Source organism: Denticeps clupeoides, chromosome 18 (genome assembly GCF_900700375.1).
Source record: "Denticeps clupeoides chromosome 18, fDenClu1.1, whole genome shotgun sequence".
NCBI classification, from domain to species: domain Eukaryota; kingdom Metazoa; phylum Chordata; class Actinopteri; order Clupeiformes; family Denticipitidae; genus Denticeps; species Denticeps clupeoides.
Window position 1 is genome coordinate 18,768,293 of NC_041724.1, and position 65,096 is coordinate 18,833,388.

Genomic DNA, 65,096 nt, shown 5'->3' on the forward strand with positions numbered 1-65,096 from the left:
CTCACAGAAACGTTAACAAACTATAATTTCTATTTAATTGAACCACACACAGACTTCTGTTTATCAAACTGATTTATTTATGAACATGAAAAAACTTCTCAAATCCTACTTTAAAACCACTATTCTTTTTAATCATGTTTTTTTTTTTTTTTCCACTTTGGATTATGTAATGATAATATTGAAAAATATACCTACACACTTCTAACCACTTTTTGTAGTTGTTGTAGTTCACATCAGACATATATATATTTTAGACACGATTTTTAATTTTATTATCAAGTAACTTTCTCAAAATTTCTAAATAAATTTCTTATGTTAACAATTTCATATTTTCTAAAATCGTATCAAGGGGTCTGATTTTTAGAGAGGGGGGTTGCGACTTTTAGGGCTATCAAGAATTTAAAGTTTCAGTTATTTTTTTCTACAGTATATTTGTATTTTTTTAAACCTTCTGATGCTGAAGGGCTTTCACTGTTCATAGATTTACTATTTGTATGATTGACACACAACACACACACACACACACACACACACAGAAAACAGACTTTTTCTTTTCCTTGCTAAAATAAAAACTAATCGTCACGCTGTTTATGAACAAGCCAGAGGTATTTCATTTATGGTTTTCAGATGATATGACACACAAAACGTTAATAAACTATAATTTTTATTTAGTTGAACCATACACAGGCTTTTGTTTATCAAACTGATATATTTATGATCATGAACATTTTTTTTTTTTTTTTTTTTTCAAGATTCTTTTCAGAAAATAAAATCCTACATTTATTAACAATGTTAATTTCCTCTGAAACTATCCCAGCTTGTGACCGCTCCTCATTGGCAGTAACAAGGTCTTCACCACCCAGCAGATAACCAACTACTATTTAGTGCTCGCTTGAAACTGATGTTTGCAAAAATGACCATTGTTGGTGGTTTACGACCCCTCACATCAATGACACAGACCCACAGTTCACACACCCTTAGACTATCTTTTAAAATAGAAACCTTGTTTTTCACTCAAGGTTTTAACTCAACCATCAGTCATTTTCCAAAAGATACATCACATAATGGTATGTAGGAAGCATCACACCATTGACACAGGACATAACCTGTACACACACACACATACACAAACAGACTTTTTCTTTTCCTTGCTAAAATAAAACTAATCATAATGCTGATTTATGAACAAGCCTGAGGTATTTCATCTATGGTTTTCAGATGATATGACACACAAAACGTTAATAAACTATAATTTTCTTTAGTTGAACCATACACTGATTGATAATGAATAAACAAACAATGAATTACATAATGTTTTTAACACCTTCTGTTTTTCTACGAAAAGGTTTTAAGGTGCAGTAGGACTTTTATCAAACTGATATATTTATGAACATGAAAATGTTGTATTTTTTTTTTCAAGATTCTTTTCAGAAATAAAATCCTACATTTATTAACAATGTTAATTTCCTCTGAAACTATCCCAGCTTGTGACCGCTCCTCATTGGCAGTAACAAGGTCTTCACCACCCAGCAGATAACCAACTACTATTTAGTGCTCGCTTGAAACTGATGTTTGCAAAAATGACCATTGTTGATGGTTTACGACCCCTCACATCAATGACACAGACCCACAGTTCACACACCCTTAGACTATCTTTTAAAACAGAAACCATGTTTTTCACTCAAGGTTTTACTCAACTTATTGTTTCAGTGTTAAACACATACTAAACACAATACTAATTTTAATACAACGCAAACACGGTTCATATACTTACTGAATATGTTATCCCATCAGTCATTTTCCAAAAGATACATCAGATAATGGTATGTAGGAAGCATCACACCATTGACACAGGACATAACCTGTTCACACACACACACACACACACACACACACACACACACACACACACAAACAGACTTTTTCTTTTCCTTGCTAAAGGTGTTCCGAAGGTGTTCTGTTTGGATCGAGACCTGGTGAATGTAGAGTATAGCGAACTCAATGTCATGTTCAAGTAACTAGTCTGAGATGGTTTGAGCTTTGTGACTTGGTGTATTATGCTGTATTTAAGTAGCCATCAAAAAGGGGATACACTGTGGTAATAAGGGGATGGACATGTCAGCAGCAATACTAATTTATGTGTACATCTATGGTATTTATCAGACAGCCTTATCCAGAGTGACTTACAATCGGTAGTTACATGGACAGTCCCCCTGAGAGACCAACACCAGCCTGAACCACTAGATCCAGGGTCGGATGCATCCATGCTTACATGTTGATTACACCACATTTTGACCCTACCAGCTGAATGTTAAATTGTTTTGATAATTCTCCAATCTTCAGTTTTCTAGTTAATAATGTTGAATAACAAAATAATAATAATAAAATAAAAAAATTTAAATATACTTTTTGGCATTTACTGTCAATGTTACTCTTCCACAAATAACTTAAAAATACTAAAGATCCTTCAATACAAATCAGATATTTTAAACTTGATGTGACAATGACAAAATGCACTTTAAACCTTGCCACCACATATCTTTTTAAACACAACACAATATATGTTTTAATGCAACCCAGCAACATTACTTCATGGCCATTTACAAGAACCCTCTAAGGTGTCAGTGCTGAACTGTTTGGTTGAAAAACTTAAATCCCCCCAAAAATCCAATAATTGGCTAACAATTGGCATAAACATATGAGGTGCTGCTTTTCTAATGCTTGCAAAAAAAAAAAAAAAAAAAACAAACAAAAAAAACACTACGTTTACTAAATAATGAGGTTACAAGTCTTATCAGTGAACAATACCGAGATAATTATTATAAAAATTATTATAAAAATGCATGAATTAATTATTCCTCGCACTCATACTGTACTTGGAGAAAATGGAATGTTTTGTGGTAACGTTTGGCACTGTTACGCGCACTATTACGCACACTTGTGCTTGCTCTGGAACGGGCAGATGGTCGTCCTGGTGGCAGCGCAGATCAGACAGCCGTGTATACATTTATTTTAACAAAGTAACTGTATTCTGATTATCACTCATTTAAACGATACATGCATTCCGTCACTCCCCGACACTGTCCTCATACACTGGTTGTTCTGACATTTTGAGTCTGCCCTTTATCCTGTGACATCAACAAGGCTTTTTGTCTACACAACTGTTGCTAACCGGATCTTTTCTCTTTTTCAGACCTGGTAAACCCTACATATGGTTGTGCATGACAGTAGATCACCAGTTTCGAAAACTGCAATCGTGTCACGTCCAAAACCACTTAAATATTCTTTTACCCCCATTCTAATGACTGGTTTGGAGTTCAGAAAATTGTTTTCACCACGTCTAGATGAGCTGTTTGTGTTAACCTACATGTAAAAGGAAAGGCCAGGCTGTATTTGACAGCACTGTTTAACCCCACTTAAAACCAATTTAAACGAATACAAATTGTATTATACTGAATACATAAAAACTATATGCAATCACAATAATAAACATAACCAGTAAAAAAATCCATAACCTGATTGAAACTGAAGGGAATTGATTTGTGGTTATGGGTCAGAAACTACATAAAACAGTGAAACAGTGTATGTTTTGGGTCATTGTCGTGCTGGAACACCATCCATCCCCACTGTCAAGCATAGAGGTGGAAACATTTTGCTTTTGGGGTGTTTTTCTGCTAAGGGCACAGGACAGCTTCACCGACGGGAAAATGGACGGAGCCATGTATCGTAAAATCCTGAGCGACAACCTCCTTCCCTCTGCGGGGAAATTGACAATGGGTCATGGATGGTGTTCCAGCACGACAATGACCCAAAACATACAGCAAAGGCAACAAAGGTGTCACTCAAAAAGAAGCACATTAAGGTCATGGAGTGGCCTAGTCAATCTCCTGACTTTAATCCAATAGAAAACCTATGGAGGGAGCTGAAGCTCAAAGTTGCACAGAGACAGCCTCGAAACCTAGTGATTTAGAGATGATCTGCAAAGAGGAGTGGACCAAAATTCCTCCTAAACTGTGTGCAAACTTGGTCATCAACTACAAGAAACGTTTGACCTCTGTGCTTGCAAACAAGGGTTTTGCCACTAAGTATTAAGTCTTTTTTCCTTTTGATGTGCTATCTGTCACTGTTAAAATAAACCTACCATTAAAATGATACTGTTCTGAGACTTTTCATTTCTTTGTCATTGGACAAACTTACAAAATCAGCGAGGGGTCAAATAATTATTTCCTCCACTGTATGTATATATAATTTATTTAGATCTCTCTCCATCCTCTGTTATGTGTGCTGACGCTGACTTCAATTCTCCTTGAATACCCTGAATAGCACATAGTAAACATCAAATCATGATGTAAAGTCCTCTTTTATCGTGTGAATGGCTTATCCACAACCTTATCAGAGCTTTCTATCTGTGCTGGACTGAAAGAGGCATCTGATTTAATAATTTTCAATGGCTGTTAACAGCATTTAGATATTATTTCATTCATTTTAGGGTCGTCCACCTATTCTTTTTCAGATGAGAGACCTCTGTCTGGCAAGGACTTAGAAGTGCATTTTGTTTGACTTATTTCTCCTTTTAATATTATACATTGTGGTGATATTGTGGATTGGTAAATACGTTTATTTACGAGTTTATATTTTGCTGAATGTTTTTTGCATTGTAGGAATTAGTTTTGGATAAAAGTATTTGATTACGGTTATTTTATCAGCATTAAGCAGACTGAAGAATCCACTTTTTTCACTGTTTTATGTAGTTTCTGACCCATAACCACAAATCAATTCCCTTCAGTTTCAATCAGGTTATGGATTTTTTTACTGGTTATGTTTATTATTGTGATTGCATATAGTTTTTATGTATTCAGTATAATACAATTTGTATTCGTTTAAATTGGTTTTAAGTGGGGTTAAACAGTGCTGTCAAATACAGCCTGGCCTTTCCTTTTACATGTAGGTTAACACAAACAGCTCATCTAGACGTGGTGAAAACAATTTTCTGAACTCCAAACCAGTCATTAGAATGGGGGTAAAAGAATATTTAAGTGGTTTTGGACGTGACACGATTGCAGTTTTCGAAACTGGTGATCTACTGTCATGCACAACCATATGTAGGGTTTACCAGGTCTGAAAAAGAGAAAAGATCCGGTTAGCAACAGTTGTGTAGACAAAAAGCCTTGTTGATGTCACAGGATAAAGGGCAGACTCAAAATGTCAGAACAACCAGTGTATGAGGACAGTGTCGGGGAGTGACGGAATGCATGTATCGTTTAAATGAGTGATAATCAGAATACAGTTACTTTGTTAAAATAAATGTATACACGGCTGTCTGATCTGCGCTGCCACCAGGACGACCATCTGCCCGTTCCAGAGCAAGCACAAGTGTGCGTAATAGTGCGCGTAACAGTGCCAAACGTTACCACAAAACATTCCATTTTCTCCAAGTACAGTATGAGTGCGAGGAATAATTAATTCATGCATTTTTATAATAATTTTTATAATAATTATCTCGGTATTGTTCACTGATAAGACTTGTAACCTCATTATTTAGTAAACGTAGTGTATTTTTTGTTTGTTTTTTTTTTTTTTTTTTTTGCAAGCATTAGAAAAGCAGCACCTCATATGTTTATGCCAATTGTTAGCCAATTATTGGATTTTTGGGGGGATTTAAGTTTTTCAACCAAACAGTTCAGCACTGACACCTTAGAGGGTTCTTGTTAATGGCCATGAAGTAATGTTGCTGGGTTGCATTAAAACATATATTGTGTTGTGTTTAAAAAGATATGTGGTGGCAAGGTTTAAAGTGCATTTTGTCATTGTCACATCAAGTTTAAAATATCTGATTTGTATTGAAGGATCTTTAGTATTTTTAAGTTATTTGTGGAAGAGTAACATTGACAGTAAATGCCAAAAAGTATATTTAAATTTTTTTATTTTATTATTATTATTTTTTTATTCTACATTATTAACTAGAAAACTGAAGATTGGAGAATTATCAAAACAATTTAACATTCAGCTGGTAGGGTCAAAATGTGGTGTAATCAACATGTAAGCATGGATGCATCCGACCCTGGATCTAGTGGTTCAGGCTGGTGTTGGTCTCTCAGGGGGACTGTCCATGTAACTACCGATTGTAAGTCACTCTGGATAAGGCTGTCTGATAAATACCATAGATGTACACATAAATTAGTATTGCTGCTGACATGTCCATCCCCTTATTACCACAGTGTATCCCCTTTTTGATGGCTACTTAAATACAGCATAATACACCAAGTCACAAAGCTCAAACCATCTCAGACTAGTTACTTGAACATGACATTGAGTTCGCTATACTCTACATTCACCAGGTCTCGATCCAAACAGAACACCTTCGGATATTGGCTTTGGATATCATAGACAGCCAGCAGACAAATCTGCCGCAGCTACATGATGCTATCATGTCTCTATGGACCAATATATCTGAGGAATATTTCCACCCCTTTTTTGAGGCTATGCCATGAAGAATAAGGTGGTTCTAAAGGCATAAGGTGGTCCACCCGAGTACTAACGAGGTCTACCTAATAATATGACCAGCTAGAATCACTCATACAGATAGAAAATCTACGAACAATGAAGCACTTCAGCATCAGAAGGATAAAAAAAATACAAATATACTGTAGAAAAAAATATACAAATAAATGAAACTTTAAATTCTTTGTTATTATAGCCCTAAAGTTGCAAGCCCCCTCCCTAAAAATCACACCCCTTGATACGATTTCAGAAAATATGAAATTGTTAACATGAGAAATTTATTTGAAGTTACTTGATAATAATATGAAAAATCATGTCTAAAATATATATATGTCTGATGTGAACTATATTAAAAAGTGGTTAGAAAGTGTGTAGGTATATTTTTCAATATTATCATTACATAATCCATAGTGGAAAAACATGACTTTAGCAAGGAAAAGAAAAAGTCTGTTTGTGTGTGTGTGTGTGTGTGTGTGTGTGTGTGTGTGTGTGTGAACAGGTTATGTCCTGTGTCAATGGTGTGATGCTTCCTACATACCATTATCTGATGTATCTTTTGGAAAATGACTGATGGGATAACATATTCAGTAAGTATATGAACCGTGTTTGCGTTGTATTAAAATTAGTATTGTGTTTAGTATGTGTTTAACACTGAAACAATAAGTTGAGTAAAACCTTGAGTGAAAAACATGGTTTCTGTTTTAAAAGATAGTCTAAGGGTGTGTGAACTGTGGGTCTGTGTCATTGATGTGAGGGGTCGTAAACCATCAACAATGGTCATTTTTGCAAACATCAGTTTCAAGCGAGCACTAAATAGTAGTTGGTTATCTGCTGGGTGGTGAAGACCTTGTTACTGCCAATGAGGAGCGGTCACAAGCTGGGATAGTTTCAGAGGAAATTAACATTGTTAATAAATGTAGGATTTTATTTCTGAAAAGAATCTTGAAAAAAAAAATACAACATTTTCATGTTCATAAATATATCAGTTTGATAAAAGTCCTACTGCACCTTAAAACCTTTTCGTAGAAAAACAGAAGGTGTTAAAAACATTATGTAATTCATTGTTTGTTTATTCATTATCAATCAGTGTATGGTTCAACTAAAGAAAATTATAGTTTATTAACGTTTTGTGTGTCATATCATCTGAAAACCATAGATGAAATACCTCAGGCTTGTTCATAAATCAGCATTATGATTAGTTTTATTTTAGCAAGGAAAAGAAAAAGTCTGTTTGTGTATGTGTGTGTGTGTGTACAGGTTATGTCCTGTGTCAATGGTGTGATGCTTCCTACATACCATTATGTGATGTATCTTTTGGAAAATGACTGATGGTTGAGTTAAAACCTTGAGTGAAAAACAAGGTTTCTATTTTAAAAGATAGTCTAAGGGTGTGTGAACTGTGGGTCTGTGTCATTGATGTGAGGGGTCGTAAACCACCAACAATGGTCATTTTTGCAAACATCAGTTTCAAGCGAGCACTAAATAGTAGTTGGTTATCTGCTGGGTGGTGAAGACCTTGTTACTGCCAATGAGGAGCGGTCACAAGCTGGGATAGTTTCAGAGGAAATTAACATTGTTAATAAATGTAGGATTTTATTTTCTGAAAAGAATCTTGAAAAAAAAAAAAAAAAAAAATGTTCATGATCATAAATATATCAGTTTGATAAACAAAAGCCTGTGTATGGTTCAACTAAATAAAAATTATAGTTTATTAACGTTTTGTGTGTCATATCATCTGAAAACCATAAATGAAATACCTCTGGCTTGTTCATAAACAGCGTGACGATTAGTTTTTATTTTAGCAAGGAAAAGAAAAAGTCTGTTTTCTGTGTGTGTGTGTGTGTGTGTGTGTGTGTGTTGTGTGTCAATCATACAAATAGTAAATCTATGAACAGTGAAAGCCCTTCAGCATCAGAAGGTTTAAAAAAATACAAATATACTGTAGAAAAAAATAACTGAAACTTTAAATTCTTGATAGCCCTAAAAGTCGCAACCCCCCTCTCTAAAAATCAGACCCCTTGATACGATTTTAGAAAATATGAAATTGTTAACATAAGAAATTTATTTAGAAATTTTGAGAAAGTTACTTGATAATAAAATTAAAAATCGTGTCTAAAATATATATATGTCTGATGTGAACTACAACAACTACAAAAAGTGGTTAGAAGTGTGTAGGTATATTTTTCAATATTATCATTACATAATCCAAAGTGGAAAAAAAAAAAAAAACATGATTAAAAAGAATAGTGGTTTTAAAGTAGGATTTGAGAAGTTTTTTCATGTTCATAAATAAATCAGTTTGATAAACAGAAGTCTGTGTGTGGTTCAATTAAATAGAAATTATAGTTTGTTAACGTTTCTGTGAGAAAGGTTTGTTCATAAAACAGTGTTATTGGTTTTATTTTAGCAAGAAAAAGAAAAAGTCTGTGTGTGTGTGCGCGCGCGCGCGTGTGTGTGTGCGTGTCAGTGATGTGATGCCTCCTACATACCATTGTGTGATGTATCTTTTGGAAAAAACGACTGAATGTGTTGTATATTAAAAAATAAGTATTGTGTTTAAACGTGTTTTTCTTTAACTAGAAATCCTTTTAAACTATATATCATTAAAATATGGTTTTAAAAATAGTCTAAGTGTGTGTGTGTGTGTGTGTGTGTCAATATGAGACTCTGCAAGGTGTCGGGGAAGAATGTGAGATGAAACCGGGAATGGAAGTGCGGTGGGGAAAGGGAAGTGCGTTGGGAGAAATGGGGACATAAGCCATCAGCAATGGCCATAGTTGTAAACAAGTGATAAGAAATCTGTTTTAAAAGTTAGTCTAAGTGTATATGACATCTGTAATGCGACACAAGGGAGAGAGCGATAGAGTGGGGCCAGAAGGTGCTGTGATGCTTACTACATACAAAATGGGATTCTACCATATTCAGTCAGTATATGAATAGCGTATGCGTTTGTATTTTTAAAATAAGTTTGTGTAAGTATTGTGTTTAAACGTGTTAAACACTGAAACAGTAGTTGAGTAAAACCATACACTTAAAAATAAGGTTTCTGTTTTAAAAGTAGAGGTATACCGGTTTATGACCTCTCCCACAACAGCCAGTTTGTAAACAAGTGATAAGACATCTGTTTTTTTTTAAAAGCCTGTCTAAGTGTTTATGTAAGAATGGACATCGCGGGAGCATGCTTTGTCTTGCATAACAGATGTCTGGAGGGGGAAGGAAGGAAGGAGGTCATAAATTACGCGCTGGTGTCCGGTGGAGAAGGGGAGAAGGGAAGGAGGTCATAAATTGCGCGCACAGTGTCCAGTGGAGAAGGCTTGAATGTAGAAGGGTAGATGGTCATAAATCACGCGCTTTTTCCTCATGCAGATATGTCATCAATCATTTTTGACATAAAGTATATTATTACTACTACTAATTTACAATGCAATAGAACACTCATAGAATGTATTTGTAGCACAATTTCTCACACTAAAAGGAAACTATTAGGCAGATTACAAATGAGTAAGCAATCTGGGAATGTTGACGAGGACCACCGTGACGTCCTCCACTTCTACAGTGGAGAAACTGCAATTAGGTGTCCCTCATCAGCACCAGCTCCTCCTAAAAAGACATATGATTAGCAGGGAATGGACAATATATCCATTTTTACATCAGGTTCTTTGATATGTACGTGTGCCATTCAACATTATACCTTTACAGGAATGCTGTTCCACAGAAAGAGTATCATAAAGCAGTAGAGGTTATTTTACAACATTTGTCACACAATCTTTCACATAAATTGTTGATTTATTCAAATTACCTTCTCGTCACTCAGAGCATCGGTGAACTTGTTCATCTGCTCCAGCAGCGACGGGCTGAACCACACCGGGTTCAGGGAGATGGGACACTGCAACAAACAAAATTACTTTGTAATTTGGAAAATAAGCACGCACACATTTTTACTGTATATTTAGAGTTAAAGCAACACAAACCCGCTGGCTGGTCTCTGCAGTGGTACCATCTCCCACCAGGCTCCGCGTCGTCTGTAATGGAAATAAATAAATAAGGTTAAGTTGAACAAATAAAAACTGAAAATTAGGTGAAACATCCATCATTTTAAAATACTGGCCACACAGTCACACAATGCAACAATTACCTTCTGGCCACATCGCACAAGGGTCCACTCAAAAGGGTCGGAAGCACAGGGCAACCTCGCCTTGCCGACCACGACCACCTTCGGGGAACTCCGCCTCACCACCCGCGGAGGCGTCGTCGGTGCATCCAGCACTGGCAGAGGAGTAGCCTGAAATTTAAACAAGTAAATATAAAAATCTGTCTGCTATAACATACTTACATTTATGATGTAATAAATGAACCCTTACCACCACCGTCTGGACCATCTGGCTGGCCACTCGTGGAGGACTCGTCGGGGCAGCCGGTACCTGTAGCTGCAAAGAGACAGCATCCCAGAGCAACCATGCAAGAACTTTCATCCCTGCAGAATCACTCAAATGAATCTGAAAACAAAAGGCAGATATTAATTTATTAAAAACAAAATAATAATAATAAATAAATAAACTTTTTTTTTTTTTTTTTGCCATATCCCAATAACACGTTTAACTTACACCATCTCTGCACCACAGGTTCAGGCACATCCACGGGAAGTGCTCCACCACAGGCAGGTACGGCACACCTAGAAAAAAGTAAACAAATTTCAAAATAAAATGTAACTTATTTATATTCAACGTGATTTATTGCTGAGCATTATCTTCCACATGCCAAGGGTTCTCATCCCAAAGAGCACACAAAAAAAAAACAAAAAAAAAAACACAACACTTATGAGGATGTGTGGAATAAAATAGCCACTAAATTTAGTAGAACAAACATTACACAGAGTACAGTTTTGTACATACCCTCCTCAGCAGCAACACGGGCATACTCCCACCGCAAACGGTCCTGGTCAGCTTCAGCCACGGTGAGACGCGGAGGGAAATCCAGAACCACCACCTTCATAAAGTGAAAAAGAAATTTTGAGCACATCACCCACGTGAAGTAAAGAAAGCACATATATAAATGTATTAATAAGAAAATTAAATACTTATGTTGCGCCAGAGGCCACAAAGAGTGGTCAAGAGCCTCCGAAAATCTACACCAGACTCACCAACGGACTTCCTGGCAGACAAGTTATTGCTAGGTGCCAAAACGCATACTACCTCAGGGTTCCGAGGCAGAACAGCGTTCAACACCTCTCGCCTCAACTCGTCCGCCGTCGCCCCCGGGGTCGCCATCACGCCGAAGGAGAGTCCACCCTCTGGCATGGCAACAAATAATAAATAAATAAATAAATACACACAATATATACTTCATAATTACTTACGTGAACCAAGGTTCACTCGGGAATGCCAGGGATCCCTCTGAAAGTCATTGGCATAGGACACCTACAAAAGTAAAAAAAAAAAATAATTACTAAAATGTCTAAAATGACCCCTGGAGACACTCAGGGTTCAAGTGGCTTGCTCAGGGACACGAAGGAACTAAATCTGTAATTGACAGTACATATTTCACATATTAAAAAGCTGTAAGTGACAGCCGTACCTTCGTCTGTGGAGACTGTGTTGGGGTGCAGGCCGAGACTGGTGTGGTGCAGCTGGCCTGAAGATATGAGCAAAAACATTAACAAAACCATAAAATAAAATTACCAACAGCTAATCACAAAAGAAAACCTTTACAATTTCTAATTTATATACCTGCTGGGTCCCATCAGTTGGCCAACTCTGAGGGTCTGCCAAATCCAGCCGACGCCATCTCCTCTTGGCAGCCTCAGAGCGACCCCCCTTCTGCGGCATTGTCTCAGGAAACCTGCAAAATCTAAAAATCACTCGAAAAACAATGTTATCTCCACCCAAACTGGATGGAGAGCAGAGAAGAAACAGTGCAAATTAAAGTTGGAAATATTAAACTATTTAAGTGGTGTGTGTGTGTGTGTGTGTGTGTGTGTGTGTGTGTGTGTGTGTGAGAGAGTGGTGTTATATGTGTGGGTGGGTACTTAAATTTGCTGAAATGTATTAAATCTGTATGTTTTAGATGTATGCAAAACACAGCGGCTCTTGCAAAATCAGTATCTGCAAATGAAAACCAAAACAGACATGTTATTAGTATTACAGAACATTAACATAAAATCTTGCCAAAGTAAAAGAGCCAAATTCCAAATGCACCATAAATAATAATCTGTTGGCATTTGAATAAAGGAGGCAAGGTATATATGGTACGAAGTGCAGTGAATTGCTTTTGCAACTGCTACTATCCTCAACATTTCAGCAATTTGCACCATTACACTTAAATGAAATGCAGAACATTGCAAAATAACATTGCAAATAATCAGAATGAAATCCCTGCATACATTCTGATGCAAAACTACACATTTACAGCAATTTGCACCATTACACTTAAAATGGAAAAAAAAACAGAACATTGCAAAATAATTTATTCCAAGACAGAATGAAGGCCTACAGACAGACATGATAAAGCCGACCAAACGAACACAAAATACACAGAAGACAAAGTGGTGCAGTAGCAATAAATAAGCATAAAGTTGCATGTAGTATAGCGTAAGGTGACAATGCATTACATTGCATATTGTCTAATACTGGAACACAAAACAAAGAATAGAATTATTGCACATAGAGAGAGAACCTCAGTTACTGTGTGTTAAATAACCTGATGGCGAATGGTGACGAGGCCGTGACCCGTCCCGTCGCTGCCCCGTCCGAGGCCGCGAACGCGACTGGAAATGGCGGCGAGGCCGCGAATGCGACGGGAAACGGCGGCGGGCGCCGAGAAAACAACGAATATGGACCGCAACGCAAACCGGCAAATTGCTGCCAAAAAGCACGAATTACATGATTACCTGATCGACGTCCAAATTCGCTCACAGGAATCGTGAACAACCGTGATCCAACAATCTATCCACAGCAACACGGCTCTGTCCACAACCAAACGCCCAAACACCTGCGACTTTCAAATGGAGGTAGGGCGTTTATATAGCTCATGAATAACGCATCCCTATTGGTCCTCATCAGCCAGCAAAACAGCACAGCAACCAATCGATTTGAAAAGAAACATTGCTTTTAGGGATCATTAATAAAGTGTGAAACAAGGAAAAACGTAGAGCTGATCTGTGTATCCGATTAATATGAAAATTCTTTTTTCCCTTAGTCACAGTCACCGCCGAATGTTAAGCAGTGAACCTTAACATATATATTTATTATCAAATACATACACACACAATGATAAAAATTAACATAACATTAAAATTAAATAATTATTGCCTTTTCATTAATATATATGAGGGGTCGTTTAGGACTTTTGTTACACATTTACATTTACGGCATTTGGCAGACGCCCTTATCCAGAGCAACTTACAACGTGCTCAAGTTACCATCTATGACGTAATCAGTTCTAGCTCATTAGGACCCTGTACTATGAATACAATCTTTTTATTCACTCTTGTTGTAGATTCTATTCATAAGTTAGACAATAGGAACATTACAAGTTAATCTAAATATTCTCTAAAGAGGAAGGTCTTGAGCTGCTATTTGAAAGTGCTCAGTGACTGAGCTGAGAGGCCAAGACTGAGAAGAGTCTAGATGAGTGTCTTCCTTTCAGAGATGGAGGGACCAGGCGAGCAGTACTGGAGGTGCACACAAACACATGTGAAACACACACATTCACATATGAAACTGACAAGCATGCATTTTATACTATTTATTAATACATCTAATACAGCCATGAGTCTTTCACACCTGGCTTTTGGGGATCCTCTGCCATGTGGGTTGTAGCAAAACATGTACACTGGCAAGCTATATATCAAAAATTACTTCTGTATTGTGTGATGTGTGCTATTACTTTTCTAAGCGATCTGAAGAGGCGTGGCCAAGTTATTAACGCTTAAACATTTAATGCATTTCTAATGGAATGCATTGAATGCTACAGAATCATTACCAGCACTATCCTTCAACACAATCACAATGCTGTCACTTCATTATGATGCAAGCTTTTTCAGCCACATCCTTCTTGGCCACACCCTGTTAGCATTTTTGATGTTAGTAGGGTGGTAGTAGCCTAGTGGGTAACACACTCGCCTATGAACCAGAAGACCCAGGTTCAAATCCTACTTACTACCATCGTGTCCCTGAGCAAGACACTTAACCCTATGTTGCTCCAGGGGGACTGTCCCTGTAACTACTGATTGTAAGACGCTCTGGATAAGGGCGTCTGATAAATTCTGTAAATGTAAATGTTAGCATGCTTGCATTAGAATGTTAACCTGCTAATTTATTACAAACATCAAAACACTTTAACAGACTGCTTGACCCATCAGCTATTTTAAAATGCTCGCCTGCTCTTACAGCTGAGACCAGCTCAGGGGGTTATGCCCGCGCTCCTATGAAAAATGCCCGGACAGGCCCATCAAAATTTCTCTTGGAATTTTGGTTTCTAGTTCTATTTTATACTTGTCGCTGCCCGTGCGAGTATCTCTCTGGTGCCGTTTTAATGCCTGACCGTGTAAAATCTGTACCAGCGGAATTTCACCAGCTACACCGGGTTCATAATAAACTCAATCTAAACATTCCATGGCGCGCTGGGATCGGGCAGCGCTGATATATTGGATTTAAAATGCTGAAGTTAGTTTGCCCTGTAATTCTTACTTGTTTACTTACCTGTTTCCGTATTAATGGGCGGAGGTTTTACATAGGAATGGTGGTGGGAAGCTCGTCTGATATGGAAGGCCTGATTCGATCAGTGCGGATGCATGATGAATAAGCAGTTACTGTCGCTGCATTAGGTCTTCCACGGTGAAACATTGAATAAATAATGCTTGTGTTACTGCAAGCATTAGCCAGAGTGTTTATTATGTCGTCGTCGCTTAAAATTGCTGCCACTGGGTTTGGTGCAGAATCACTCATAGTGAGGCACAATTCACCTGTTTAGCGAACTAACATTCTCAAAATGGCGCCAATGGCTTGGTGACGTCAGATTTCATTCCATATGAAAGTGAAGTGATTGTCACACATGATACACAGCAGCACAGCACACGGTGCACACAGTGACATTTGTCCTCTGCATTTAACCCATCACCCTGAGTGAGCAGTGGGCAGCCATGACAGGCGCCCGGGGGGCAGTGTGTGGGGACGGTGCTTTGCTCATTGGCACCTCAGTGGTACCTTGGCAGATCGGGATTCGAACCAGCAACCTTCTGATTACGGGGCCGCTTCCTTAACCACAAGGCCACCACTGCCCCATATATTCAGACTTTCATTCCATATATTCAGACTTCATTCAATATAAATATATGGAATAAAATCTGAATATATATATATATATATAAGTTTCATTTAATATATTTGGGTTTCATTTAATATATTCAGACTTTCATTCCATATATTCAGTTCCCTGTCATTATATATTATTTATTTCCTGTTTGGCTTGCCATAATATATGTATATACACACACACATACACAATCTTTAATGTTAATATTAGAGAAAACAATGTATACTGTCTTAGTTTACATTTTTTTTTCTCTTCAGGTCAAGTTCCACTTCTGTAAGTTTAACCTCTCAAGTATTAAGCATCTGTCAGTGTTTTAGATGAATATGAATCTTATTGTAAATGTGAGTGTATTGATCATTGCCTTTTTTTTTTTTTTTTTTTAAGAGTTCATCATTCAACATAACACTATTTCAAGTAAGATATTTTAAAGTTTTTTTTTTATTAATTCTGATGTTTGAAAGTACACAGCAAATATAGTGGTTGAGTCAATACTGCACCATAGTTTATTTCAGTGTGGATAAATACAATATTGAATTGTCAGTACAACTGACACATTGTTAAATCACTTTGACACCCCCTCTCCCCAATTTCAAGCCCCAGTATTTTATCATACTAACATATATCAGTCAATACATCTATATTGCATTTTGTAGCATGATAATGAACAAAAACGTTATTATAAGAAAAAATAAGTACCTGACATACAATCTGGAGTCATGCAAACTTACTATAGTTACCATAATCCTGTCTACTGCATCATTTAAGATAACCCAGCTGACAAAAAAAAGCTATGGAGAAATGCAGCTCAACAAACAATGAAGCAGATAGCCAGGATAATGAGATGGCGTGGGAAGGGATGGTCCAAACAGGATTGACAATATATATAACAGAAAGGAACAACAGGGGCATAAAAACTCATACAGCCTGTTGGCTTTTAAGAATGTGAGGTGGTAAAAAAAAAAAAAAAAAATTTAGGCCGTTTGTGTTAAACTAACCCCATGAGAAGCTGCCAGATGGCATTATGTTTTTAGCTTTTGGTCAAATACCAAGGGCAAACCCATTATAATGTCAGGATCCGGTCCGAAATGGGGGTTACTCCAGTCCAGGATCCGGACCGGAGTTTCATTGTTGTCATGTGTAATGTTCCCTAATCGTTTTCACCTGTGTCAAATGTATAAAGCTGCCCTGTTCGTTTCTGTCCGCTGTCAGGTCTTTGACGTTATGTTCCATGTTCACCAGTGTCTCCGTCTTGGATGTCTCCCCTGTCTTGTGATTCACAATTAAACCCCGGTTTTGTGATGTCAGGTGAAAGCGTCCTTCATTCCACGTCTTCTCGTCACTCTTCGTCCTCCTCTCCGTTCACCCGCCGCGTCATGCCCGCATGGACGTGACATATAACAAGATGCAGGGAAGGGAAGGGATGGCAGACACTTGGACATATGAAGAAAAAATATACTGAAAATGTTCAAGGAATGTCAACAAATTAAGCAGGTAACATAATTAGATGGAGTGGGAAGGGATGGTACTTCATGACGTTCAGACTACCAACCAGTGTTGTCTTGTTTCTCTGACTGAGAAACAAGAGAGTATATACAGAACAAAGATGGGAGACCACCTTGGAACAGGAGCATCCGAACCCTCCTGAAGCTAAAACAGCTAACACTGAAGTCCCATCTGACCCAAGAGCATGACATCTACATCTTCACCAACATCCATGTGAGTGACCAACACAAAAATCTGCAACTTCAGTAAGCCCCATTATCTAAATGTATTTAAGTCGGTTATATTATTTATTTGTTTGTTTGTTTATTTTGATACATGACAGCCATCCACTCCATGCAGAGATATGGTTTTCCAGCGAGACAGGCACCAACACCCCACCTAAACCAAAAGAGCAAGTAGCGCAAACCATGCTGAACCAAGCAAGACCATCTGACACAACTGACCCTATAAAATGAAAACAAGACAAGATGGGCAGTCAGATTACTGCTGTCACAGAGTTTATTTGAAAGACAGCAAACCATATGCTGCAAGGAAGAAAGTGCAGATACCTGACACTTGCAGCACCATTTGTGTGGTAAGAAGCTGGTAGTAGCCCAGTGGGTAACACACTCGCCTATGAACCAGAAGACCCGGGTTCGAATCCCACTTACTACCATTGTGTCCCTGAGCAAGACACTTAACCCTGAGTTGCTCCAGGGAGACTGTCCCTGTAACTACTGATTGTAAGTCGCTCTGGATAAGGGCGTCTGATAAATGCTGTAAATGTAAGAAGCTGCACTGACAATGTTGCCTAAGGAGAATTTCGCAGAACAGGAACACTTAATATTCCAAAACCTAAAACAACAGCAAGTGCAGTCCACAGTGTTGCTCTATCCAAATGGACTTTAGAAAACAGATCATTTATTTAATGTAATTGTTATACATCTATATATATATTTATATATATAGGAGGGGTGATAAAATGGCTAATACTGTTTGTTAATACTCTCACCAAAAATAACATATTTTCATTTTGATTCATTATTTTTAGGTTAAACAAACTCAGCACTCTGTTGTGTGTGAACACATGAATACAAAGTATAAGGTTGTATTCCCATAATGTACATTTTGGATGACAGGCATATATTGTAAATACAACCGATTTTGTTGACTGTTGCTTAATACACTTCTGAATGAAATCTTAAGACCGGCCTTTGTCTTCACCCAAATCTTCACCCATATAACCCTTCAAATGCCCTTCAACACCACTAACTTACTTGTTTCGACTTTGAAACAAGATAAGATGATATATATACACTAATTAAAAATATATATGTTTTGGAGAGTCGGTGGAATGGCTAACACTTTTTGTATACCTTTCCACTCAATTTTTTCTGCTTTTTTAAATGTTTTTGTTGTTTTTTGGTGAAATGGCTTATTGTAGACACACCAAACTCAACAAAACAAACTCAGCAATCAACAAGAACAGAGGGACTACTCAGTAATAAGTAATCTTTTAATACTTATGGTGTTCTAATTTTTTTCTTTTATTGATTTAGTTTTTGCAAAGGCAATCAAACCTGGGACATTCTATTATTTTCTCACAAGAACATTGGAAACCATCAGGACCAGGTTTAAAATGAGACTAGCTTAACAAGGAGATTCCACCGTTTTCTACATAGCACAGTCATGGTATGATGTCATACCATAGTGTCATAGATGTCATAGTGGGCGGCGAAGGCACCCACCTCCTCCAGTGAGCTGTCACCAGGAATACGAAGAATGGGATATAAAAGCAGAAGAGTCCCCCACGGGCATCACTCATTTCCATGGAGTGGTGCTACCTGCATTTTTTAGATTGCTTCCCTGTGCATTGCCCCATTCTGCGGTACTGATTATGTACAACCAACCTCGCCGTTTCAGACAACGGATTTCACAGACTTTGACAAACGTCCCCCAGCTGACCCCTCCAAGGCACCCTGCAGTGCCACATCTCTACACAGTACAGGGACTGCTGCATTCTTGTCTCGCATTACCCACATAAGTGGTGCTGCCCTCTCTCGTAGTGCTGTGCTGAGCACAGTGCTCGGCTATTATAACAGCCAATAGAGCTTGCTCATGCTTCCCGCTCCATGACCCCACCAGACATTCATGCCCTGATTTCAAGTGTGACATCTGCAAATGTACCCCATGAATGTGATCCTGACACCTGGTGAATGTTGGCTTCAACAGAAAAATGGATTGCAGGTTGTGCAGGGGTATCAAATGGCTATGTAGAGATGTTCCAGTAGTTGACCATGCCAGTTCACAAATATCTTCATTCAAAAGAGAATAACATAATGTGTACACCAGCAGATGGAGTGAGAAGGGATGGCCAACATATAAAGAGATGAAGAATGTCACAAAAAAAAAGTCAGCTCAGTCTGTCACTGAGAAATTAGACATACAAAAGAAAGATGTGGTGGCAATGAAGACACATTTGGAAAAGGGGCGTCCCTAACGTTAAAACAGCATATATTGGAATATCATCTGACACAAGAGCATGACTCTTCACCAACATCCTGACATGACTGATGCTATTTTGGTTAGTAATTTTTATTTACTTTATTTTTAATACAGACTATTCAGTCAAACCGGCATGACAGGCACACCAGGTAAAGATGGGGTAGAGACTTAATATTATAAAACCTAGAAAAGCAGCAACCTCAGGCCAATGGTTTCATTGTTGGTCTATCCAAGAATACACTTAAGTGATCAGATTATTTATATGTTGTTATATTTTATGTCATTTTATATATATTTTTTAATATATATGTTCTGGAGAGTCGGTGGAATGGATAATACTTTTTGTATTAGCCATTCCACAACCTCTCAACTTAATTTTTTCTGCTTTTTTATAATTTTTTAAAAATGTTTTTGTTGTTTTATTATTACATAAATCAACACATTAATCATTTCTACAAACAATATATAATTTATATAATTAATTAGTTTGTCAGCTGTTCACAATTATAATATCTCTGAATAATGTACAAATATAATCATGCAAATTTCCTTTAATGATGACAAAACGTAACGCATTAAAGTATTAATTTCTACAAACAAATAATGATGCTCAAAAGAGATGCTGATCAGTAGAAATGGTACTTGTGCAACTCTCTGGTGGCAGGAAATTTTAGCCATTTGACTTATAACAGTGTAAGTTAATATGAGTCAATAGATTATTGGTGCATCCTTAAATGGTATTTATTGATCTCCGTGTTCTCCAGCATTACTGTTATAATGTATCGGATGTTTTAATTCCACTTTTTATTAGATCTACTGTTAACCTTCCTATGACATGATTTGTTTTTGTTGTCCAATGTTGTGAGGATGTAAAGGCCTGGATGGCTCTCAACCTGATGGTTTTTAGTGAGGCTTCACAGTAAAATTATGCCATTTTTTTCCAACTGAGAAAGCTTGCCAAACTGAAACCAATTCATATATATAATATATTCATATTACTTTAATATATGTAGAGGTTAATGTCTCCTCCATTGCTCAGCTTCAGACGTTCCAAATGTTGTGTGTGTGTGTCATATATTTATGATTAATATTGATTTACAATTTTTGAATTTTATAGTAATCTTCTGGTGTGTTTCAATTTGTGCATACTCTGTATTTGTTTAGTCTTGTTTTTTGCTATTATGTTTTAATTTTCAACAAACACATCTGTGTGTGCCCACTGGGACACCTTCTGGTTCACCCTCAAAAACATACCCAATCATACAAATCCATAAACATTTCCAAATTTGTTCCCTCGTATTTTTTTCATTTAACTTTTTTTGTTATTTTGATAATTTCTGTAAATGCATCAGTCAACCTGTTTATAAAAAATAAATGTTAATTTTCACATAGTAACACATTGAGAAATCTTTCTACATGTGTCCACTTATTCATCTGCACCATTATTACAAATGGAAGTTAAAAAAACACCAGTGGCATGGTCAATATAAGCCACATTAAATTTGGTGACATTTGGACCAGTTTCAAAAAGCATGTTAGCTAAAAAGATACAATCAAAAATGCTAAAAATTAAATTAAATGGCATTTGTGACATGTCAGTTATCTCTGGATGACTGTAAATGTGACCATTGCTGCTAGGTAAAATGAATTGGCTTCAATGGGATGATGAAGGGATGAAAATGACAATTGCAAAGTGAAAGTGACGTGATTGTCACTGTGTAACACTGCAGCAAAGCACACAGTGCAGCCAAAGAAATGTGTCCTCTGCTCTTAACCATCACCCTTGGTGATGCCATGACAGACATCCAGGGAGCAGTGTGTGGGTACAATGCTTTGCTCAATGGCACCTTGGCAGCTCGGGATTTGAACCAGCAACCTTCTGATTACAGTCGCTTACTTAAGCACTAGGCCACCACTGCCCCGAAAAGGATAGAGGGATAAGTAGAAGAAGGTTAAAATGTGGTTGATTTGGTAACAGTGGTGCAATAGTTAAAATTTGTGGCAACTTGAGGGCTAAAATTATGACATTTGTCACTCTGAAAAAGTATTGTGCTAGCAAGCCGAGGTCAAAATGCTAACAGGGCATGGCCATAATGCATAAATGAATGTTTATATCATGTTAAAAAAACGTTTGGACCATGTTTAAAAATTAGCATGCTAGCATGCGAATATTAACATGCTAAAATAAAAAATGCTGTCAGGGCGTGGCCACGATGCGTCACATGAATTTTGGTGATGTTTGGCCCATGTTTGAAAATTAGCATGTTAGCATGCTAGTCCTAGCATGCTAACATAAAAAATGCTAACAGAACGTGGCCACGATGAGTCACATGAATTTTGGTGACGTTTGGACCATGTTTAAAAATTAGCATGCTAGTGTTAGCATGCTAACATCAAAAATTCTAACAGGGCGTGGCCATGATGCGTCACATGAAGGTTGATTGTGGTTGAATTGGTTATATTGGTTAAATTAGTGAATTGTGTGGTGGTTGGAAGGCTGAAAGTGTGACCATTGTTGCTCTGGAAAATTCATTAAAGTGAATGGGAGAATGGAGGGATAAAAGGAGGAGTGGAGGATAGGGGGATGAGGGTAGACAGGTTGACTGTGGTTAATTTGGTCCCAATGGATGAATGGGTGAAATGCATGGTGGTTGAAGGTCTGAAAGTGTGACCATTGTTGCTCTGTAAAATGCATGGTGGTGAATTAGAGGATGGAGGGATAAAAGGAGGAGTGGAGGATAGGTGGGTGAGGGTAGAAAGGTTGATTGTGCTTGAATTTGCTACATTGGTGGATGGAGGTCTAAGTGTTACAACTGGTGCTCTGTAAAATGCATTAGAGTGAATGGGAGAATGGAGGGATAAAAGGAGGAGTGGAGGATATGGGGATGAGGTGAGAAAGGTTGATTTTGGTTGAATTGGTTTTATTGGTTAAATGGGTGAATTGTGTGGTTGTTGGAAGGCTGAAAGTGTTACCACTGTTGCTCTGTAAAATGCATGGGAGTGAATGGGAGGATGGAAGGATTAAAAAAGGAGTGGGGGTGAAAAAGGGAAATTGAAAATTAAGTTGACTTCAGATGAAGGTGAATATCAAGTTTCATGTCAATATGTTGAAATATGGGGACTTTAACCTGTCCTCATGTCCTCACAAGTGAATGGGGAAAAAGAAGGGATGAAAAAGGGGTGTTTGGAGGTGAAAACTTGGGGGGAAAGTGAATGAGGTTAAAGAGGCGATGATGGAGAATAGGTGTATTGAGTTACGGGTGTCTACGATAAAAATTGTGGACGTGAGAGTTTGTCAAAAAGTGGTCCAATGTTATTTGAAATGGGAAAAAAACGGTTCGGAAAAAAGGGTGTGGCACGCGGGCGGAGTAGCGGAATGCTTATAAAAGCACAAGCACACCATTCGGATATGGGACGGATAATTGTTGAAAGTTTGGAGGTTGTATGATAAACTGTAGGAGGAGATGAGTTTACTTTTTTTTCGGAAAAGAATAATAATAATAAGAAGTAAGAAGAACAAGATTTGGCTTTTCAAGCCAAAATAATTAAAATCAAGTAAGTTCAAGTAACCTTTATAGTCATCTCTTCTATATATTGTGCAGATATAACAGAAAACAGATGCATCACACGAAATACAATATATAAATAATTAGGATACAGAATATACAATTTAGCTAAAAATGTAGTGTTAAAAAGTGACCAGTATTATATACATGTTTAGACTGTGCAAATAAACAACAGTAGTGATAGTACAGTTTTTGGTTTCAGTGCAACAAGAAGAGGTAGTCCGTATAGCAGCGTGTGCATATTTGCAGCAATGAGGCATAAAGTGCAGAGGTGCAACAGAGTTAGTCCACAGTGCGAGTGTGTGTGGGGGGAAGTATGAGTGCAGGTAGTGTGTTCAGGAGCCTGATGGCTTGTGGGAAGAAGCTATCACGCATCCTGGAGGATCGAGACCTGATGCTGCGGTAGCGTCTGCCGGATGGGAGGAGTGTAAAAAGTTCATGTGATGGATGTGAGGGGTCGAGCACGATGCAGGAGGCTCTTCTGATGCAGCGCTTGTAGAAGATGTCCTGCAGTGGCGGAAGAGACGCTCCGATGATGTTACCAGCTGCTTTGATGATCCTTTGAAGCTGCCTGATATCGGCAACAATGCTGTTACCGAACCAGGCGGAGATGCAGCTGGTCAGGACACTCTATGGTGCCCCTGTAAAACACGGTGAGGGTGGGAGGGGGCAGGTTGGCTCGCTTCAGCCGTCTCAGAAAGTGGAGACGCTGCTGGGCCTTTTTGGTAATGGTCCAAGTGAGATCGTCTGAGATGTGGACTCACAGGAACTTGGTGCCTTTTACAGTCTCAACCGTGGAGCCGTGGATGCTGAGTGGGGTGTGGGTTGGGCGAGTTCTCCTGAAGTCGACGATCATTTCCTTTGTTTTGTACACATTCAGCGACAGGTTGTTCTCACTGCACCAGGCGGCCAGCTGCTGTACCTCATCTCTGTAAGCCGACTCATCGTTGTTACTGATGAGCCCCACCACGGTCGTGTTGTCGGCGAATTTGATGATGTGGTTCGAGCTGTGCAGGGCGGTATAGTCGTGAGTCAGGAGTGTGAACAATAGTGAACTGAGAACGCAGCCCTGAGGGGCTCCGGTACTCAGCTTGATGGTGCTGGAAACGTTCTCGCCGATTCAGATGGACTGAGGTCTCTCTGACAGGAAATCCAGTATCCAATTACAGAGCGAGGTACTCAGTCCCAGCTCGCTCAGTTTCACACACAGTCTCCGGGGGATGATGGTGTTGAATGCTGAACTAAAGTCTATGAACAGCAATCTAATATAAGAGTCTTTATTGTCCAGGTGTGAGAGGGAAAGGTGAAGTGCAGTGGACATCGCGTCCTCAGTTGACCTGTTTGTGCGATAAGCAAACTGCAGAGGGTCCAGTGAGTGAGGGAGGTTGCTTTTCACCTGTGCCATGACAAGTCTCTCAAAGCACCTCATGGTGATGGGGGTCAGAGCGATGGGCCGGTAGTCATTCAGGCAGGAAACTGGAGATTTCTTCGGCACTGGGATGATGGTGGTGGACTTGAAGCACGCTGGGACGATCATCTGGCTCAGCGAAGTGTTGAAGATGTCTGTGAACACCTCGGCTAGCTGATCAGCGCAGTCTCTCAGCACACGACCAGGAATGTTGTCTGGACCTGCAGCTTTTCGTGGGTCAACCTTGGCGAGGGTTCTCCTCACATCGGCTGCAGGCAGAGTGATGGTCTGGTCGGCATGGCTTTCGTCGTGTGTGTGTTGTTCAGTGCATCGAACCGTGCGTAGAACTTGTTCAGCTCCTTGGGGAGCGTGGCATCCCCCGTACAGCTGCTTGGTGCTGGCTTGTACTGAGTGACAGCCTGGATGCCCTGCCACAGACTGCGAGTGTCTTTTGTGTTGTTGAAGTGATTCTGAATCTTTTTTGCGTGCGCTCGCTTTGCTTGGCGTATAGAGCGAGAGAGGTTAGCCCTCGCTGTTCTGAGGGCAGCTTTACTTCCATCTCTCTCTCTCAGCAGAGCACGCACCTGTGGTGTGAACCAGGGCTTCTCGTTGGCTCTGGTGGTGATGTTCTTTAGGACTGTAACATCCTCTATGCATTTGGAGATGTAACAAGTCACAGATTCCGCAAACTCGTCCAGGTTAACGCAGCCGTTGTCGCCGCCTCTCTAAAAATATTCCAGTCCGTGCACTCAAAACAGTCCTGGAGTGCTGAGACGGCTCCACTGGGCCAGACTCTGATGGTCTTCCTGGCAGGTCTTGTGCATTTCTACTAAGGTAACATACCTGATGAAGGGTGGTCTTTGTTGGATCTGCTGTGGCTGTCCAGATCATGAGACAAGTCTGCCTTAGCAGACATTAACTGCAGGGCACATGGAAAATGGAAATATCACTTTTTATTCTCAGCAAATAAATTATGTATTTCAGAATTTCCCACGCATAGAAGTGTGTTTCATTAACTTTTAAGAGAAAAGTAAAAGGAATCATGCCATTATATAGTCTGATTAACAACTTTTGAAGGCTATTATAATTAATTATAACTCAAATACAAACTCGCTGCAACATATTCTCCATTTCCATCCTAACCACGAAACTGAAATCACGCTTTGACAGAATCAGACTCGGATCTACAAGTACAGCTTTTTAAATCACAAAACCAAGCATCAATTCTCCTCTCTCTTGTAATAAATAAAACGAATCATATGACAACGGAATTAACAGGTCATTAAAAATGCAATAAATCTAATTTACAACATGCAAAACATGTTTTCCGATCACCAAAACAACATGACTGTTACCACGTCTTGGAAATCTCTTTATGAATTTAACGGTTAAACAGCGAATGGATCATGCAGCAAACTATATAATATACAGACGAACAGTGTGCAGCATATGCAACATGTTATTTAAAAATGTATTTTATTATTAATTATGAAAATGAATGCGACAGACCGCGTAATTTGTACTTAAAGAAACAAGTAAAAAATTACACAAGCATAACTCAAATTTAACCTTAAAACAAGTCATTAAAACCAAAGTTCTTACCTGGGCTTTTGCATATCCGGCTTTACATTTCTGGTGGCGAGTCCGTAAAACTTCTTTCCTTCTTTGTAAACCCCTCATTGCTGATGAAGAAAAATATCCACACTTCACCGTCGCCATTTGATTCTTCCACCGTGCAACTGCAGGTTCTAATTGCTTAATTGTCGATCTAGGTTGGTGGGGGAGTTGTACTGAGCATGCGCGAACCGTCCTGAGTGTGGGGGAGTGGCACAGCCACAGTTGTACTGAGCATGCGCGAACCGTCCTGAGTGTGGGGGAGGCGAGCCAGCTCAGGAGCCAGCTTGAGCAGGAAACCGGCTCCTGCTGTACTGAGTGTGTGGGAGGGGCGCAGCCACAGTTGTACTGAGCATGCGCGAACCGTCCTGAGTGTGGGGGAGGGGCGCCAGCACAGGAGCCAGCTTGGGCGGGAAACCGGCTCCTGCTGTACTGAGTGTGTGGGAGGGGCGCAGCCACAGTTGTACTGAGCATGCGCGAACCGTCCTGAGTGTGGGGGAGGGGTGCCAGCACAGGAGCCAGCTTGAGCGGGAAACCGGCTCCTGCTGTACTGAGTGTGGGGGAGGGGAGCCAGTTCAAGCTGGGGGAATAGACGTGAAATAGACAAATGACTCTGTCTGAATAAATGCTACCCAAAATGGGATCGGATTTGGTCAAGTTATGGTAAGAAAATTAAAATTCAGAAATATAAAAGTACTGATTATACTGAAAATAAACAATATTTAAACAAATATTTCTTTGATAATGTTGGGATAGGTTTACCAAACCTGGACAGTATTCAAAGTGAAGTTTTGCAAGGAAATTATTACATATTTTAATTTAAACTCTGATGAGAGTGAGATATGGGAGTATTAAGATCACTCATCTCCTTATAAACGCCAGGTAAAACGCCGCCAGGGCTATATATTTGAATTTTGTTTTTATTTAATAGTCTCACTGAGCCTTGCTAAAATTACATGGCCCACTCTGAATCCTACTAGCTGATTTAGAAAGGTATACAATCTGCTAAGCCATATTATCTGGCTTCTTCAAAAGCCTCTGCAGGTGTTGGTACCCTCAAACTGGATGTGTGTGAAAATCCTTCAACCTCCCTTTTGAGAAAACAGACAATTTAGCTGTATAAGCTCAAACCCTACTTACTACCATTGTGTGCCCCAGGAAGGCACTTAACCCCCAGGGGGACTGTTTCTAGCTCTAACCCTCCTAAAAGTATGGGTGGAAACTGCGAAATGCTTAATCTGATGGTGCAGGGATTTCAGAAAAAAAATGTGCAATTCATATCTACAAATCCCCGTCCATCTCCATTTTTGAAATTGTCATATAAAGTCCATGGACGCAGCTACAAAGCTTAGCATCGAGACACACCTCCCACCCTCACCAGAAAATGTCTGTGTTGAGTTTCAAATCTCTAGCTGCTTGTTTTCCTTAGCCATGAAGGCCTGAACCCAGAGAAGCATGCAAATTTGTCCTGTTTTTCAAACTGGTATATAAATTCTGGGCTTTAAGGTACAACTCTATTTTTTTATATGTTGTTAGGGACAGTCAGCTGTGGCCATTAGTGAGATTTCAGATTTCTAGCTCCTTCCCTTCCAACTGATTTTGACAACTACCTCAATATCTTTAAATAATTATAAAAAGTCAGGATATTGAGGTACAGGTCTCCCTCCTGCCAACATTTATGGCAAGTTTCAAGTCTTTAGCCCCTTCCTTTCCCTGCCTACGGGAAGGCCATTCTTGGCCTTCCAGACGGTGACCTTTGTGACCTTTGCTCTATAAAGGACCAGGGATTAAATCTACGGACCCGGTTTTGAAATCACTGCATCTGGACAGTCCAGTGCACCTGTGTGTGAAGTTTCAAAGCTGTAGCTGCTTCCTGCCCTTCCCTGACCCACCCGTTCGCTGTTTTTTTTTTTTTTTTGCCTAGGGTTAGGGTTGGGCAAACCGTAGTGCCCAGCATTACCAAACTCAAGCCACATCACCTCCCCCGCTCCCACAACGTGGCTGTAAGGTTTGGTGGTTCCACCGCTGACAGACGCCATTTGGCAGGCCAAAATGTTCTGCTGATTTTGTTACGTTTTACACCTAGGGTTGCCAAAGTTGATGGAGGGAGACCAGGCCATGCTCTGATCCTGCACACTGGATTTCATAACCACACACAAATCTGTTCTAATATTTTAAGTGTATTGAGTGTGGGGGAGGTGAGTCAGCGTAGCACAGGAGCCAGCTTAATCAGGCCTTCGTGCTGGAGAAAGCGCATTGCATGCTAGCACAAGTAAAGCCTGATCAACACAGTCGTGATTATATGGTTTTACACCAAGCAAATTACATCATATGTATTCCAATGTGCCTGATTTATGTGTGAAGTGTGGGGAGGAGAAGGATACACTAATACATTATCTGTGGGAGTGTACAAAGATTAAAGAATGTGACTAAATGCATGAGTCGTATTGTAGTTTGGGAAATCCCTCTGCCAGCCAGGCTCTGTATACTTGGAATATATCCTGCTGCCCTTTTTGTGCATCAAAAGCAATCATTACTCATTGACTTTGGACTTTTGTAAGCCAAGAGGACAATTGCTCTACTATGAAGAAGTATGGAAGCACCTTCTAGACAAAGGAGTTGTCAGCTTGTCTCACTCTGGAGAAACTAGCTTATATAATTAAAGATATTTATATAAATATAAATTTATATAATTATACATTTTTCATTCATTTATGGAATCCCTTTATTCAGTTTTTAGAATCTTGTGTTTTGTGAATGTTTTTTTTTTCATTATCTTTCATTATCTATGTCAAATATGCTCTGCCCCCCTTTTTAATTTAATTATTGCATTTTTATTATTTACTATTGTTTAATTTTGCATGTTTATTCTGTTTGTAGGGTGGGGATGTGCTTATTGGTAAAATAATGATAAAAACTAAAAAGTGAATTACAATTAGAAAACTGTACTACAAATGCATCTTCATTCCATTTCTCATGATACCTCTTGCGTAGAAATGTAAAAATAATGTAGATCCTGTGCCGGTTCTTGGCAGTTAGGATCATTTGGATGCAACATACACCTCAAAGTGCTGCAGTGCTAAAATAAGTGGTAGAGCTTCATTCTCTGTTCTACTATAGTACAACACACCTTCCCCACAATCTTTTTTTCGTGATGGTGAAAACACGATTTTATGTGTTGAGTAATGAGTACTCATCCATACACACAGCACCTTGTGCTAATGTGGAAACCTTTCCGTTGTTTAGATGGGTTGCCTGTTTTAGCCTGTTAGCTTTGTGTGTGTTTAGGTGCCCTTTTTGTTAAATTTTGTGCGTGTTTGAGTTATCCCCTCTGGACCACCTTTTCCTGTTCTGATGTTGGTTAGCTGATTTATTGTAAACCATAGCTCACTGTAAAAATTGTATGTTTGGTTTGTGTGTGTGTGTAATGGTGTACCTCCTCCTCTCCAGCCTATTGTCACGTTTCTTAGACCCCTAGCCTTAAGAACGTGACTGCGCTCTGCTCATAATTTTGTATCAAGCATTTTTTCTCCTGCAGTGACATTTCCTTAATCCGCATCTCGGTCACTACACTGTCTGCAGAATATTGCGATTCCTCCGTCGGAGGTGGGCTTCTAGGCTATGAACTTGAACTAATGACGCTCTGCACTATCAGTCCATTTTGTACAGCTTTTAACACAGTGTTTAACTGCACTAGTTAATGGAATTCCATCAAAGTCCGCCACCCCCACTAATTGATCTTCAGTAAAGCTATCCAATAAGTCACCTGACTGACTCTTGGAAAAACCCACAAATTCTGAAGCCATAATGATCAATTTAATGTTGTGACATCTACCCAATAACCAAAATGGCCAGGGCACTAATAAAACGAAACAAACTGTGTGTTCTAATAATAAAATAACAAAACAAACTACATGCTGGGGAACCAATCAGGAGCTGCGGTCTTCTCATCAACTCGGACACTTGGCCTCTGGGAATTCCAGCCCCTAAACCTGCCTACACAAAACACTGCCTAGCACCTCGCTAGTCTAATAAACAGTGCCTGAAGGAAGGATTGACGCTTGGCATGACCCAGCAGGACACGTCTGCCTAACTGGAGTTCCGCAGGGTGTAGAAGAATGCAGAGAATAATCAGTGAAACATGAACAGTGAACAGCATTCATTGAATGAGCCCCCATTTGTTATGTCCTGGTCAGGAACATGAACAATCAGGAAAGAGGGAGATAACAAATGTTTTAATGATTTAATTTAATAAATCCAAAAAAGTACTCAAGCCTTGACACAAAGACAACAAAGCAGTCATGCCACGAAGAAATGCAGGGCAGATGACTACTGTGAACAGTACTGTGAACAAGGTGCTACTGAAGTGCCACTGAGCAAAGCACCGTCCCCACACACTGCTCCCCGGGCGCCTGTCATGGCTGCCCACTGCACACTCAGGGTGATGGGATAAATGCAGAGGACAGATTTCACTGTGTGCACCGTGTGCTGTGCTGCTGTGTATCACATGGGACAATCACTTCACTTTATCTGTCTGGCGTCCCCCCCCTTCTTTCTTCTCAGCAGACCCATGGCATCTTTAACAGACTCACTCCGAGGGGAGCACAAATCGGCGTCAGGTTTGAGAGGAGTTATGTAATTACAGGCTTCTCCTACAAAAAGGAAAACACAGAGAACACACACTCTAAAAACTGCTGTGTTAAAAACAACCCAATTTGGGTTATTTTGGTAACCCAGCGCTGGGTCAAAAAGGGACCAACCCAACACTGGGTTATTTTGACCCAACAAGTTGGGTTACACGTTTAACCCAGCATGCTGGGTTGTGATTTTTAACCCAACTGTTAGTTAAAATTGACTACGCTGCTGGGTTGAATGGAACCCAAAATGGGTCAGAAATTTAATATAGAAACTTGTGATTAAAATTACTAAAATAAAAACAATTATACAGCAATACATATTTCAATAATGGAATTTTATTCATGACAAAACATGTAAAAAATGTGTCCATATGAATTTAAGACTTTTTTTTTTTTCCATCTCCACCTCAGCATTAAGACTATTTTTATGAAAATGTATCAAACTGTAGTCACAGTGTTTCTGGAATAAAGTCAGTATTGAAGCCAAATTAACTTTGACACAATTTGACATGTAAATGTAATGAAAAAAAGTTTTCTTATCATGCATAAACTAAGATATAACAGTAACAGAAACACACAACAAAGCAGGCATTAAGAACATCTATGCAGTAAGGATCAGATTTGGTCAAAATAAAAATCAGATTTGGTCAAAATAAACTTGCAACTTTCCTAAAATGTGCCCTCTGTAAAAAAAATAATAATACAATACTAGACACATCAAGCACAAGAAGAATCAGTTACAAAATGAACAACTGCAAGCCTATTTGCTCTAATCACTGCAAAGTAATTGTTCAACAATCAGGCATGAAGAGCTGTGCTATAAGCATAATTGTGTCTTACCCTGCTAGCTCATTCTTCAGCTTCTGAACCTTTGGAGGTAGCTCACTTCTACCTTAATTTCACATTGCCTGCTGAATGAAAGTAAACGTGTTTTCAAGCACTTTGGGTGCTGCAGGTGAAGTGCGTAGGTTAAGCCAAACAAGAGGCACATTGCTTGAGGTAGGTTGGTGAGTGCTTGGCAATGCTGGGCTTGCTGAACTGTTGTCCTCATAATAGAGGATTCCCACTGGGATGTCCATGGAGTCTCCATAGACTCTACATAGTGCAAGAAACAAGACAAAAAGAGAATATTCAGGTTAACAGCAATTTGTCGACAATCAACTGTATAGAATTATCTAATATTATATATTTTATAATTCAATGTGATTTTATTTTAGGCACTGTAAACAATCTATTTTGTGTGTTTATATATAGGCGTCTTTCATGTTGTGACAGTAGGTGGTATATTACACAATTTGATATTTGAATGGTACAAATGGAGAAAGGGTTTACTCACTGAACTGTTCTTGAAGAACATCTCCAAGAATTATTGGAAGTCCTCTCAGGACAAGGCATATAACTGCTGTTGGCTCCGTGCTCTGCAAAGTGGTATAAAACACACTTGGAAATAAATCTTATATCAGTTTATTTGTCCATATAGAGAAATACCACAAGAGAACAATTTATGTATTGAACTAACCATCAATACCATTATGAGAAGAAAAGAGAAATATCAATCCACCATTGTGTTGTAGCAGGTGAGCTAATTGCTTTCCTATCCGACCTGTCTTCCTCTTAAAATTTCCATCATAATTGGACACAACCCATCAAGAACACCAAAGAACTCTTCTTTAAAATTTCTTCCAACAATCCTGTTAAACTCCAGGTAAACCTGAAAAATATTAAATATGCTCAGTTTTGATATTTATAACACAAATAAACCTCTCTGAACATGATGTATGTAAAACAAATAAGAAAAAAACATTAAAGGAAACATTCACAAACCTGGTTTTCAGTGAAAAGCACTGGCCAGCGTTGCATCATCTGGTTGATGTCAGGCTCATCCTTTACAACCTCCTCTCGTCTAAGAACAAACATGATTCCTGATGCAAGCAAGGAAAGGGCTTAGTTCCTTCTTGCATAAGTTCCATGTTTTAGGCTGTAACGTTAACAAAACTGTGCTCTTCTCGCAGATAGTACTTGCATTTCCAAAGCATTTTAAAGTGGCTTTAAACAAAACTAGTAGTGCAAAAAAAAAAAAAACTGGCATATGTTGAAAGTGGGTGTTTACTTTTTCAAACCTACATTGAAATAATTTGAATTCTACAAAACTGTATGTAGATAAGTAGAGAGCTACTCTAAAGACACATTGCTGCAAGAATCAAATGCTCACTGTTCCCTTAAGATGACCTCATAATTAAATGCATGTTTCAAACTACAACTGTTCCAGCAGTTTCTAATTTGAATAGAGAAAACCTTGTTCATCCACAAAATGGTTCTTGTTGCAGCAAACTCATAAAAAAAAAAGTCCAAACTTGAGAGAAACAGACAAATGTAGACAGAAAGGTATAATTCTAAAATACAACATTAAACCCCAAAACCCCCTTTCACATTGTATATGCAAAATAAAGCTTACCGATCTCCGTGTGAGTGAGTGCACACAAATTGGTGGCTCCAATGCAGTTGCAAGATATTAAGCATTGTTAGCATAGCAAGTGTTAGTTAGCAAGATATTAAGCAGTGAAGCTTGCAGAAAAATTTCTCCTCTGTCCTTCTACCTGCAGCTTTTGCCTCAGAATTTTTTTTCCGCCCCTCTCCTAACCCCGCGGCTTTCGCTCATAAAATCATTTTTTCGCCCTTCAGAAATTTTTTTTTTTCGCCCCTCAGAAACTAAAGACGGTGCAAAGACAATGGCGGCTTCTCTCACTGATGTCCCAGGTAGTTGACGTGACGTGCGTGCTTTCTTTCAGGTCCGCGTTCCCAACCCAGCACCGCTGGGTTACAGATCAAGACCGATTTTCAACCCAAATTGGGTTAAATCAACCCAAATTGGGTTAAATCAACCCAACAGCAGCCTCAACCCAGCATTTGGGTTGAAAAAACAACCCAGCGTTTTTTAGAGTGCAGATAACACATCACTACAGCCCACTACATGGGCTACATGTGGCCTAGTGGGTAAGAAAGTGGGCCCATAATTGGAAGGTTGCCCGAAGGTGCCAGGCTCCTGTCATGGCTGCCCACTGCTCACTAAGGTTGATGGGTTCAACGCAGAGGACACATTTTGTTGTGTGCACTGTGTGCTGTGCTGCAGTGTTTCACAGTGACATCACTTAATTTTTACTCACTTTACTCACCACGGGACGTAACATCAGTATCTTCCATTAATGCGACATCTTTCAGTTTGTGAGACATAGACATGAATGTGCACAGAAGTGATCACACAAAATTATGTTCCCCCTGATATGGCTTTTTAGAAGTATTCTAAAAAAAAAAAAAAAGTGCTTGCTGCCCGCTTTCCCATGCCACAAGCCTGGTGCTGGAACTGCATGTGGCTCAGTCCATTTTGTATGATTTAATAGTGTAAGACATTTTTCTTGAAAGAGCCATTTGTGCTTCCTTGTAACTATTATACCTAGGCAAGTAAATTGATCTTGTGTTATTTTAAACTTGAAATTAGAATATTCAGAAGCTGGTGCTCCATGAACAGGGAACAACTCACTTTTGTGCAAGTTTAATTTATATTTATAAATATTGAAATCATGGAGGGAATTGATATTTTTGGGTTTAACACAAAAGTTAGCAGGTTGTATGCATACAGGGACACTTTATGCTGAACTCCTCTCCTTCATATACCTGAAACATCCCCACAACTTTGGAGTGTGATAGCAAGTGGTTCTATAGCCAGATCAAAAAGTAATGGACTTAAGGGGCACCCTTGACAAGTTCCCTGTTGAAGATTGAAGGGTTGTGACTGTTGTGAATTAGTAAGAATAGAAGCATAAGGGCACAGATATAATAGTTTATATCTATGAAATTAATTTTGATCCAAAATTGAATTTTTCTAAGGTTTCAAATAAATATTTCCACTCCACACGATCAAATGCCTTTTCTGCATTTAAACAGAGGATAAATTTAGGAGTCTGTCTGGAGGGGGAGTATAATATATCAAATAAATGACGGATATTAAAATAGGAATAACGTTTTTTTTTTTTTATGAATCCGGTTTGATCTTCAGATATAATTGAGGGTGTAATATTTTCCAGCCTAAAACCTTAGCTAAAATTTTAACGTCCACATATAAGATGAACATTCAACTGGATCTTTACTTTTTTTGGGACAAGGGTTATGCATGCTTTGTTAAAAATGAAGGCAGTTTACCATACTTAAAGGAATCAGTCAGAACTAAACATAATTGAGATGATAGCAATGATGAAAATGCTTAAAAGAATTCAACAGTAAATCTGTCAGATCCTGGAGATTTACCAGACTGCATAGAAGAAATGGCTGCCTCTATTTCCTCCTGTGATATAGGTTCATCTAATCTTTATTGTCAGAGGAAAGCACAGGAATATTCAGAGAATTTAGAAATTCTCCATCAGAGTACTATCTTGTGGAAATTCAGATATATAGAGCTGGGAGTAGAAAGTACAGAAAGTATCATTGAATTTAGTATAGTCAGAGGTGATGTTACCATTATCTAATCGAATTTTTGTGATATGCTGTTTTGCCTGGACATGTCTCAGCTGGTTGGCTAGCATCTTACCAGCTTTATCACTATGAATATAAAATTAGCTCTTACTCCTCAAAAGCTGACGTTCAATTAAATGTGTCGAGAGGAGGTCAAATTTAGTCTAAAGCTCCACTCGTTTATTATACAACTCTGGGTTTTTAACCTTAGCATAATGATCTATTTATTTAATTTGATTGGCCAACTGAAGCCCCTCTGTATGTGCCTTTTTCTTCAGGTTAGTTGTATAAGAAATAATTTGTCCCCTAAGGTAGGCTTTTAATTTATCTCATATTGTCAGTTTTGAGATCTCAGGTGTAGTGTTTGTTTGGTAAAAGAATGTTATTTGGACTTCCATGAATTTCAAAAACTTCTTGTCTGCGAGGAGGGTTGAATTAAAACGGCAATTTCTGCTGACTGCAATACACGAGCTTGCCCCTCCATCGCGCTTCTCGGATCAGAATATCCTTTGTCTGATAGCGATGAAGGCGGATGATAACAGGTTGTGGTCTGTCCCGGACCCGGCTATTCTACAGGTGACTGCCGGAGATCGATAGAGCCCACCGGAGTCAGTATTGTTTCAGTTCCAAAAACGTCACACATCAAACCCACAAAAAAGTCTGTAGGTCGCCCATTTTAGACAGACTTCTCCAGTCCCAAGATCCGCAAGTTTTGCCGTCTGCTTTGGCTCTCCAAATCTGTAACTTTGGCCATTAGTTTAGCATTGCTATCGCTAAGGCAGGAGCAAACATTCTCTAGTTCTGCATCACGCTGGCTTAGATCCTCCGAAACCAGATCGAGAGACCCGAGCCGTTGCCCGTGTTCTTGTACTGCAGACCGAACTTCGTCATGTTTAGTTTCCATTGAACAAAAATACGTTCTGAACTCGGTCACTAGTGCATCTCTGTGCGCTCTAAAAGTGATGTGATGGCCGCCATACTTAAACCAGGTGTCGCGTCCTCCTTCTCTCCTTGCCTATTTTTAAGCCCATTTCAGCATAATTTAAAAAACAAAAGCAGAGAAAAAATAAAACGAGCAAAAGTGCAACACTTTTTGGTTATATATTAAAAGATTAAGGAGTGTAGAAAAGTTGAAAAGTACCCCTATCGACCGGAAGTCTCCAGCAAGGGTTTAAAGTAACTTATAGACAGCATGAAAAACAAACAAGATACAGAAATTATATATCAGTGTTGTCCTCAAGTGTCTTCTCAAGTTTTGAGAAGTCAAAGTAGAATACATCATTAGTCATCAGGACTCCATCACTAGGGTATTCCTAGGGTGAAAGTGTGCAGTTGATCATTAGTCATATACCAGACATAGCCTGCATAGTTTATTGCTTTGTCCCTTATAGGACAAACCAATTAGTGGAACTGAGATGGTGGCAAAAGATTTAATGGAAAAACACACTTTTATGAAGAAACTGTGTACATGATTATTACCACATTGTGAAATGTTAGGAAACACTTTGTCTGATCTCATCCTTCTTGACTGAAAGAGATATCGGGCTTAAGGAGAGGGCAGAGTTAGTACGGGCAGGTATGAGGCTAAGTTAGCTTATCATATATGCAAAAAGAATGCAAGGGACAAGGTTGTTTCATGACGAGCTGAGTTGGTAGCTCGGCACGCTACGTGTTGCAGTAAGGACACAGATTTCCTTACTGATCTTGCTCTGGTACGCTGTTGGAGTTGGAATCCTCTTACAATGAGACGCGTGGATCCATGTGACTGTCTCTGCGACCTTTACTGCAAGAGTTAAAAGGATCTGAAAGGGTCCCATCCAGCGTTGTTGGTTTCACTTTTGTTTCCAGAAGCTTTTAATTAAGATGAAGTCTCTTTGCTGGAAGCTATGGAGCTGGTTGTGTATGGGCAGCAACTACCTGAGAATGAATATCTAACAGACGCTTGTTGAGACACACAATAGGTTAACATGTAATTTTCTCACAGGGCAGTATTCAACATAGGAATCCTCCTGAGCCTGAGTCAGAAGAAGTAATAAAAGTCTAATTAAATTTCTCTGCTTGTCCGTACCAGGCAGCCATGATCTCATACATCCTTAGATATAAAACTGTCACACACAAATATTTACGAATCTGTTTTCCATTGCTCTGGATGAGAAACATTTAAGAAACACTTTGCTCTCAAATTTCCCTCACAATTTGCATGTCATATTCATGTTGGGACATCCTCTGTGATTCTCAGCACTTTATTTGAGTCATTCTGAGTTTATTAATTTTGGGCAGTTGGCCACCAAACTGAAGCAGTCTGTTTTCACAGTGTGGGGGACTGTCATAGTTGGCTTTTGATTGAGTGTTGTTTTTGGGAAGGTATTAAAAGTAAATTTTCAGGACCCCTCATTTTCAGATGGAGGTGAATTGTTGAGAAAAAACAAGTAAATGCAGCCTTGTATACATGTTTTCTAGGAATCCTTAAAATGGTTTAAAAAGTCTTCAATTTGGCTTCCTCAGACCTGCAGAAACCACATGTTTACTGGCTTTGCTGTATGCTGTATAGTAGTAATGGAAACAGTGGGGTAGGCAAAGGTGAACATATATGGGGCAGTGGTGGCCTATCGGTTAAGGAAGCAGCCCCATAAGCAGAAGGTTGCAGGTAAGGTGTCACTTAGCAAAGCACCGTCCCCACACACTGCTCCCCAGGTGCCAGTCATGGCTGCCCAAGGGTGATGGTAAAATACGGAGGATACATTTCGTTTTGTGCATCGTGTGCTGTAGTGAAATGTTTCACAAAGACAATCACTTCACTTTCATGTCATAGAATTTCAGAATTATTCGAGAGGATTAGGAAGCACAGATTTTCAGTATCATGTTTGTGTTTTTGTCCCTCCTGGATGGATTGTTCCCAGACCTACAGTACAGCTGAGGGCAGCTGACAGTGACCAGAGCCTCTTACCCAGCATCAGAGCTGCTATCCTAGGTGGCCAGCAGGAGGCGCTCATGAACACACTGGGCTCTGGTGAGGACAAGAGGACCACATTGTAAACCCTTGTGATCAATACTTAATCCATATATGTAAATATATATAGCATCAGGTATATGTAATAAACAATTGATTTAATACAGTAAAAGTATATTAACCTCTTATTTTGTTGACCCATCTTATTTCAGGCATGAATATACATGAAATAAGACTGTGTTAAATTAAAAGTGCATGGTGTTTAACCCTGTATAGTGTCTGTTTTACATACTTAACACTGGTTTATATAAACATTAGAGATTGGGGATATATTAATTAAGCTTAGGCAAAGGATTTAAACAACCTATTTCATTAGGCTCATGAGCCTCCACAGCATCTACAGCCTGTGCTGCCCTTTTTGTAGATTGCTTTTGTGTCTGTCTCCACATTCTCAACGTCTGTACTCTGGATTATCAGTGGTTGCAGTGGAAGATGATTGTTCCTGCAGAGGTCTACTGCCAAGTCTTTCCAGTGTTGATCTGAAGATAGCAATGTTGACACCAGTCTACAAAAGATCCAGGGCAATTCTCTGTACTCCAAGTTCAAGTTCAGTTTATTTATAGCGCACCATTAAGCTACAAAATAGACCGCTAAGAACAAATGTAAGTAAGCATAAAACATTTAGAACATAAAATCTGACATAAAGCAATAAAACATAACCACAGGACATAAAACAACTAAAGTATTAAAAATAACAATAAACATCACTCCTTACCCAGTTCTAATTAAAAGCTGCAGGAAAAATGTGTTTTTTTTTTTTTTTTTTTTAAACCTTGTCTTAACCTCTAGAGTGGGAGCAGAACATTCCAGGGGAAGGTTGTTCCACAGTCCCGGAGCAGTGACCCCAAAGGCTCCATGAGTCTTTAGCCTAATCCTAGGGGTGGTCAAGAGCAGCTGATCAGCTTACTGAAGTTGTCTTGCTGGACTGTAAATGTGGAGGTCACAGAGGTACTGAGGGGCTGACCTGTTAAGAGCTTTAAAAACAATTAGCAAGATCTTAAACTCGATCCTAAACTTCACTGGTGAACAATGAAGTGAGGTCAGTATTGGGGAAAAGTGGTCACGCTTTTGCTTGCCATTGAGCAGACAAGCCACTGCGTTCTGCACTAGTTGCATCTGATGGGTTAAAGACTGACCAAGTAATTACAGTAATCCAGCCATGAGATGATAAATGCATGGATTACCCACTCTGGATCTCCAGGTGGTAAATAACCTTTGACCTCGGATATAGTACTTAATTGATAAACAAGTGTCCTCAGTCACTATCAAAAGGTCACAGTAAGATTTTGAACAAAAAATATTGGGACAAGGAACCTAAAAATGCAGCAGGATCATCAGTCTTGTAATGTCCAACTTCAGTCTTGGTGTCCGTTATATTTAAAAAAATTTTTGCTCATCCAGGCTCCGATCTCATTTAAGCACTCAACAATGGGCAAGATAGAATATTTACTAATTGCTTTGTAGATCTGGACATTGCTTTTCATTGTTATGCAGATAATGTTATGTTTTCTGAAAATGACCCCAGCAGCAGTATATAAAGTAAAAATAAAATGGGGCCTAAGATAGAGCCTTGGGGAACTCCAGATGTGAGGGGAGCAGTAGCTTTCCTGCTTTTTAATAAGAGGTTCAACTATGGCAGATAGTTAAGACTATCATTAATAATGGCAGAAATTTATGGCTCGACTGGATAACTTCTCGACTGAGAAGACGTGTTGAAATTTTCATGGTATTATCTGGGTTTTCAATGGAATTAAACAGTTAGATGACTGGATGTTAGACCAGAGCAGAGATATAGTCAATTTTGCCAGACAAACATGTCCTTTTTCCATTCTGTCTCACCCAGCGGCAGACATGGAGAGAGTCATTTTGCGATGGCTCAGACAGCGTTTTAGTGCGCTTGGGTCTGAGCGCTGCTCAGTCCATAACATTTGTGCAGAGGGAACTGAAGTGATTTTAAAGCATCTCAGTAATAGAGTTTTCATTTTCAATACAAGATGTGTTTAATATACTGAACATATCACAAAAAAAGTGTTGTCTGTGGGGTTATTCTGTGTATATGGCATGTAGGAACAGAGGTTTTTACTCTAAAATTGGGAACAGAGATGGAAACAAGCACGAGTATATGGTCTGATATACAAGGGACATTGTGGACATTGATTTATAAAATCGTTCTGTAGGTCAGCAGTCATGTGGTAGTAGCCTAGTGGGTAACACACTCGCCTATGAACCAGAAGACCCAGGTTCAAATCCCACTTACTACCATTTTGTCCCTGAGCAAGACACTTAACCCTAAGTTGCTCCGGGGGGGGACTGTCCCTGTAAGTACCGATTGTAAGTCGCTCTGGATAAGGGCGTCTGATAAATGCTGTAAATGTAAACGTAAATGAATATTTTAAAAATATTGGGCCGGACGGCTTGCCACACTGAACAGCGTTTTTTACGCATTGTGAACGCGGTGTTTGTTGGGCACGACGGCTTGCCATACTGAACAGCGTTTTTTACGTGTGGTGAACGTGGCGTTTGTTGGGCAGGACGGCTTGCCATACTGAACAGCAGTTTTTACGTGTGGTGAACGTGGGGTTTGTTGGGCAGGACGGTTTGCCATACTGAACAGCGTTTTTTACGCATTGTGAACGTGGGGTTTGTTGGGCAGGATGGCTTGCCATACTGAACAGCGGTTTGTACGTGTGGTGAACGTGCCGTTTGTTGGGCAGGACGGCTTGCCATACTGAACAGCGGTTTTTACGCATTGTGAACGCGGCGTTTGTTGGGCACGATGGCTTGCCATACTGAACAGCGGTTTGTACGTGTGGTGAACGTGGCGTTTGTTGGGCAGGACGGCTTGCCATACTGAGCAGCGGTTTGTACGTGTGGTGAACATGGCGTTTGTTGGGCATTACGGCTTGCCATACTGAACAGCGGTTTGTACGTGTGGTGAACGTGGGGTTTGTTGGGCATTACGGCTTGCCATACTGAACAGCGGTTTTTACGCATTGTGAACGCGGCGTTTGTTGGGCACGACGGCTTGCCATACTGAACAGCGGTTTTTACGCATTGTGAACGCGGCGTTTGTTGGGCACGACGGCTTGCCATACTGAACAGCGGTTTGTACGCGTGGTTAACATGGGGTTTGTTGGGCATTACGGCTTGCCATACTGAACAGCGGTTTGTACGCGTGGTAAACGTGGGGTTTGTTGGGCATGACGGCTTGCCATACTGAACAGCGGTTTGTACGTGTGGTGAACGTGGGGTTTGTTGGGCAGGACGGTTTGCCATACTGAACAGCGGTTTTTACGCATTGTGAACGCGGCGTTTGTTGGGCACGATGGCTTGCCATACTGAACAGCGGTTTGTACGTGTGGTGAACGTGGCGTTTGTTGGGCAGGACGGCTTGCCATACTGAGCAGCGGTTTGTACGTGTGGTGAACATGGCGTTTGTTGGGCATTACGGCTTGCCATACTGAACAGCGGTTTGTACGTGTGGTGAACGTGGGGTTTGTTGGGCATTACGGCTTGCCATACTGAACAGCGGTTTTTACGCATTGTGAACGCGGCGTTTGTTGGGCACGACGGCTTGCCATACTGAACAGCGGTTTGTACGCGTGGTTAACATGGGGGTTTGTTGGGCATTACGGCTTGCCATACTGAACAGCGGTTTGTACGCGTGGTAAACGTGGGGTTTGTTGGGCATGACGGCTTGCCATACTGAACAGCGGTTTTTACGTGTGGTGAATGTGGCGTTTGTTGGGCATGACGGCTTGCCATACTGAACAGCGGTTTGTACGTGTGGTGAACGCGGCGTTTGTTGGGCACGACGGCTTGCCATACTGAACAGCGGTTTGTACGCGTTGTGAACGTGGGGTTTGTTGGGCACGACGGCTTGCCATACTGAACAGCGGTTTGTACGCGTTGTGAACGTGGGGTTTGTTGGGCACGACGGCTTGCCATACTGAACAGCGGTTTGTACGCGTTGTGAACGTGGGGTTTGTTGGGCACGACGGCTTGCCATACTGAACAGCGGTTTGTACGCGTGGTGAACGCGGTGTTTGTTGGGCAGGACGGCTTGCCATACTGAACAGCGGTTGTACGCGTAGTGAACGTGGTGTTGGTCGACCGGACGGTTTGCCATAATCGGGAGTGACGTGAGCGGCCGGCTGGTCTGATCTGCTGCTGGACCGAGAAGCGCATCAGTGTGCGTCTGTACCGCAGTGGACAGGATGGGGCCGCGGCTGCTGTAGACGCGGTGAGTCTCTTCTTCTATTGATCTCCTGTCCGTGGCGTTAGACAGCGCGTCGTGACGCAGCTGCATCAGCATCATCACGGTACATCCATGACCACCCACGGAGGAGTATTTACTGTGTGATTCAGCGTCTGTGCATATTTTGGCACGTATCTGAAGCGGGATATGGTGTTAAGGTTGCATTTTGTTACAAGAAATCACTGAACATGTCAGGGTTTTGCTGAATGTGACTGGCATTAAAATATATCCATCAATTTCATATTCCCATAAAAAAGCATACAAAATATGTAAAAACATAAAAATTAATTTCATTCTAGAAAAACTGTACAAGCAAAAATCTACTGACTGAACACTTGCATTGTTACGATAACAACATTTCTAATGAACAGTTTAGGTGAATTAATATTTGATCAATATTCAAATTGCTTGCAGCTCAGATAAATAGTGGTTTTGTTTTCTGTGTGGTTATACTAGCATGACTGCATATCCACGCAATGATTTCAACTCACAAAAACCAGTATTGTTTAGTGGAGGGCAGCTGTCTTTTTATTGGGGTGTAAGCACAACCTTTTAAAGGCGTTTCAAGAGTTTACGTATTAAAGGAATATGCTCTTTACTTTTTGCTCATGATATCCTTAAAAGTCCACTTGTACCTGCAAGATTAGAGAAAGATACTTGAGTTTCTAGTTATGGACAATGATTTTCATTAATTAAGGACATAATTTCAATATTCAGAATAAATGCAGAAGCCAAGTTGAAGACCAGTTGCAGCACGCAGTGTACAGTACAGGGAAAATGTCATAATGGTGGCTGGTAAACTTAGTCTAAAGAAAGAAGTCTATTCCTCTAGTTTTTAAAATGCACAATTGCAGAAATTATTTCTTGTTTTTCAGAAATTAAATATATCTCAGAGAACAACTTCAAGAGCTGTGGAGACATTTCAGTTTTTCAAAAATCTTTGTTTTTCAAAAAATTGCTTTAACTTTGCTTTAACTACATTTCTTACCAGTGATTTTGGTTCCATACTTTTCATATGGCGTTGTTCCGCTGCCATGATGAGGGTTCAGAAATGGTGGCCCAGCATGTTTCAATTCACCTACACAGAGATCTGATAAGAGCAAGAACAGCCTTTAACCTGGAGCAGATCTTCAACTGAAGCACGCATATGGGGGTATATGGAATATAAAATATAACGTTACTGTACTCCAGGCTGAATAGGAGTAATCTTGGGTAATTCTGTAAAAATGTACTCCGTCTTTCATTACACATTTCCCTATACATGTCAGTAAAACCTGTGAAAAAATCATCATCAGAATGCTCTTCTTTTCCAGCGAACTCCCACCAGTACTGTTTCCATGCCAACCTGACAGCAAGAAAACAAGCAGACAGAAGGATGAGCAGGATGATTAAAAATAATCTTATATTGACTTCTAATCGGTCAAACAGACCCAGGGGATGAAGGGAGAAGCAGGCTGTTACACCACAGATCCCAACTTTCCTGTAATCCTGATTCCAGGGGGGGTCGTAATTCGCTACTGTACTGAAGTATTTGTGCTTTACTACGGTATTTCTTTCTGGAGAGGATTTTTACTTGAACTCCAAATATAAGTAAAAAGGCACAATGTGCATAATTTTTGCATGAGGTATTAAGTAGTGAAATGAGTGCTGCATAAATGTTGAAATCCCTCCGGGTGACACTATCTTTCTACAATTTGTGCAGCTCTGTCCTGAATCTGTCTCTGATGTTTTGTTCTTGGAATGGAACCAGGATGTATTCCCCCTTGTGGATGTGACAGTGTGTCTGTGGACGTTTCAGGCTCATGTATGTGGAGTGGTGTGTAAATGAAGCTCCACACAGCTCAAAATCCTTCTCATCCTAAGAGACAAAAGAAATGCAACAAAATCCTTCGTGATGAGTGCATCAGGCATTCCACTTCTGATTACGTTGGAGCAACGGACCGACCAGAACACTTCGGCCATTATGGTGAACAAGGAAAAGTGGCAAGCTGCAGGAATCAATGTTGGAGCTAGAGGAAGCAGAATCTGAGGTTAAGAAAAAAGACAGATATCCGGGAAGTTGTTATTGGCATAGGGGCAGTGGTGGCCTAGTGGTTAAGGAAGCAACCCCATTTACATTTACAGCATTTATTAGACGCCTTACAATCAGAGCGACTTACAATCAGTAGTTACAGGGACAGTCACCCTGGAGCAGCTTAACCCTAAGTGTCATGTTTTGGGACACAATGGTAATAAGTGGGATTTGAACCTGGGTCTTCTACTACCACCCAATCAGAAGGTTGCCGGTTTAAATCCTGATCCACCAAGGTGCCACTGAGGTGCCTGTCATGGCTGCCCACTGCTCACTCAGGGTGATGGGTTAAACGCAGAGGACAAATTTCACTGTGTGCACCATGGGCTGTGCTGCTGTGTATCACAAGTGACAATCACTTCACTTTATTGATACCAATCTCAGTAGTTGGCATAGTGCATCGCTTGGGCTTGGGCAAAAAGGGTGATCCAGCCTCATCAAACAACACTCCACAGTCCATATTAATCCATCTCATGGCGTGGGCGGTGGGGGAGGTCAAGAAGTAAAATACATGAACTCAGTTTTCTTACTGCTACAATTTAATGTGATCTCTCATCATTTTAAATGCTAGGGGGCTTAAAAACATGAAGCAAATTTTTTTTTTTTTCTTTTTTTTTTTTTTTTACAAGAAACCCATTCGGTTGAAGGAGATGTTCATTTTTGGAAATAAGAGGGGTGGTACAATTTTCTTCAGTCATGGGACATCGCACTCAGCTGGTGATATGTTTCTGTTTAACAAAATAATTAGCCACAATAGTGATCCATATGGGCATTGGTAGATTGTGGAAATTGATGGTGAGAATTTCTTTTGGTGTGTTTATGGTTATAATGGCAGGATATTGATTTCTGACTACTGTAAGCATATTACTGATGCATTCCTGTTCAACTTTCAAAATTGTGGCCAGAGGTGATTTTAATTTAGATTAATATGATGGTGTAATTGTTCAGTTAATAAAGAGTGCAAGTTTTGTTTTTTTATTGGAGGATTAAAAACCCTGTATAAGATGAAGAATAGATTATTGGCTAATTTCTACCTCTTTGATCAACTATATTGGTAAGTGTGATATCTGCTTCACCTTTAACTGATCAATGCATAATCTCTTTTGTATTTAAGGTCCGATATGAGTCGTGCCTGTATTTGGAAATTCAGTAACGCTCTAGCTGGTAGGAGAGGTTGTAAGTAAAAAAATATCTAAATTAAGATGACTAAAGACTCTCAGTATCATTACAAATATGAATACTCTCTGCGGAAACATTGATTTGTTACTGACTGCTGAACTGTCTAAATTAAAGTGTGAGCTTGATCATTTATATTTAGACAGAGCAACAGTGGCCTTTATATGCTCACGCGCTTGCTGGATTGAAAAAGGAGAGAAACATACAAATTTTTTTTTATTTATAAAGACTAACTAAATAGGAAATAAATGGATTAATTTCTGAAAGTAAAAGCAAACTTGAAAGATATGGAACTTTTAGTCCAATTTGTTTGTCTAATTACTCTGAAATAAAGTGTGGTCTTCTTTTCTGAGCGCGATAAGGGATAAAATAGTCATTGATCCAAAATATAACAAATGTCTGGAGGAGCGAGTTAATATTGATGAATTAGATACAGTATGGCTGCCCTAGATGGGATAATAACTGAATTTTATAGATTCTCTTGGAATGAGATTAGACAAATTTTGGAGTGTATTTCAACAGGCAATCAATGAAACAAGGAATAATCACTTTAATTCCAAGACCAAAATCACTCTGCTATGTACCAACCTCAAAATTTTGAACCAAGGACTGACTGACTATGATAACCAATCAGCTTTTATTAAAGGGAGGAACATACATAATCATACTAGACTGATACTTGATTTGTAATTACATTGACAAGGATGGCTTGGTTTTGATCCTTGATTTGAACATTCCTTTTTGTTGAATGCTTTAAAGTTCTTGGGCTTTGGGGATAACTTTTGTGGGATATTTAAGATCTTATATAGATATTTATAGTTACTTCCTTCCAGATTTAAGATCCATTTCCCCCAAATGATTTAGTTTGACTGCTCAATTATTAGCTCTTCAAATCAGTCAGTGCTACATTACAGGGAACAAATATTTTTAATAGAGAAGACAATTTGCTGATACGGCTTGATAAGTTTAGGACTTTCAGACAGTTTAATTAATATAATATGAAAAGGTCTTAGTTGCTGGTTGACTAGAGACTTGACTTTTTTTTTTGGAGAAACCAAACAACTTAACTAAAGCAGATGGTATTTCCAAGATGGTGTTTCAATGTCACTCTATTTGTATATCACAGGAGAATATACTATTATTTTTCCTTTTTTTGTGGAAAAAGACCATTACTTTCGAAGATCAGTGTTAATTAATTAAAGGTTTTCAGATTATAATTGTAGTTGTTATAAATGCGTTGGACTTTAAAGCCATGATCGGGGTGCTTAAGGTTAAAAGGTTAAAAACTTTTCTTATGCAACAGGATTCTATGTGGTTTCAGTGGATATGAAAGTGAAGTGATTGTCATTGTGAAACACTGCAGCACAGTAAAAGGTGACACAACGAAATGTGTCCTCTGCTTTTAACCATCACCCTTGGTGTGCAGTGGGCAGCCATGACAGGTGTGTGCTTTGCTCAGTGGCACCTTGGCAGATCGGGATTCAAACCGGCAACCTTCTGATTACGGGGCCCCTTCCTTAACCACTAGGCCACCAATTTATTATACCTCCCATTTTTATCCAATATAGAATTCTAATTGATGAACCAGTGTATTTAATGTTTGAACTGTACACGAAAATCGCTGTAGCCAGAATAAAAACTAGGCTATTGAATAAAAACATGTCTTTAGTCTTTTAATGCAAAGTAACTATAGCACCCCTGCTTTACTACTGTTATTAACGCGCTAACGCTAACTTGTCATGCTTGTCAAGCTGGATGACGGGTAAACATTTACATTTACAGCATTTATCAGACGCCCTTATCCAGAGCGACTTACAATCAGTAGTTACAGGGACAGTCCCCCTGGAGCAACTTAGGGTTAAGTGTCTTGCTCAGGGACACAATAGGCGAGTAGTCCACGCGGAGACGCAGAGAACAGTCAGAACGCTGTTTCATTCCCCTCCACACCTGTAGGTGGCGCTGTAAGTCCCCGTCTAGTTCTCCTCCGTGGCGAGTTAAACACCAGCACCAGTGACATTACGTTCCTCACTTCAAAACGGAACAAAAGTAGGATTCTGTAGTGACTTACCCTGCTGCTGAACCCCCTTCTTCCTCCTCAAACACTCCAACATGTTTGCGTTTCAGGTGCTGGATCATTGCCGTGGTGCTCCGTGCCGTGCCATGTCGCTTTTGCATATTTTCGCGCAGATTTCTCTACCTCCACTCGTTTTTTTTTTTTTTTTTTTTTGCTCCGCGCTCAAATAAAGTTCGCGTGACATAACGAATCGATTAGTAAATTCGTTGCCAACTCTTTTAGTAATCGATTTTTATCGTTGTTGCAGCCATAGTTTGCACAAGCTAATAGAGCTATAAATTTCCATCTAGGTTACAATGGGGCAGTGGTGGCCTAGCGGTTAAGGAAGCGGCCCCGTAATAAGAAGGTTCAAATCCTGATCTGTCAAGGTGGCACTGAGGTTCCCTTGATGAAGGTCCCGTCCCCACACAATGCTGCCTGGGCGCCTGTTATGGTGCCCACTGCTCACTAAAGGTGATGATGGTTAAATACAGAGGACACGTTTCACTGTGTTACTGTGTGCTATCACTTCACTTTCAATGTTAGTGGCCTATTCTATTTATTAGGTGTATTTTTCATATTGTTATTGTTTTAGGGTGTTCTGGTTTTATAAAAAATATTCTTTATTTATTAAAAAGTTGTATGAAAAATTGTATGCCGTATAGAGTACCATCCGTCCATCCATATATAGACGAACATTCAATAACCCAACAAGGACTAAACACAAGGGGGCAGTATAAATACACAAAACAGGTACAGTCAGTCAGGGAATTAGGGGTGACAACACTGACTCCATGAAGCCGGGGGACCCTCACGGTCGGAAACATGACAGAATGTTATGCACATATACTGACTGACTGTGACATGGAGTTCAGGATCTACTGAACCATGCTGATGGTGTGTATTTAACAGGAATGCCCCTGACTCGCTGGTCCGGCAGTATGTTTACTCCTGGGAGCTTCTGCTCTACTCTGGACACTGAAGAGGAATCAACCTCGCGGGGGACTGGAGCTGAACTCTGCCAAGGATCCCTCATATCATCTGCGTCCCTCGACACTCTTATCCAGCACCTGGTCCCCACCACTGACTATTACCCTGAGGTAGGTGGGATTCCATGTCTGAAAACTTCTATTCTGTTCTGCAATTGTGTGGAAACTGTCCTCTGTCCTACAGAAAGCCTACGTGTTCACTTTTCTCCTGAGCGCTCGCCTCTTCATCGCCCCTCATGAGCTGCTTGGTCGTGTGTGTGAGCTGTGCATTCAGCAGCAGGAGCTGGCGAACACACCCCTGGATGTGGTCAGTATACTCATAGACCCGCACTCTCATTCAGCACACAGCTGCATCACAGTGTACCTCCGGGGGTACCTCAGTGATTCTGGCTGATAGGTGAGTTTGACACCCAAGAGACTACAGCCAGCCCACCAGAATACAGAGTTAAAGAGATTTTACAAGCTTCATATATCGAAGACGGGTTATAAATCTATGTCTATTCTCCTATTTATGTGGTGCAACTAAAGCTCATTAAGTGAACATAAGGCAAAACTCTGTGGGGGGGGTTAAATGATAGTAATAAAAATTTTAATTAAACTACAGGACTTAAGAATGAATTCTCACACACCCTCCTAACAGACCAATTGGAAAGCAGTTCAGTTTTGATGGTTCTAGTTATGGTTGTAACCTGAAGGAGAACCTCGCGAGGGTCAGATGGAGGGGGAAAAATACAAGTTATGTGTAAACTCTGATTAGTGACAGTTTTATACCACTTTTATTACTACCTGACCGCAGTTTTCATTGGATGGATGCACACACCAAGCCTTCATATTGTAATATTTCATCCAATATCTGATCTTTCCACATAACTGAGTCTGTTTCATTTATTCAGGCAAAGGTTAAGAAATTTGGTCCCAAAATCCTGCAGCTCTTGACTGAATGGACGGAAACATTTCCTTCAGACTTCCAGGAGGAAAGGATGGTATCACACATAAACTCCATTATTGACAGGATCGCCCCCTGTGATGAGGTAAAGAGTCACATGCTGGTTTTGGATCAAAAATTCATGCTAGGTGCCGCTATTAACCGTGATGGAAATCTTTGCAGGTTTACTGGAAGAAGCTCGACCAGCTTCTCGAGAACCTCAAAGTGAAGCTGGCATCTATGAACTATAGAGATGTGGTCATCATTAGCATCGCCGCATCTATCTCTGACAAACTGGTGGCCTTCAAGACCAAGCTGACCCCCATTCAGAAAGACATGCTGAGCATCTGCAGCGACCCCTTCATACTGTCCCAGCAACTCACACACATTGAGCTGGTGAGGAGCATTAGAGTTTCATAGATCTAACCAGGACTGCCTTCATGAGATGAATGGATTATTTGTGATAGCAGGTGGATTATATTTTTATGACACCGGAACAAGGGATTTAAAAACCAATACAATGAAGGGGTCTGAGCAGCTCTGATACAACGAGGCAGAGCGCTCCATAGTTGAAATATACATTTACAGAATTAGCCAACACCTTACTGTCAGTAGTTACAGGGACCGTCCCCTTGGAGACAATCAGGGTTAAGTGTCCTGCTCAGGGACACAATGGTAATAAAGTAGTCTAGACGTGATGTGATAATTGGATGAATGGCTAATCCATATTTTGGAAAATAATGCTTAACTTTTTCAAGAAAAAATGATCTGTTTGTCCAGTTTAAAAGAGCTGTCCATAATCAATCACAGATTTCCAACCATAGGGTGACTGAATGACTCAAACCCATGTAGGAGATCAGATTTACCCAAATGAATTTTTCATTGTGGCTAATGAAAAATACAAAGAGAACAGGAGAATTGAGCCTTGTGGGAGCCCACAGCCTCGTGACCTTAGCGGACAGAGAAAATCCTGCCTGATTTCTGCTATCAGATGTTCATAAAGAGTTGCATTTATTTCTCTCAATACAAAAAAAATAGTCCTCCTGGCCAGTTGGGTGGTAGTAGCCTAGTAGGTAGCACAGTTGCCTATGAACCAGAAAGCAGAGGTTCAAACTGTCCCTGAGCAAGATACTTAACCCTGAGTGTCTCCAAGGGGACTGTCCCGGTCACTACAGATTGTTAATAGCCCACCAGGTGGCACCATATCGCTGTCTTATCGATCCCAATTATCTGCATGTGCTTCTATTGCACATGAATAGTACTCCTTCCCTCACTTCCCTCATTTGTCTGTTCTTCATAACCCTGTATGCTTGTCTCAACACCCGGGGTGGTTCTTCTGTTATGGAGTCCTCCTAACACCCAGGGGGGGTTCTATAATGTTACTCTACCCCTGGTCCTCAAGGTTGCACCATCTTGTTCTGTTTGCCCTAATTATCACTGAAAGTGAAGTGATTGTCGTTGCGAAACACTGCAGCTCAGCACATGGTGACATATGTTCATCAATTGTTCATCAATTGCTGTTCCCATACAGTTTTTAACCTAACCTGGGTCTAATATTAGTTTCTTTTTTCTTGCAGGAGCATTTGAGACATATTGGACCTGAGGAGTTTGTACAAGCTTTTGTACAAAAAGATGCCCTAGACAGCACTCAGGTACTGTTACTATAAATTATGAGATGATTAGGATTGATTAGGATTGTGGCCATTCTACCAAACATGCTTGATTGGTGGATTGCTGCATTCTAGAAGGTTGTCCTTCTAGAATGTTCTCCTCAGTCCATAGAGGAGCTCTGGAGCCCTGACAGAGTGACCATCAGGTACTTGGTCACCTCCCTGACAAAGGCCCTTCCCTGATTGCTCGGTTTAGGTGGCCGGCCAGCTCTAGGAAGTGTCTTGGTAGTTTTGAACTTCTTCCACTTATGAATGATTGAGGCCACTGTGCTCATTGGGACCTTCACAGATTTGTACTTTGACAATCCTGTCTCAGAGGTCTACAGACAATTCCTTTGATTTCATGCTGGTTTGTGTTCTGACATGAACAGTCAGCTGTGGGACCTTATACAGACACACATGATTTGTGCTTTTCCAAATCATGTACATCAATTAAGCTGCAGAAACAAGATGCACCTGAGCTACATTTTGAGCTTCATGGCAAAGGCTGTCAATACTTATGAAAGTGAAGTGATTGTCATTGTGAAACACTGCAGCACAGCACACGGTGACACAACAAAATGTGTCCTCTACTTTGAACCCATCACCCTTAGTGAGCAGTGGGCAGCCATGACAGGCGCCCTGGGAGCAGTGTGTGGCACCTTGGCGGCTCAGGATTCAAACCGGCAACCTTCTGATTATGGGAGCGCTTCCTTAACCAATAGGCCACCACCAACTTTTTTATTGGACACCACAATGATTATGATTAGTATTATCAGCAGCAGCAGATAGAGTAGTAGCATGATGATGATGGTTAAGTAATAGGATTCTACAGTTCAACTTCAGACTTGACCGAGTAGCAGTAAAACGATCAGTCCTAGAATTTTGTGGTAGCCGAAGACCAGCTTCTTCTATGTATCACACTGAGTTTTGCTGGTTTACATGGCTGCAGCCATGCTTCACAGAACAAGAGAAGACGTCTAACCTTGAGGCCTACGTGCATTGGTTCAACAGACTGTGCTATCTGGTGGCTACAGAGATCTGCATGGTAGGTGCTGTCCTGTTTTAGAGCCTGACAGATGATGTGGTCTTGATTTGTAAAATCAGGACATTTTGATTGACTGCATAACACACAGCCAGCCAAGAAGAAGCAGCGTGCCCTGGTGATCGAGTTCCTGATCGATGTGGCGCGGGAATGTTTCAACATTGGAAACTTCAACTCGCTTATGGCCATTATATGTGAGTCTCTGAGCACACATGGAACATGACATTTGCAACTGTTTCTGATTCTTGATAAAGTCTAGAATACTGCATCATGGTGGTTTATTCTTCATGCTCAAAGCTGGAATGAACATGACTCCTGTTTCACGTCTGAAGAAGACATGGGCAAAAGCCAAGACAGACAAGTTCTTCATTTTAGAGGTAAACAGCAACTGGGGAACAGCGGACCCCATGCAGGTAGTGCTTATTTAAAGTGGTATGTAGGTTCTAGAATGCAGATGTGGGAAAACATTTATAGGAACATGCAATGTAGAAATTAAATGTAATTAAAATCTCCATGTTCAGCCCTGCATTGATAGTGTGAAGGTATTGTTCAAAACAATTCAAATGTAAAAATCCATGTTAAAATGCTTTTTTTTTGTCAGACGTAAAGAAATAATTTGACCTCTAATCAGTAAATAAGGACAATAAGCTGGTTGCATAAATGAATGCTTTGTTATGGTACTTTTTGTTTTACAGAATTCAGTCTTCTTTGGTAGGAATCAGCTAGGCACATTTTGACTTGGCAACATTCGGCAATTATTTTGTGTGTTTCAAATCTGTCAGATTATGAGGGCATCTCTAAGGTCACCCCACATATTGGATTTAAAATCTTTTGTAGATTTGGAACTGTTCATATTTCCCTCCACCTTGACTAAAGCCCTATGTCCAACCGAAGAAAAGCAAGCCCAAAGTTTCTGGAAGTTATTACAGATGCGGTACGTACGGTCTGGCTCTGGCACCATCACTACCAGGCTGGACCATGGATTACGGTTCTCCTCGAAGGTCCCCAGCTGCGTTCTGTGGTAGAACATAACTGGCTCTGACTGAAAGGACTTAGGATCCTAGGACTTAGGAACCTAGGATCAAAACCTGATCTGAACAAAATATGTAAATAGAATGAATCAGAAAATGTTTAAATGTTAAATCTCTAGGGACAGAAATAGATAAAGTTATCTCCCAATGATAACCCATGACACCATCTAGGTGGGAAAAATTTGAAATGGGCATTTTTAAAATAGTTGGCTGTTTCATTTGTTTTGTCGTTTTTTGTATGTTTAAGTATGAAATTGGCCTTTTTTTTCCAATTTAAACAGCATCAGATGGATCCAACGGGCAACTTCTACAACTACAGGACCGCTCTGAGAGGAGCTGCGCATCGATCACAAACTGCGCAAAGTAACAGGGAAAAGGTCTTTCACTCAAATCCATCGGTCTACACCACATTTCATAGTTCCAAAAGCTGAAAAAAACACCCACTACGGATTATTCAGTACACTACAATGGATTTTAATTAATTGGCCTTTTTAGCTGCTCTTTCTATTTTTTAATCACAACTACTTTCTCACAAACCAGGAGTAGATTCAATTGGTTCAGACCCTCAGGAGTGCAGATGTTGATGGGCGTTCCATACCTTTTTGCAGTAGCTCTCCTCACCATCTCTTTCTCTGCTACGTCACCAGATTGTCATTCCCTTCTTCAGTCTGCTCATCAAAGACATCTACTTCCTGAACGAAGGCTGTGCCAACAGACTGCCCAATGGACACGTCAATTTTGAGGTGAGAAAGTCCACTCCTCTATTTTACTAATCAAATGTTTCATGACAAATCAGGATAAGATGACCTTCAGCATGAAAAGGTCAAAAAGGAAACTCGGGGTACTTTCGTGCAGAAATTTGCTGAGCTGGCAAAGCAGGTGGGAGAGTTCATGATATGGAAGCAGGTGGAGTGTCCCTTTAAGCAGGAGGAGAGGATCCTGCATTACCTCCACACTGCGCCAATTTTCAACGAGGACGGTGAGTCCCAGCCGCCTCCTCACTCCAGTCCTCTTGTCCTCTTCTCACTCTTGTCTTTTGCACACTTTTGTCCAGGCCTCTGTCTGGCATCCTATGAGAGTGAGAGTCCAGAGAACCCGCTGGAGAAAGAACGCTGGAAATCACTCAGGTCACACATTGGAGCTTTTAGAGTCCACAAGTTGAACATTTTTAATGTTCATCCATCTTTCCATGTTCTAAACACTGATCACCCTGCAGGTCCTCAATTCTGGGAAAGTCCTGAGTGGATCTACTGGACAACTCACTGGCAATAGAAGAAACCATCATGGGCCCAAGCTGGTACTTAGGTGAACCTCTATAAAGGAAGTATAAAGAGTGAAACCAGACATCCTAACGGCGGGAATCCTTCAAGTGTTAAAATTCTTTCTTACTTTTTTGCCTCAATGGCTTTGTAATGTGTCTTTGTAAGCCTTAGCCTATAATTTAAACCTAATCTTTACTTGGATAAAGGATATTGTGAAGGGTGCTGGTCAGCCCAAGCTGATTTGTATTGTTCAGAAACGTTTCAATGCTGTACTACCAGAGCGGTGTGTGTGTTTTTCTGGTGGCCAGTACCAACGTTCCAGTTCATGCTGTCCCATGAGGAGCGTTCATCTTTATGGCCTGGAACGTCCTGTGCTACTCCGTCTCTCTGACTGATATTCAGTTGTTTCTGAACTGATCCCATGTGTAGTTTGAAAGATTTGCTCATGGTTGTACCTGATGCTTTCGTCTTGTGCCTTTTAGGAATTATATATACGTTTACATTCTGATCCCTTTTCTCTATCTGGGTGAGACTTTGGAATCAGTCTGACTTTGGAATGAGGGAAGCTGTCTGTGTTGGACAGGTGTGGTAGTATCCTAGTGGGTAACACACTCGCCTATGAACCAGAAGACCCAGGTTCAAATCCCACTTACTACCATCGTGTCCCTGAGCAAGACACTTAACCCTGACTGTCCCTGTAACTACTGCGTGTAAGTCGCTCTGGATTAGGGCGTCTGGTGAATGCTGTAAATGTTGAATCACAAAGACCAATATGCCAGACATGCTGGACACAGAACAATTTAAACCTTCACAAATATTTAAAACTATATATGTATTAAAGGAACACTGCATACCATATCCATATGGATATGAATGGGTAATATGTTGCAAGATCATTTGATGAAGATTATTAACCTACAGAGGGTCCTACTCAAAATGGTTCTCAGTAGTTTGCCTGGCAGTAATAATCTTGCCACTCCTGCGGATTGGTTACGTCCCTGTCCAGCATCTCCTCAAGTAACCTCCTGTCTCCTGGAGACACAGAAGCATCATATTGATGTGCTTTCCTGGTGTAGTTGGACTGTCTGGGTAACCTCTGTAGGGTCCAGGTATCATATCATGGGTACAAATAGTGACTGACCGAATCAAGATCCCCAAAGTAGAATTTTTCCGAGCATTGTATTATTCCACTTTGATGAATACGTGAAGACTGACCACGGTGTTGTTTACAACTGTTGACCTTGACTATTAACAGTGAAAGTTGAAGTATTACTATCAGTCATGTCTATAAACTCTCTGCGGTTCGCTTCTGCTGTGCTCACGACTGTGTTCTAACAGTTCCCTTCTGGACATGCTTCTGTTGGTCTAATCTGCATTTGTACGTTGCACTTGACATCGAAAATTTACGAATCGCGACAGTTCTGTGGCTGCACTGTCTGTTTTTAATAAAATATATTAATGTGGAAATCTGTCAGGTTGAATGCACCAGAAAGATAAAAAAAAAAAAGTAATGATTTTTATAATGGCCAGTTGTTGATTTTTAATATTACCTTTCTAGAATATTACCTTCTAGATTTATTATAATTATAAATATTAGAGATGTAATTAAGACAAGAGTTTCAGAAGCTCCAGTTTCCATGTTTGTATAGACATCCAAATGCCATGATAAGACACAATGTTCAAATGATTCTATGGTAAAATATTTAGTCTGAAGAGTCCTGACAGAAATCCTAAAATACAGACTTCCCAAAGAGACAAAAATAAGTATTTTAAAGTCAGCATCTCCCTATGGCCCAAATCTCCAGCAGGTGGGAGTCAGTGAAGGCACTTCTGAAGACCTGAACTGCAATAAAGTGCTCTCAAAATCAGAAAAAAAAAAAAATACTGCATCATGAGTCCTGAGTCCAGGTCAACGGGTGAGACATACGTCCAGAATGCAGAATTTGGCCCGGCAGGTGGGACAAGGCACTCGGCTGCCCAGCCATGTCTCTGGCTGCTGCTGGTCCTGCCGGCTGGCGAACCACTTGCCCATGCACGTCAGGCACCACATGGGTCGGCAGAAGCACTGCTGACAGCCTCCCTCGCTCGCGGCCTCTGTCTGGCACTGACACACCAGCTTGATGTTGGCGTTCTCCTGCATGCAGCCTACGCAGGGTTCCAGCTCCTACAACACAGCACCAAACATACCATTCTCATGGTGGATCTGGGAGAGTGAAGTACCATGACGCCATGACACGCTCGGGCAATCTTACAGCACTGAGCAAAAGCAAAACCACTGCTCATCGAACCAGGGAGCAATTTATCGAATTCTGATGTACCAAATCACTTTATTCCAGCGGTTCCTTGTCTCCATGTGGAGACCATTCATTAGTTGAGGGAGCGATATAGGATCACCATTGTTCAGTGCTGGTCCTCCTTGCTAGAAATGATCCTGTCTGTGTGCATGTTAAAAATAAATCTTCCTTTTATGTCGTAAGATCAAATACTTGCATAGAAAAATCTTACTTGTGTCGTGGGTCTCTCATACATCTGATTAAGCTCCACATGATCCCTGAAGATCTCCAGGAAGAGCTCGCTCATGGTCAGGTGAACGACCACGTTGGCAGCGTTCCTCACTGGCGCTTGCAGCTTCTCTCGCAGCTCAGAGTACTCTGTGGAGTTCAACCTGGACCACACAGGACATCCTTACAGCAGAGGCAGCCATCGCTTTCCATCCCTACTACTAGGCCCATCAGCGAATTAACAATAAAAACGCGGTTACAGTGGGTGGGGGCGGGAGTTCATATTTACTAAGGATAAGACCGAGATAAGAAGTGATCGTTTTAGGGGAGTTTTGGTCTTCTTGATGTAGATCGAAGCAGTTTTACAGCTATGTTAGTGTATATAGCCATTATCCTGTTTTCAGGCCTGCAGTGGGAAGGGGCATGTAGCGTGTGGGAGACCAGGCTGCTTGGTGGGTACCCATTTACACTGTCCTGTTTATTACGCTATCTTCGTGTTCGTGTGTGGTCTCCACTTGCCCTGAGCCAGACAGCCTCCTCTACAAGTTATAGTTCTATAGTGACACTGCCATTGTTATGAGGACGGCTCTACGCTTCTCACCACACTGCTCGTCTTTTAACAAGTTCTGGAATAAAGCGCTCACACCTGATGTTGAAGGACTGGACTCTGGAGTCGATGCTGTCCACCCTGAGGGTGACAATCTGTACCGGCGTGCTGGAGTTCATGTTATGCTGCTTGGAGCTCACCACCGTCAGGTGGCTGTTATGCTGCTGGGCCACATGAATGTAATAAGTTGTCACCTTAATGATCCATGTGTCCGTGACAATGACCCTAGCACCGGGGACACCCGTAGCAAACTTGTCAATGCGGCGGAACTCCGTGTTGATAGAGGATGCCACTGCTCTCCAACTGGACTGGGCCGGTGCGTGGGCTGCCAGGGCCTTGGGGATGGGGTGGCTGGCCCACTGCCGCTGACACCAGGACAAGGACAGCAGGCAGCTGGACAGCAGGATGGAGGAGGACACCACAACGTACACCTGCCAGCCTTTACTTGACAAGTGTTCAGAGAGCTGGTTGCTATTGGATGCAACTACGCACATGCCCAGATAGTAACCTGGGGGAGAAAAGAAAGTTGATGTGTCATTTAGAGCACGTAAAGCAAACTTCACGGTCTTTCAATACAAAAAACCCAACTGAACACGGAAATCTAATGTGCAGGGTGGTAGTAGGCTGCAGCCACCACTCCAGGGGCAGTGGTGGCCTAGCGATTAACGAAGCAGCCCCATAATCAGAAGGTTGCCGGTTCGAATCCCGATCCGCCAAGGTGCCACTGAGCAAAGCACCGTCCCCACACACTGCTCCACGGGCGCCTGGTGCCCACTGCTCACTCGGGGTGATGGGTTAAATGCAGAGGCCAAATTTCACTGTGTGCACCGTGTGCTGTGCATCACATGTGACAATCACTTCACTTATAAAAAAAAAGAACCAGAAGACCCAGGTTCGAACCCCACTTACTACCATCGTGTCCCTGTCACTACTGACACTAAATCCGTAAACATAATTTATTTGTCCACCACAACCTCCACACAGCCTGTACAGAACGCACTTAATACAGCGGAAGCAAGTGTAGGTCCCGACTGCTGAAGGCGAACTTTTTACCCAGAGGCAGCGCGGAGTGGACCAGCAGCGTGGCGGTGGCTCTCCGGACGTGATACTGGACAAAAGCGACATCTTCGCTGCCGAGCCGCTCGGAGAAGAGATTCTGCACCGTCAGGCCCGCCGACTGGAACTCGTTCGGAGTAAAAACGAAGCAGAAGGAAAACACCACGTACGCCAGCGTGAACACGTCCGCGCTTTCCATTATAGCGGCAAAAACACTTCCGCCACAAACCGGAAGTTGTCACATTAAAAGCCAGGAATTACCCGCATGAAATAAATGGTGGGTGTGGTGCTGTTTTCAAGCTGCAAAGTGTTACAAAACATACTGCTCAGCAAATACCTAAATAATCTGTGAAAATATAATATTTACTTGAAGCAAAAGAATAGATTTTTAAGAAGTTGCCACTTTTCCAGCAGGTGGCGCTGCAGCCCAGACTGACCAAGGCATATGAGAAGTGGCCACCTTTACAGCTCGGCATTTATCAGACAGAAAGAGTGAAAGCATTTTTATTAAATGTAATATGCTAGACTACATGTTGTCAAGGGGACAGCACAGAAACCCAGATCAAAAACCCAGATCATAGGGTGGTAGTAGCCTAGTGTGTAACACACTCGCCTATAAACCAGAAGACCCAGGTTAAATTCCCACTTACTACCATTGTGTCCCTGAGCAAGACACCTAACCCTGAGTGTCCCCAGGGGGGGACTGTCCCTGTAACTACTGATTATAAGTTGCTCTGGATAAGGGCGTCTGGTAAATGCCGTAAATGTAAAATGCCTTTTGTGTAACACCTGTAAAGCTGAAGTAGTGAGAGGGAGTATACAATGTTTTTTAAAAGTGTAAAATTAAAATTAGTAAAATTAACTGTCCTGAAGAGACGATAATGTATATCTTTTTGTGTAATGTAGTAATTTTCTTCTAGGCTTGCTGGCATTCCTTCGCAGCTCTGACACTTGCTTTTTAAGTAAATATTCTCATACGCAAGGTGTGTTCAGTGTCTTCTACTGATGGCACCTGTTTGTGTTTGTGGGGCAGTGGTGGCCTAGCGGTTAAAAAAGCGGCCCTGTAATCGAATCCCGATCCGCCAAGTAGCCACTTAGAAAAGCACCATCCCCACACACTGCTCCCCGGGCACCTGTCATGGCTGCCCACTGCTCACCAAGGGTGATGGTTACATTTACAGCATTTACCAGACGCCCTTATCCAGAGCGATTTACAATCAGTACAGGGAGTGCAGAATTATTAGGCAAGTTGTATTTTTCAGGAATAATTTATTATTGAACAACAACCATGTTCTCAATGAACCCAAAAAACTAATTAATATCAAAGCTGAATGTTTTTGGAAGTAGTTTTTAGTTTGTTTTTATTTTTAGCTATTTTAGGGGGATATCTGTGTGTGCAGGTGACTATTACTGTGCATAATTATTAGGCAACTTAACAAAAAACAAATATATACCCATTTCAATTATTTATTTTTACCAGTGAAACCAATATAACATCTCCACATTCACAAATATTTCTGACATTCAAAAACAAAACAAAAACAAATCAGTGACCAATATAGCCACCTTTCTTTGCAAGGACACTCAAAAACATGCCATCCATGGATTCTGTCAGTGTTTTGATCTGTTCACCATCAACATTGCGTGCAGCAGCAACCACAGCCTCCCAGACACTGTTCAGAGAGGTGTACTGTTTTCCCTCCTTGTAAATCTCACATTTGATGATGGACCACAGGTTCTCAATGGGGTTCAGATCAGGTGAACAAGGAGGCCATGTCATTAGTTTTTCTTCTTTTATACCCTTTCTTGCCAGCCACGCTGTGGAGTACTTGGACGCGTGTGATGGAGCATTGTTCTGCATGAAAATCATGTTTTTCTTGAAGGATGCAGACTTCTTCTTGTACCACTGCTTGAAGAAGGTGTCTTCCAGAAACTGGCAGTAGGACTGGGAGTTGAGCTTGACTCCATCCTCAACCCGAAAAGGCCCCACAAGCTCATCTTTGATGATACCAGCCCAAACCAGTACTCCACCTTGCTGGCGTCTGAGTCGGACTGGAACTCTCTGCCCTTTACCAATCCAGCCACGGGCCCGTCCATCTGGCCCATAAAGACTCACTCTCATTTCATCAGTCCATAAAACCTTAGAAAAATCAGTCTTGAGATATTTCTTGGCCCAGTCTTGACGTTTCAGCTTGTGTGTCTTGTTCAGTGGTGGTCGTCTTTCAGCCTTTCTTACCTTGGCCATGTCTCTGAGTATTGCACACCTTGTGCTTTTGGGCACTCCAGTGATGTTGCAGCTCTGAAATATGGCCAAACTGGTGGCAAGTGGCATCTTGGCAGCTGTACGCTTGACTTTTCTCAGTTCATGGGCAGTTATTTTGCGCCTTGGTTTTTCCACACACTTCTTGCGACCCTGTTGACTATTTTGAATGAAACGCTTGATTGTTCGATGATCACGCTTCAGAAGCTTTGCAATTTTAAGAGTGCTGCATCCCTCTGCAAGATATCTCACTATTTTTTACTTTTCTGACTTTTCAAGTCCTTCTTTTGACCCATTTTGCCAAAGGAAAGGAAGTTGCCTAATAATTATGCACTATGATATAGGGTGTTGATGTCATTAGACCACACCCCTTCTCATTACAGAGATGCACATCACCTAATATACTTAATTGGCTTTCGAGCCTATACAGCTTGGAGTAAGACAACATGCATGAAGAGGATGATGTGGTCAAAATTCTCATTTGCCTAATAATTCTGCACTCCCTGTAGTTACAGGGACAGTCCCTCCTGGAGACACTCTACTGGGTCTACTGGTTCAAAGGTCCACTAGGCATCCATATGTCCAGTCCAGTGTCCATTTGTGCGTAGTGTTCAGTGTCCTCTACTGATGACACCGGTTTGTGTTGTTATGGGACAAGTTTGTGGGTTGAATGTCCAGTGGACATTGTTGTGCATCGTGTTCTGTGTCTTCTAATGATTACCCTGGTTTGTGTTGTTATGGGACGAGCGTGTGGCTTGAATGTCCAGTGGACATTGTTGTGCATCGTGTTCAGTGTCCTCTAATGATGACACCGGTTTGTGTTGTTATGGGACAAGTTTGTGGGTTGAATGTCCAGTGGACATTGTTGTGCATCGTGTTCTGTGTCTTCTAATGATTACCCTGGTTTGTGTTGTTATGGGACGAGCGTGTGGCTTGAATGTCCAGTGGACATTGTTGTGCGTCGTGTTCAGTGTCCTCTACTGATGCCACCGGTTTGTGTTGTTATGGGACGAGCTTGTGGGTTTTTTAGCTGCAAGCAATGTGATGTGACAGACCCAATATTCAGTTTGACAGCACATGATGTCACGCTTTCAAAGTGGGACATGGAAATATTCTTCTTGACCAGTGGGAATAGTAGAAAACGTTTATGAATAACTATTCTGTATTTCAGGCTGTTCACATCCAAATCAGGTGAACACTGTTCGAATTAAAACAGCTTTTATATATTCAATTACATTTATAACAAATGAACAATCAACAATTAATCTTTCACTTTTTAATACTGAAACGCAGACATCACCAGTCGCTGGGTCCTGTCCATGCTGAAGTTCTGCCAGGTCTCTGCTGAAACTGTCTGGTTCATGGGACATTTTCCCTTCAGTTTTGTCTTCAGCAAGTGAAATGATGCTCGGTTGGATTCAGGTCAGGTGGTTGACTTGGACATTGCATTACATTGCACTTCTTTGTCTTAAAAACTCTGCAGGACATTGTCCATCTGTATTGTGAAGTGCTGTCCAATGAATTCTGAAGCGTTTGGCCAAATAGGAACAATAATTTTTCCCAGTTTATCTTCAGCAGTCACATCATCAATAAATACATGGAAACCAGTTCGATTGGCAGCCCCACCTGCCCACACCATGACACCATGACACCACCACGCTTCAGTGATGAGGAGGTATAGTTCCTCTCCTTTTTTAGGTCACCACATTAGCCAGGATCTGACATGGATCATCAATATTGCAGTGATGGCCAAGAAGGGCCTTCAGAAGCTCCACATCCTGAGGACACAGAAACAGTTCTCCAACTTCTACACGTGCACAATAGAGTCCATCATCACATACTGTATAACAGCATGGTACACTTACTGCACCTCAGAGGACAGGAAGACCCTCCAATGGGGACCCAATTCCCAACTCTGGAGGAGATCCGTCACAGCTGCAGTAGATGAGACCTGCACACACACTTCACCCTGGTGGCATCTGGACTCTGTTCACACACACGTCATGAAACTGCTGACTCACTCACGTCCTAATTAACATGCGCACCCACACACACTCACACACACTCACACACACTCACACACACGCGGCTACCATGGACTTGTACACACACACACACACACATTTACATTTACAGCATTTATCAGACGCCCTTATCCAGAGCGACTTACAAGTCCCCCTGGAGCAACTTAGGGTTAAGTGTCTTGCTCAGGGGATTCGAACCCGGGTCTTCTGGTTCATAGGCGAGTGTATTACCCACTAGGCTACTACCACCTACCACCCTGCTGCTACCACACATGCTGCTACCATGGACTTATACACACACACACACATGCTGCTACCCTGGACTTGTACACACACACACACACACATGCTGCTACCCTGGATTTGTACACACACACACACACACACACACACATGCTGCTACCCTGGACTTCTACACACACACACACACACACACATGCTGCTACCCTGGATTTGTACACACACACACACACACACACACATGCTGCTACCCTGGACTTCTACACACACACACACATGCTGCTACCCTGGACTTCTACACACACACACACACACATGCTGCTACCCTGGACTTGTACACACACACACACACACACACACACACTGCTACCCTGGACTTGCACACACACACACATGCTGCTACCATGGACTTATATACACACACACACACACACGCTGCTACCCTGGACTTATACACTCACACACATGCTGCTACCCTGGACTTATACACACACACACACACATGCTGCTACCCTGGACTTCTACACACACACACACATGCTGCTACCCTGGACTTCTACACACACACACACATGCTGCTACCCTGGACTTCTACACACACACACACACATGCTGCTACCCTGGACTTGTACACACACACACACACACACACTGCTACCCTGGACTTGCACACACACACACACATGCTGCTACCATGGACTTATATACACACACACACGCTGCTACCCTGGACTTGTACACACACACACACACACACATTTACATTTACAGCATTTATCAGACGCCCTTATCCAGAGCGACTTACAAGTCCCCCTGGAGCAACTTAGGGTTAAGTGTCTTGCTCAGGGGATTCGAACCCGGGTCTTCTGGTTCATAGGCGAGTGTGTTACCCACTAGGCTACTACCACCTACCACCCTGCTGCTACCACACATGCTGCTACCATGGACTTATACACACACACACACACACACACACACACTGCTACCCTGGACTTGTACACACACACACACATGCTGCTACCATGGACTTGTACACACACACACACACACACACACACACACTGCTACCCTGGACTTGTACACACACACACACACACACACACTGCTACCCTGGACTTTACACACACACACACACACTCTGCTACCATGGACTTGTACACACACACACTCACACACACTCTGCTACCATGGACTTGTACACACACATACACACACACACACACACACACACATGCTGCTACCCTGGAGTTGTACACACACACACACACACATGCTGCTACCCTGGACTTGTACACACACACACACACACACACACACACACACACACTGCTACCCTGGACTTGTACACACACACACACACACTGCTACCCTGGACTTGTACACACACACACACACACACGCTGCTACC

General features: G+C 40.9%; 2 protein-coding genes across 2 annotated transcripts; one reads left to right on the forward strand and one right to left on the reverse strand.

Annotated features, from left to right (window-relative positions):
- The first annotated feature begins 42,641 nt into the window (after nt 1-42,641).
- Nucleotides 42,642-56,467, forward strand: LOC114768198 (ras-GEF domain-containing family member 1C-like). The gene is made up of 14 exons (XM_028960361.1): nt 42,642-42,784; nt 49,012-49,199; nt 49,273-49,395; nt 49,982-50,119; nt 50,197-50,409; nt 51,591-51,665; nt 52,615-52,710; nt 52,799-52,901; nt 53,005-53,084; nt 54,020-54,115; nt 54,386-54,481; nt 54,594-54,717; nt 54,793-54,865; nt 54,955-56,467. The coding sequence occupies exons 2-14, from the start codon at nt 49,014-49,016 to the stop codon at nt 54,977-54,979; spliced, it is 1,428 nt and encodes a 475-aa protein (XP_028816194.1). The 5' UTR covers nt 42,642-42,784; nt 49,012-49,013; the 3' UTR covers nt 54,980-56,467.
- Nucleotides 56,468-56,503: 36 nt separating this feature from the next.
- tmem129 (transmembrane protein 129, E3 ubiquitin protein ligase) lies at nt 56,504-59,363 on the reverse strand. Its single transcript, XM_028960362.1, has 4 exons — nt 59,162-59,363; nt 58,148-58,616; nt 57,506-57,665; nt 56,504-57,164 (listed from the first exon to the last, which is right to left on the reverse strand). Exons 1-4 carry the CDS (start codon nt 59,361-59,363, stop codon nt 56,910-56,912), a joined length of 1,086 nt encoding a protein of 361 aa, XP_028816195.1. The 3' UTR covers nt 56,504-56,909.
- Nucleotides 59,364-65,096: the final 5,733 nt, after the last annotated feature.

Excerpts from the sequence above, each read along its gene's own strand:
- LOC114768198 (XM_028960361.1), top strand. The coding sequence starts at position 49,014 with ATGCCCCTGACTCGCTGGTCCGGCAGTATGTTTACTCCTGGGAGCTTC. Across the intron at positions 51,666-52,614 it reads ATGCCCTAGACAGCACTCAG|CCATGCTTCACAGAACAAGA; the intron begins GTACTGTTACTA and ends ACATGGCTGCAG. Across the intron at positions 52,711-52,798 it reads TGGCTACAGAGATCTGCATG|CCAGCCAAGAAGAAGCAGCG; the intron begins GTAGGTGCTGTC and ends CATAACACACAG.
- tmem129 (XM_028960362.1), bottom strand. The coding sequence starts at position 59,363 with ATGGAAAGCGCGGACGTGTTCACGCTGGCGTACGTGGTGTTTTCCTTC. Across the intron at positions 58,617-59,161 it reads CCACTCCGCGCTGCCTCTGG|GTTACTATCTGGGCATGTGC; the intron begins GTAAAAAGTTCG and ends TTTCTCCCCCAG. Across the intron at positions 57,165-57,505 it reads ATGAGAGACCCACGACACAA|GAGCTGGAACCCTGCGTAGG; the intron begins GTAAGATTTTTC and ends GCTGTGTTGTAG.